General features: G+C 34.8%; 2 protein-coding genes across 2 annotated transcripts; one reads left to right on the plus strand and one right to left on the minus strand.

Moving 5' to 3' along the window:
• Window positions 1-4,539: 4,539 nt before the first annotated feature.
• Window positions 4,540-5,778, plus strand: LOC108487296 (ribonucleoside-diphosphate reductase small chain). Its single transcript, XM_017791600.2, has one exon. It carries the CDS (start codon window positions 4,622-4,624, stop codon window positions 5,609-5,611), a length of 990 nt encoding a protein of 329 aa, XP_017647089.2. The 5' UTR covers window positions 4,540-4,621; the 3' UTR covers window positions 5,612-5,778.
• A 3,629-nt stretch (window positions 5,779-9,407) lies between these two features.
• Window positions 9,408-11,019, minus strand: LOC108487571 (protein transport protein Sec61 subunit gamma). The gene is made up of 3 exons (XM_017791944.2): window positions 10,776-11,019; window positions 10,562-10,677; window positions 9,408-9,664 (listed from the first exon to the last, which is right to left on the minus strand). Exons 1-2 carry the CDS (start codon window positions 10,867-10,869, stop codon window positions 10,562-10,564), a joined length of 210 nt encoding a protein of 69 aa, XP_017647433.1. The 5' UTR covers window positions 10,870-11,019; the 3' UTR covers window positions 9,408-9,664.
• Between the last annotated feature and the right edge of the window lie 52,399 nt (window positions 11,020-63,418).

The raw sequence follows: 63,418 nt of genomic DNA on the forward strand, positions 1-63,418 counted from the left end.
CAGTTGTCATTTGCCATTGATCGATAAGTGTAGCGAAGCTATCACTTATCACTTTCACTTGTCCTTAATCGATAAGTGTAGCCGTTATTACTTATCACTTTCATTTGTCCTTGATCGATAAGTGTAGCCAAGCTATCACTTATCACTTGTTTCCATGGTCCAACCATGGTCTTTTCCTTCAATTCATCTTGTCATCGAATCGAAATGCTCAATTTGATCATTTATTCAATTTTCATGCTTTTACATTATTCACGATTTTATCATCAATACATATGAAATAACTCATCATAAAATTCATAAAATTAACAAATAATCACTAAAATTTAGCCATATAAACTCACAAGTTCAATTTTTGTATTATAACGATAATCATAATTTCATAATAAATATTCCAAATAAAACATTATATCATTTCTAATCCAACACTCATCGATTATAACCGGCATGTGATCAATTTATACACGAGTCATTCATATATATGTATATTTTTCCTCCTCCTCCTCTCCATCCACATCCTTAGTATAAACAACACACTTGTAAGTAACATTATCCACAATTTTCATTATCTACTTATGTGAATATTCAAGCTATCCATCTGTGTCATAGTCACTAAATTATTTTTATCTTGAGCTATAGAACTCCAAATTAAGATCCGATAATTTTCTCTGAAACTAGGCTCATATACCTTCTTACCATAAAAATTTCATAATTTTTGGTTGGGACAATTAATACAGTTTATTCATTGAAGTCTCCCCTGTTCTGCTGTCTGATAGTTCCGACCCTTCTTCACTAAAAATTAATTATCTTCTTGTACAAGATTCGAATGATGTCCTCGTTTATTTCTATTGAAAATAGACTCATTCAAGATTCTAAACATATAAATTTAAGCCCCTAATTATTTTTATCCAATTTTTTATGATTTTCCAAAGTCAGAACAGGGGAACTCGAAATCATTCTGACCTTGTCTCACAAAAGTTATTGTATCTGATGATTTACAATTCCATTGTTTACATAGTTTCTTTTATAAGAAACTAGACTCAATAAGATTTAATTTCATATTTTATTCATCCTCTAATTCGATTTATATAATTTTTAGTGATTTTTCAAAGTTAGACTACTGCTGCTGTCTAAAACAGTGCAAAATGTTTATTTCCATTTTGCCCCAAATTTCACAATTCATACAATTCAGTCCTTGCTCAATTAACCCCTCAATTAATATAATTTTCTCAATTAACACTTTTTCTAGACATTATAAGTTATTTCATAATTTTTTAAATTCAGAATTTCCATATGAAACTTTAACTTCAAACTCTTTTACAATTAGGTCCCAAACATTCACTTTCTATTCAATTCTTTCAATAAAACCAGCATATAAATAATTTAAAGCTCTAATTCCATGCCAAATCATCATATACTTCCAGCACATATTCATAACAACTTTCAATTTCTTTCATAGAATCAAAAACTAATGAATTCAACAAGTGGACCTAGTTGTAAAAGTCACAAAAACATAAAAATTTCAAGGAGAAAGCAAGAATTAAACTTACATGATGCTAGAGTATGAAAACCAGCTTGAACCCTCCTCCATGGCTGTTTTTCAGCTGATGAATATGAAGAGAAATGAAGAGAATTCTAGATATTCCAATTTAGTCCCATTTTTATTTAGCCAATTTTGGCAATTTTCCAATTTTGCCCTTATTTCATACATTTCCTGATTTTTCTCAGCTATTGCCGCCCAAAATATCTCCTTTAGGACTATTTTCACTTTAGGTCCTTCCTCATTTGACAATTGAGCTATTTAATCCTTCTAGCAACTTTTACACCCTTTTCAATTTAGTCCTTTTTATTTAATTAACCACCCAAACGTAAAAATTTTCTGACTAAATTTTAATACTACCTCACCAACACTCCATAAATATTTCTAAAAATATTTATGGCTCGATTTATGAAGTTGAGGTCTCGATACCTCATTCTCGACCCAATTTACCTAATTAATTTTTTTAAATCACCAAATTCACTAATTCAAAAATGCTTTTATATTCGCATTTGACTCATAGGTATTAATTTATTAAAATTTTAACTCATCCGTCGGATTTAGTGATCTCAAATCTCTATTCCCGATACCACTAAAAATTAGGCTGTTACAACGAGGTTCATAATACTAACTAACTAGGTAATACAATTAGAAATTAAAATTGAATTATAGAAGCAAAAGTAAAAAACGACTATTTATCAATAATTTTGGCTTTCCTTTTTGTCTTGAGATGATTTTATGTTGTCTTTAGCTATGAAATTAAACTCGAATACAAAAACTCACTAATTACACTATTCAGACATGATTTATGATAATTTAAATATGAATACATTTATTACAATTTAGTCCTTCAAACTCCTAATGCCCGAAACACTCGTAACTTTCAAATTTTTTATTGAGTCAAGAACTGATTCCATATTTGTTTACTAGGGACTTCTAGCTTTCATTCCATGACAACATTTTCTAACAATTTTCACTTTATTCAATTGGGTTCCTAACAATCCATAATTAAATCTAGTCATTTAATCCAATTAAAGCTTAATTCTATGTTTCCTACCATATTCTTAACATATTCTTTTCAATTATTATTTTAAAACATGCATGGATATTAAATACTTAATATTTATGTTGTCTAAAATTTCAACAATAGAACTCAATTAAAATTTCATAAATTTTAAAATCCAAAGTATGGGTTACCATTATCTAACCTTTTTTTTTTCTTATAAAAAATCTAAAAAAAAAAATTAAAAGAAAAGCTTACCAAATTTTCATGTATAGCTCACGGCAAAGGTTGGAAGTCTGAAGCAATATTTCTTTCTTTGTCTAGCCGAATGAAGAAGAAGATGTAAAATGATTTCATCTTTTATCTTTCCTGTTTTCATTTAATAATTTAAAATCCAGTGGTCATAATTTATTTTGGTAATGGTTAATGGTGTAGATCAATTCCATCCACTAACTCCATTTAATTAAATTTCAAGAACTTGGATATTCACCTAAGGACTTGATTATAATTTAATTACTAGCTAATGTGATTTCTCAATCTCATATTCACCTCATAACTCTCTCCATTCATCCTTTTAGCTATCTTGACTTTTCATATTCTGTCCCGAAACTGATTTTTTCAACACCGAAAAAATCAGGTCGTCATAAAAAAATAAGGTCAAACAAAAATGCTTTGGAGCAAGCAAATTGAACAAAAGTCCATAAATTAGAGAACTCGACAATTGCAAATGGTGATACAGACATAGAACAAAGAAAAACTTCAAAAATTGTAACACAAAAAGTGATATATAGAGTCTTCTTGCAAACTGCTGCTCATCATTGCTCTTACTCCCAGGCGCAGTCAGTTTAGTCCGGCATTTATTGTGAATATTCTAGATGCCTCCAAGCAACCTTTCACGCCCATCAAGTGCTGTACCACTCGTGACGCACATCCCGATCGTTCTACCTCCCGAGCAAGAATGTAACCTAGGGAGACAATTTTTAAGCCACCACCTCCCGAGCATGCCTGAAGATAGTTTTCCACCTCTGGTCTATCGGGATGTACTAAAATGTTGAACCTTTCATAATTAACTACCTAACCAAAACTAGACTCAATATCTCTTAAATTTAGATTAGAGGTATTCATAGATCGAGTTAAGTCTAACAAAAATTTTAAATTTATTTGTTAGACTCGAACAAAAAGTACAGTTAATATTTTGTCCAAATTCAACTTGTATAAAAATATTAAAACTCAATTTAAACCCAACTAGCCCACATTATTTTTTATACAAAATTTTTAAAAATATAATATATAAAATACTAATAATAATAAAAATATAATATATCAATAAATTTTTTTGTGTACTTATCGTTCTCTACATTTTTTATAAAAATTTCTATTAAGTGATTTTTATTATAAATTATCAAACGTACAATTAAAATATTAATTTTGAAAAAAATTCGAATCACTTAAACTGTGCATGATATGATAAGAATCTATTTGATTTTACATCAATTCAAAATTTTTTTATCGGCATAACTGCATTTAACGAAAAATTAAAATTATAATAAAAAAAAGGGAAAAAGGAAAGAGACAGGCTTAACACGTGCTAAACCATGTAAAACGTGCGAGATGACATGACTTTAACAAAAGCAACACATGTGAACCATCCCCCATCCCACTTGTCTGTAAATTTTGAAATTTCACCTAACTTTTTGCCAACTCGTTTGTTTCAAACTCCAAAAAGAAAGAATTAAAACCAAATCAAATTCTTGAACGGCGCCAATATTATTTCCCGCCAAGCTTCAAAATAGAAATATTTTCATAACAAAAAGCTTCCCTTGTACGCTCGACCGTTATCCACTCCATCAAAAATTTCAAATTTATTGTCAACTCCCAATCAAAATACGCCACACGTACACATATTTACTTGAAATACCTTAATTCTCCCTTCTCCACGATTTATTCCCGGCAAGCTTCTTCCAAAAATATTTTCAAAATCCCGCGCTACTTTTCGCCTATTAATACCCTTTCTCTCTTTACCCAAATTATTCATCAGAAAATCATTTTTCAAGAACCCTAGTTTCCGAAATTACCTTTCCAAAATGCCTTCAATTCCAGAAGAGCCACTGCTGGCCGCGAACCCAGACCGATTCTGTATGTTCCCGATCCAATACCCAGAAGTATGGGAAATGTACAAGAAAGCCGAAGCGTCGTTTTGGACCGCAGAGGAAGTCGATCTGTCTTCCGATCTTCGTCACTGGGAAGCTCTCACCGCTGACGAGCACCACTTCATTAGTCACGTTCTCGCCTTTTTTGCCGCCTCCGATGGCATAGTCCTTGAGAACCTTGCTGTTCGGTTCATGAAAGAGGTCCAAATCTCCGAGGCGCGTGCTTTTTATGGTTTCCAAATCGCTATCGAAAATATCCACTCCGAGATGTACAGTCTCCTTCTCGAGACTTACATAAAAGATTCCGACGAAAAGAACCGTCTTTTCCGCGCCATCGAGACGGTGCCGTGTGTGGCTAAAAAAGCCGAGTGGGCTATGAAATGGATCGACGGCGGAGAAACTTTCGCCGAACGGTTAATCGCTTTTGCTTGCGTAGAGGGGATCTTTTTCTCCGGAAGTTTCTGTGCCATATTTTGGTTAAAAAAGAGGGGGTTAATGCCCGGATTAACTTTCTCAAACGAGTTAATCTCACGAGATGAAGGTCTCCACTGTGATTTCGCTTGCTTGCTGTACTCTCTCCTCAGGTCAAAGCTGAGTGAAGAACGCGTGAGAGGGATAGTAAGGGACGCGGTGGACATAGAGAGGGAGTTCGTATGCGATGCTCTGCCCTGCGCGTTGGTTGGGATGAACGGCGAGTTAATGAGTCAGTACATCGAGTTCGTAGCGGATCGGTTGTTGGGAGCGTTAGGGTACGGAAAGATGTACAACGTGGTCAACCCATTTGATTGGATGGAACTGATATCGTTGCAAGGGAAAACCAATTTCTTCGAGAAAAGAGTTGGAGAGTATCAAAAGGCGGCGGTCATGTCGAGTTTGAATGGTAATGGTGGCACCCATGAGTTCAAGATGGATGAAGACTTTTAGGGTTTAGTCTAGTTTAGTTTATTTGTTCGGTTTTGGCTTTTGTATTGTATTTTTTTACTTTCTAATGTCTCTCTCTCCATAAATTTATAAAATAGGTTATATAAACTTCTACTACCGTCTAATTGTTCAACTTTTCTTTTTAATGAATATCCATTTTATATATATAATTTTAAAGTAGGGCAATTTGAAATATTTCTACACTACTTTTTTTCCTTATTTGAAGAAAATAAGACAAAAATGAGTAGACATTGTTTCATAGCCTTATAATTCATTCAATTTAGATTTATTGTTGAATGAATTGCATTGTTGATATTGATTAGCTACAATTAGTTTCGTACTGTATAAATTGGTTAGAATTTCCTGCTTCGAGGGAACTACATTGATCCTCTTTTAACCTCGACTCTGTGTCATGTTTTCAAGTGTGGTTCAGTTATTCAAAGTAATTATATGTATGTTGGAAGATTACATGTGATGGCAATGTATTCAAATTTAAAAATTGAAAGGCATAATTGCAAAAAAAATCCTCAACCTTTGGGGGCATTTGGATATATGCCCCTAACCTTTTTATTTTTTGAAATTGACCCTTCACGTAGCATATTTTTTAGATATCAACCTAGTTGAAAAAATAACCATCAGCTGATCGTTAGTCCTACGTGGCGTTCCAGTTGACTAATGATGTGGCAGACATTAAAATAAATAAGCTAATTTACCCTATATTTATTGTTACTTAAAAAAATTAATAATTACTAAAGAAATGGATAAATATCTTCATCCTCTTCAATCTTCTTCTCTAAAACAGAAAAAACCCTAGTTGCCTTTTCCCTCTGTTGATGCCATTGCTCACTGGCATCTTCTCCGACCAAGAAGCATTCAATGACGTCCATGATTCCATCTCCGAAATTTGATCTTTTCCTTTTGAGTTAAAAAAAAATGGGTGAAAGAAAAACCTAGAAAATCAAAGATTTTTTGGGTTTCTATCCCCTTCTTCTACCCTAGCTCTTTGATTTCCCCTTGCAAAGGCCATTCTCACCTCTCCAACTCTCATAAAATTTTCTTTTCATCCATCAGTACCCACAATCATACTTCTATTTTTTCTTGTTTTCATACACTGGCTAGAGATGAAGACAAGAATAACGACCTTGGGCCTGGCTTTACTTTAGATTTGCAGATGATATTAGTAAACCCATTGCTAATCTTACCTTACCAACCACTTTTTTCTGGGTTTGTTCAAAAGGGTTTTCTGATTTGAGATCTGTTTTTTTTTCCAAGTAAAATAATAAATCACCAGCAAAGAGACATCTAAAATACACTCGATGCAATCCACATTATAGCCATTGCAAACCATTGTCTGTTGGGTTTTCCAGACAATATTGATCTCAAACTTGAAAATTATGTTTCTGCAAATGAGATGAAGACGATGGAGCAGTTTTCATGGATGAGATGGAGATTGACGAATTTAAAACCCATTAATAGTCATATTAATGTCTGCTGTAGCGACGTAAAAATTTCTCTTTCGGTCGCTAATTGAGGCGATTATTTGAAAATTTAAAAATCGACTTTCGATTTTATTAAAAAAGGGAGTCGCCACCGATCTTTTTTCTAGGTGTGACCGGACACCTAATAAACATCCTTTTTTAGAAAAGAAAACTTATTCTTGCACAAAAATGAATGCCAAATTTAGGTCTACGTCAAAAGACAAAGTAACGTTGGGTTCGGGAGTCGGTTACACGCGAGGAAGGTATTAGCACCCTCGCGACGCCCAAAATTGGTATCTTATTAAACACGTGTTGTCTTGATTTTCAAAAATACGAATTCAATTTGACATTTAAGTGTGATCCGATTGAAGGAAATGAGAAGTTGTAAGTTTTTGGTTTTTTAGAAGAATATCCCGTTTTTAACGCGAGCCGACTAACTTCACCCAACATAGCGATGAAATCAATGACTTAATGTTAAAATCGGTACATTGCCTTATTCTTAAAATTAAAATGTAAAAAGTTTCTAAAATGATAGTAAAAAAATCTAAGAATATTATTGTAAAAAATGCGAATAGTGATGTGAATAATATAAAATATTAAAAATATTAGAATAATAATAATTAATATTGACAAATAAAAAATAAAATAGAAATAAAAGGTGTACATAATATATATATATTAGAAATAACAATGATGTTTAAAAATAATACTATTAATAATACTACATAAATATGTACATAATATAGTATAAAAAATACATACATAATATAATTAAAATATATACATAAGATAACATGTAAAAATATATATATATAAATAATATAGTATTAAAGATATATACATAAAATAGTATAATATATATATACGTAATATAAAATTTAGAATATACATAATATATTAAAAGAATATATATATAATATAATATTAAGAAATATAATAATAACAAAAAAGAGAGAGGAGAGAGTGGGTGATTTCCGCCACAAGGTCAACCATCGGACTCATGGCCGTGCCATCATCTACACCATCACACACTGCAAATTAACCTCAAAAAAACTTTTTCGATAAAAATGGATAAGCTTCCTCCTTTTATTTTTACTTTCGGATAAAAGAAACAAAATAAGATTGAAAGAAAAAATGATAAGCAAACAAAGAACTTAAAACGAGAATAGACGAAAAAACCTCTTTTGCTTTGATCTTTGATTAATCTCCAAAAAAACTACTCTCTCCAAAAATTAGCCTTTACAATAACTCTTCTCCTTGATTATTCTCAAAAAACCTCTCAAAAATCCTTTACAATAACTTTCTCCCCCAAAACTTCTTCCTCCCCTAAATACAAAATATGAGAAGGCTTATATAGCCATTTACAAAATATTTTTTATTGTTTATGTCTTCATTTGTAGGTACAAGTGGTAGTGGAGTGTGGCTAGTGGAGTAAGTAGTGGAGCAAGTGTGGCTAGTGGAGCAAGTGTGGCTAGTGGAGTTGATGGTGGCAAAGGCTAGGATTTAATTTAGAAAACTTTAGGTTGTGGGCTAGGGTTTTTTATTTTGATTTGGGCTTAGAGTTTGAGCCATTGAGGTTTTGATGTAAATTGGACTTTGGGTAGTTAAGATTTTGAGTTTTGGGTTTAATTTTGGTAGGTTAGGTAAGGCTAAATTGGGTCAACATCTGCCACGTCATCAGTCAACTAGAACACCACATAGTACAATTTTTTGACCTGCTGTTGACTAACGGTCAGCTGACAATTACCATTTTAACTGGGTTGATACCTTAAAAATCCATTACGTGAAGGGTCAATTTTAGAAAATAAAAAAGTTAGGGGCATATATCCAAAAGCCCCCAAAGGTTGGGGGCTTTTTTTGCAATTATGCTGAATTGAAACATAACTTTAGCTTGCCTACCAACAATTTATTCAATTTCTCTGGTTTCATTTTATTATTTTCTATATCTACTGTCTTTGTTGTAGCAGACAGGAAATTGGAAACTATAAAACAAACATAAATATTATAAAAGTAATTTTTTCCATCGATTGCTTCATCGAGCTGAAAAAAATAAAACAAAATTTTGAAGTAACTTTCGTCCCTTATCTTATATTTTCAATTTGAAATGATTGCAGAAAATGATCAAATTCTCCTTTTTTTTTTTCCTTTCCTAACAAGAACAAGCCAAATTTATTTTCTTTTCAACTTTCAACTCTACACTCTCCTTCCCTCCTCTTTCTACTTTTCTGTTCAACCAATCACACCTTCAGTTGCCTACATTCTCAAGAGGATAATATCCGCATTTTACAAGTGTCTTAACAATGAAATAAAACAGGAAGATCTTTTTGCTTTCTGACAATCCATCAATATATCCAAGAAATGAGGTCAGTATGATTGTGTTTATTTCAACAAGTTTCTATTACAATGCTAAAACAAAAATAATCTCAAACATATTGAATATAAAGAAAACTAGAAATTTCCATGTCTAAGTTTGAATTAGTTCATGAAATCAGATGATGTACCTCTCAGTCAATTGCATCCAGTTCTAACTTCTATCTTTTGCCTACAGTCTGAAACTTGGTACTGATTCTCATGCTTCCTGCGAGCCAGCCAGCCCCATGGATAATTAAACATGACAAAAGATGAAATAAGGCGAAATATAAACCAATGTACAATAGTTCATAGATGAGGGTGCTTGTGAATTATGTTAGTTGTATTCAGAGTAGTGAAAATTAATGCCTACATCATTTTCTTAAGCTGCCATTTTTAGGATGCCATTCAGCTATATATATGATTCAAAATCAACCTCATCCAACATACTCCGAACCTAACCTCACATAATCCATTAATTTGAAATGCAACTTGATCATTTAATCTTTACAATGGGAACACAAAAACCTATGAAGCCTATGTTGCCTCAAACTCTTAATTTTTCTGAGATTCCCTATGTACGACATCCGAGTCCGACATGGATACAGGAATAAGATCCTAAATACATGAAAATTTAGGGAAAAAGTTGAATAATATACCCATGTCAAACAGATATTCTATCCAACGCATATCAAAGTCCAGGAACATAGAACGAAACAATTGCGTTAATCAGTTCAGTTCAGTTCAATATCCCTCTAAGAAGACAAAAAACACCCACAAAGAGAAGATTAAGCAATAAAACAGTTACATTCCAATTTCTACACAATAATAGCCCCTGAGATGACAAACAAGGATTCATCAATAAAATAATAATTCCGATTTAGCGAACTAATTCAATTTCCCGGATCTTCACCAGTAAAAATCAACAATTTTCATTCTCTTAGAGGAACCAAAAACTAGATTTTCAGAAATTCAGAGATTTAGATTTTCAGTGCTTCAATTTTTTTTTTAAATCAAATAAATTCAGATCAATATTACACCAGCAACAGATAGAAAACAATAAATACAATAAACCAACAAAGTAAAATGAAAAATAAAATATAAATATTTAGGAATAGAGCCGCACCTAACCAGATCCAACAATAATGTTGTTAATGGGGATAAAGATGAGCTTGACGAAAAACCCTACGAATCCCATAACCACGAATCCGATCGCTGTACGAAACGCCACCTTCGTAAATTCTAAAAAGATAAAAGAAAAAAAAACGGATCTTTTAATCAGAATTCTGATAAATCAACAAAATCAAATATAATAGGAAAAGAAGAGAGAAATAAGTAACCTTTTCGATCGGGCTTGTGGCATCTCTTGACAAGACGAACACTATCCTTAGCGAACTCTCTTAGCGGATCGAAAACTGAATCAATTGCGTCCATTTTTCCCTTTCCTGGTTTTGCTTTGGTCTTTGGAGGAAATTTACTATTCTTGTTAAGATCTGTGGATCTATTATATAAGGACTAAGCAAGCTGATATCCACAGACAAAATTTGACAATTTGTTATCTGGAATCAATTACTCTTTTCTTTTCACATCTTTTAAAAATAATTTTATTTTTTAGTAAAAAAGATAACATAAAAATTATATTTTTAAGGAAAAAAAACTTTCATTTTCACAAGAGAAACCATTTTTTATTTTTAATTTCATTTAATTTTTTTAGAATTAGCTTTAGGGTATGTTTATTCACTGTAATGGAATAGGGCTGTAATGGAATAGAGCTGTAATGGAATAGAATTGTAATCAATAATTCAACTGTTTGGTTGAATGAAATGGAATATAATTGTAATAGTATTCGTGTGTTTGTAATAGTATTCTTGTGTTTGGTTGAATGGAATGATGTTGTAATAGCATAAGGAAAAAAACTAAAATGACTAGAATACCCTTAGCAGAATTTTTTTAGGTAGATGATTATTGTTATTGTTATTAAATTTTAATAAGATTATTTTTAAAAATAATTTAATAAAAATAATAAATAATTTATCCATATTTTAACATAATTATTATTAAATATAATTTAATAAAATAATATATAATTTAATAAAATTCTTAATATAATTATTATTATACCAATTAAAATTCATAATATATAATACTATAAAATAATATATAATCTACTTTATTATTTTTAAACTGCAATACATATTTAATGTGCTAAAATATCATTCTTGAAACAAATAATTTAATTATTCTATAATAAAAACAAAATATTAGAAGTAATAAATAACTTGAGAATTATATTTCACATCCAAACATAATATTCATATAATAACAAAAAGTTACATGATTTTATTAGTTTATATATCATAATCCATATGTTATAAAATTTTACAACTTCAAAAAGTTACAACATTGTAATGACATTCTATCATGTCATTATAGCATCCAAAAATTACAAACACAAAAGGTTATGAAAATATCATCAACACAACCATGATTTTTAATGGTCAGCAAGAAATCTTCTGACCCATTCTAATCGCACAGAAAGAGGTAAACTAAAGAAAATGAGCATTTGCGTTGGATGATTTGGAATTTTGCTAAATGCGAGATAGCGCTCATGCTCAGTTAAACCTTTTACTTCATGTACAAGCCCAATGTTGCCCGGGCCCATAAACAAATAAAATATAACAGCCCAACAAATAATTTTACAAGTCCAAACCCAATAGGCCTAAAACTAAACCCTAACCCAACTAATCTTAAAAATTTTCAACAAGCCCCAAGCCTCTAGCCGCTCCCCTTTCTTCAGCCACCGCTTCCACCATTGGCCTTCCCACGCATGCCGCCTCGGCCACCACGCCCTTGACCGTCGCCTCTTCCACGCGTCGCATGGCACCTGCAACAGAAACAAATACAAGGGCAAGAGAAAGCATGCGAATAATGGGAAAAAAAATAAACAAAGGAACAAAAAACAAAAAATATAGAATGAATGTTTGGTAGATCGGCTTTAAAAAGCCCGAATCTATCATTTGTGTAAGGGGGGGTCTTTTTTTTCTTTTTATTGAAAAAAAAGGAGATTGAAACGCATGTTAAGCAATAAAAAAAAACAATATACAAGTAAAAAGGTTGAGATCGATTTCTTGTTTTCGTTTTCTACTGTTTCCTAGTCTTTTTGTTATTTCATTTTATATTTGATATTATTGTTTCTTATTTTCATTTTTTAAATCTGTTAAACAAAATAAATAAAAAAGGAAAAAAAAGTACCTTTCCGTCGTTGGAGCCCCCTTTCTCCGGCGTGCATATCGGGCCAAGGGATGCCTTTTGTTCTCATCATTCCCGAGGCATGAGCCACGATGCGTGGAGGCGCGTGGGACGCCGATGAGGCCCTTGAGTTGGCCAAGCAAAGGAAATAGAAAGGGTAAGGGAGAGAGCAAAAAGCTCTCTGATTGTTTTTGAAAAAAAAAGGGTGCAGAAATGAGTTTTAAAAAAAATCTGGTTTACATAAACTTGTTTAAACGGCACCGTTTGGGTAAAAGGGGTAGGGTTTGTGCATTCCAGCCTAAAGTGGGTAATTTGCGCGACCAACCCTCCTCATTTGTGCTACTGTTCATTTAGACCCTGTTTATCCCTTTTTTTTTTACTTTTAAACATTTTGCCTGAATTTTGTACCAGTTGCATTTTAGTCCGTATTGAAGCACCGTGTTTTGGGGATTTGGGTTATTTATGGTTTTAATCCTTGTATGTTTAGCACTTTTATTGTGGTCCTTAATGATGTTTTGTGGTTTTATTTGCTTGTAAATTATCCTTTTCACTTTATTTTCGTTTCAATCAGGTCCGTTTAAGTTTTATTTATTTATTTCACTTTAATTGATTCTTTTTAAACTTATTATTTGTTTTAATATATATTGTTAGAATCACTATTATGATTTATTCTTGAATATATATTTATATTTATATTTACTTTTAAATTTATTTATATATAATGAATTTCTTTTTAAGATCCTATTTCACTGCACATTTTTGTTTTTTAAACATTCTCATTTCTTATTATTTTATATATGTGTTATTTATATTAAATGCTTCATTTTATTTTATATTGTTGTTAATAAACCTCTTTTCCAATTACTTTGTGTAACTATTGACTTCGTATTATATAAATTGTTATTCATATATATCCTTTTTAGATTTTTATGTGGCCATATTCATAAATTTATGTTATAATTTTTTTATATGTATTGAATTTGTTTTGTCCGCATTTATAGAGTTTTGTTTTGTCATCATTTTTACTTCGTTTATTTTATACTTTTATTTCAAATATATATTATTCACTTACTTATATATTTTATACTTTTATTTTATATATATTATTTATATACTTATTTATTTTATACTTTTATCACTTATTTACTTATTTATTTTATACATATATATACATGTTGTTCTTGTTATATTACTATGATTATTCATTTTAATATTTTCATGATGTTTATTTATTTTATTATCATGCATTTTCCATTTTACTTTTATTATTATTATTAATATCACTATTATCATCATTATTATTATTATATTATAATACCTCTTTATTATTATTATATTTTCCTTTTTTTATTTACTCTATGTTATTATTTTTTTACATTAACTAATTTAATATATATGTATTTTAGCACATTTATTTTATTTATATATCATTTACTCTTATTATTATTATTTCATCATCTATTTTATTTATAGTTTTTTTTTAAAATAATCTCTAACATTTAGCTTATTTATTATTTCCTTTCTTATTGTTTGTTTGACGCATTTATTTTACCTTCGTTTTTATCGTTATCATTCTCATTTGTGTTTATGTTTATCCTATTATGGTTATCAATTTTTATTTGTTATGCATTCTTTATTATCTCGTTTCATTACGAATTTAGGGTTTATCCAACCCGATAGTAATTCTTTCACAAAAATGAATATTCCGTATTTGGTAATTTGAGACAATCATGCCCTAACTTACTGGGTTTCGATTTTTTTTTTTCGCGTTTAACCTGAATAACGGCATATTCTCTTAAATCATGATACGAGTGTTAAATAAAATACTTACTCCTGTTTGAGGTGTTGTGTCCTAACTCACTGGATATAACATCTTATTACCTCGAGATAAGATTTTTTTTTTTACAAATAAGACAATGCTTGGTGTTCGGAAATTTAGAGAAAGTAGTGCCCTAACTTATTGGGTTGCCACTTTTCTCGTTGAATTCGAATAATTAAGTATCCTTCTAAGTTTTTTTAAAAGGTTTTCTAAATGCAAGCCACTATCTTGGAATTTCAAAGCATTATGTCCCAACTTATTGGATATAGCGTTTTGCTGTTTCGAGATAGAAATTTCAAAAAAGGTTAACTTAATGTCAATACTTTGACGTGAGTGAATCCCAATCTTCAAAGTTAAAATATTTTAAAGAGGACTACATCTTAAAAATTTTTAAATTTCCGACATTAAAGACATTTGATAATCAATTAGGTACCAATTTTTGGGCGTTACGGGGGTGCTAATCCTTCCTCGTACGTAACCGACTCCCGAACCCGTTCTTTCATTTTGTGGACCAAAACTAATGATTTTAAAACAAATGTTTTAAAGGTGATCCAATCACACCTAAAAAGATTGGTGGCAACTCCCGTTTTTGTTTTTTAAAGTCGATTCCTATTTTCCTAAAACTCGATTTAAAAATGGTTTCGACAGCATGGCGACTCCACTGGGGACTAATAAGAGAGTCAAGCCGTGTAATTGATTATCTATTGTCTTAATGTCAAAAATTAAAAATTTTAAAATTTAATTCCCTTTGCATTACATCTGTTTGCATTATTGCATGTGTTGCTATATCCTGATACGCATTGCATTTGCATGACCGTTGTAGTCACACCCTTAAGTGGGAGTGAGAAGCTATGCCTTCGTGAGGTTTTCGCCTCCGTGCAGGATAGTGGATCACTTTCAGGATACATCCGTACCTATGGTTTCGTGAGATTTTCATCTCCGTGTAGCCATAGGGAAATGTATTCCCCTGAACCGAACTTGATTCAAATGAGCCTATAATGGGTGAGAATTGAGGAATCTGCTGGTTCGGGTACCTCAAACTTTAGAACCCACCCCATGTTGAAGGACCGTATAAGCCCAATTTAGTTAGGTTTAAACTTTAGACATTACCCTTATAAGTTATCGTTGAAATTTATTGATATCATGTGATACTGACTATCTTTTTTTTTTCGCTTGCATGTCATTTTGCATTTATAAAGGTATCGATTCACGGTTAGTTTCTAAGTTAAGAAGTTTTATTATGAAGAACAGACTTCTTTAGAGTGGAAGGCAACGTTAACGTCTATAGATGGTCCGAACAAACTCAACTAGAAAAGGGAGATAGTATAGCTGAGGGATACATATCGGAGTTGTCAGATTACACTCGTATTAGCGTCACGCAGAATAATCTCCAAGAGCTTAAGGAAATTTGGGATCAGTGGGGCAATGAGACCAAGCAGTTATTCTACGGTAACTATGGAGACTTACCTTACTTGCTTGATGTTCAGATAGACGAGCACTTATTCCGAGCCCTTGCTCAGTTTTGGAACCCGGCGTACAGTTGCTTCACTTTTGGGGAAGTAGACATGGTACCTACTGTGGAAGAGTACACTGCTTCACTTCGTTGTCTCCGGTTTCAGAATGATAGGATCTATTCCCGAGCTCCTTGTGTCCCTACCTTTTGGAAGAAATTGATGATTATTACGGGGATGAGCGAGCAGTGGGCCATAGCCCGAATTAAAGAAAAGGGTGAGTGCAAGTGCATTTCGTGGGACGCTTTGAAAGATTTGATTCTGACACACCCTGATGAGACAAAGAAGGTAGATGTTTTTGCCTTAAGTTTATATGGATTGATGGTTTTCCCTAGGGCTTTGGGATATGTGGATGAGGCAACCACGGATCTTTTTCATTGACTCAGTAAAAAGGTCACTTCTGTCTCTGCAATTTTGGCGGAAACATTTAGGTCTTTAGGTGCATGTAGGAGGGCTGGTGCTGGCAGGTTCAAAGGGTGTGCTCAGTTGCTTTTGGCTTGGTTCTACAGTCATTTCCGGTTGATAGATAGGGTGGTTTGTCGAGTTTTCTTTGAGGATTACTCACTGTTGAAAGATATAGTAGCTTCAACCAGGAGAGTTGATGTTCCAGAAGAGAATTGGACAGCGCTACTTCAGAACCTTCAGTTGAAAGATGTCGAGTGGAGGGCTCCGTGGATGACGCCTGGTGAGGTTCTTTATCGATGCGATAGTTTTGATTGGGTTCCCCTATTGAGAATTTGGGGTGCCATTGGCTATGCCCCTTTGCTCGTACTGAGGCAGCATGGATTGAGACAGTTCATACCAGCGACTCAGGGGTTGGCTTAAAGTGAGTTTGTATACAGAGGAGCCGATTATAAGAGGAGGGTTAGTGAAGTTTCTAGTGCTTGGAAGAAGACTTGTCGATTGAGAGGAGTAGCTATTAGCCCCGCTACGACATCAGAATACGTAAAATGGAGAGGTAGAAGGGTTAATGATAATATCCCTAAGCCAAGTATGGAAGGAGCTCGACCAATAGAGGAATATTTGCAAGTAAGACCCTCAGAGTTAGAAATTATAAAGCAGGAGTTCGAGAGACAAAGCTTGGAATTCGAGAGGAGGGTAGCAAAGCTCGAGGAAGAAAAGATGTACTTGAGTTTAGAAGTTGATGTTCAAAAGATGAAAGTCGAGAAAGAGAGGAAAGAAAAAAGAAAGATGGAGGAAGATCGAGATGATCTAAAAGAGCATTACAAAAGGGCACAAGTAGCCTTGAGGAGGGCGAAAGTAGGAGGATCTTCAGATCAGTTGCAGAAGGAGGTCTAAGAGGAAAAGGCTAGAGCTGAGTACTGGGAAAGGAAATTCCAAGAGATGCAAGTGCAGAATTTGACATTAGAGGAAAAGAATAAAGGATTGAAGACCAAGGTAACAGAACTTGGAAAATCCCTGCGTTGGCACCAAAACCATAATTCTACGGTCGAGTTAAAGGAGCTAAGAAGCAAAGTTGAAGATTTGGAGGAGGCGTGGCATGACGGTGAACTCTAGGTTGAGCAGCTCAAGGCGCAAGAGGATTATCTGAGGGGAGAGCTACACCAGGCTAAAGAACAGGTTAGAAAAATGGATCATGTCATTGGTGAAGCCATAGCCCAGATTCGAGAGGTTGCTGAGTATGTGCAAGACTTGGCAATTCGAGCTGGCGTTTTGAGTCTGATGTATTCATCATCGTCAGATGTAGGACGAGAGTTAGCCCTTTTAGTAGATAGAGTTAAAGCTTTGGGCCTTAGGGTGAAATCGTATTTGTAATCCTCTTATATGTAAAGATATTCTTTTTCTAAATAAAATTTTCTAAATGAAGTTGAACCAGAATCGATATTCTTTTTTGCATTCATGCATTTGCATCTCATAACATTTCATCACATCATTTGCATGCAAAGTTATAAAAAGACCCTGATTAGTTAAAGTTTACTTTCCAAAGGTAGAAAAGAAAACCTGGAAATCACACATCCTTACGGCACTCGTACTAAAACTAAGAACATGGATCAAAGGTTCGAGCAATTACAAAAAGACATGCAAGATCAAATGCAAGAGCAGTTGGCCAAAATACAGAATGAAATGAGGGAGCAGATGCAAGAGGCTCAGAGAAACATGATGGCTGAAATGGCTCAGCTGCTGAGAGCCATTGATAAAGGAAAAGCTCCCATGGCGATCACTGAAGAAGAGAATGAAGGTCCTTCTCCGGGTTTTACCTTGCCTCATGTTCCCCTGCAAACCGAGGCACCTCTTGGAAGGCCATCTGTCACAGTGAGGCCTCAACATGGGCCAGTGAATGCTGGAATCCCCATAAATTTCCCATCTGGGTTGGGAAATAATTTGGGTGATATTTCGGTCAACCCTATTACTCCTGATCTGGATTTAATGGAGAAGGAAAGAATGGCCACTGAATCCTCGAAACAATTGGAAGATCATTGCAGGTGGTTAGAGGAGAAGTTTAGGGTTTTAGAAGGCGCTGGCAATCATCATGGGATCGATGCCAAAGACTTAAGTTTGGTTCCAGATTTGGTGCTTCCTCATAAATTTAAGATGCCAGAGTTTGAAAAGTACAACGGGACTACTTGCTCAGAGGCGCACATAACAATGTTTTGTAGAAGGATGACTGGCTATGTGAACAACGATCAACTATTGATCCATTGTTTTCAGGACAGCCTAATGGGAGCGGCGGCTAGGTGGTACAATCAGTTGAGCCGTGCAAGGATCGGTTCATAGAGAGATCTTGTACAGGCTTTCATGCAATAGTATAACCATGTGACTGATATGACGCCAGATAGGATCACACTTCAAAACATGGAGAAAAAACCTAATGAAAGTTTTAGGCAATATGCACAACGATGGAGGGAGGTGGCAATACAAGTACAACTACCATTGTTGGAAAAGGAAATCACCATGTTATTTATTAATACTTTGAAGGCACCATTCATCACACATATGATTGGAAGTACCACAAAAAGTTTCTCAGATATAGTTATGGCGGGTGAGATGATTGAGAATGCCGTGAGAGGCGGTAAAATTGAGGGGGAAGTGGCTAAAAGATCGACCCCAAGGAGAAAAGACAATGAGGTAAATAACATGAACATCTTCAATTCCAGGGCAATCACAGTTGAACAACCTAAAGCAGCTACGGATGAGCAACAAAGTACTCAAAGACAGGAATCGGGTACAAGACAGAATTCGGAGAGGATGTAATTCACTCCTATCCCGATGACATATCGTGAGCTTTATCAAAGCTTATACGATGCACATGCCATTGCTCCGTTTCACTTGAAACTGCTGCAGCCACCATACCCCAAATGGTATAATGCAAATGCTAAATATGAATATCACGCGGGAATATCGGGGCATTTAATTGAAAACTACACTGGGTTCAAGAAGGTCGTGAAGAGGCTCATCAAAATGGGGGTTGTGAAATTTGATAGTACCCCTAATACTGAAAGCCCGTTACCGGATCATGGCAATCAAGGAGTGAATGCCATTGATGAAACAAAGAAAAGAAAAATCAAGGAAGACATTGCTGAGGTGAAGACACTTATGAAGGTAATATAGGAGGAGATGGTGAAGAGAGGTGTGCTGGCTTTTAGAAAATGAGGAGAAGGAATAGAGAACCATTGTGAGTTCCATGGGGAGGGGGTCATATGATCCAAAATTGTGAAGAGTTCAAGGTCATGGTACAAGGCCTTATAGTTAACAAAGAGTTGCAGGTTTCTGAGGGTAATTCTTATGAAGGACAAATATGTGTGCTGGAGAATGAACGACAAAGAACCAACCAACCGAGAATTATTATTTCCTTGCCAGGGAATAATGAGGAGGGGTCGCAAACTAAGCCTAAAATAGTCATCCGTAAACCCAATCCTTTCCCTTATAAGGATGACAGGAGGGTGCCATGGAGCTATGACTGCAATATAACAATACCTGAGGGGGAGAGTATAGCTAGCACGTCCAGGGGCACGCAAAATGAAAGTTCTCATACACGAAGTGGGAAACGTTATGACAGGGGGAATATCAGAGTAGAGCCCGCAAAGACGAAAGATGTCAAGGCTGAAAGGAAAAAGGAAACTGAAGACTCATCAATGAGCCAGTAAAGGAGGAAGAGGCTAAGGAGTTTCTGAAATTCCTGAAACATAGCAAACAATAAATCTTCCTTTGGGTTGATTTATTGCTCACATGTAAAACCAAATAATCATTACATGTTTATTACCACAGCTACACATGTAATTTTGTTAAATATTAACCTTCTTTTGGGTCGACCAATATTAACGTAGCTTAAGTTACATGCACCCAACCTTTTATATTTAAAAAATAATAATTTCAATATCAGAGGTCACTTTGGTAACTTATTATTTCAATTTAGTTATTTTAAATATACCAATATTCAAATTTAAAATTTCCATAAAGATCAAAACTAATTTTTTTATTGCTCTATAATTTCCAAAATAACGCAAAATAAGGGTGTGTTAATGTCATCATCAGAACCAAATACCTTAATTTTTTGACTGATTTAATTAAAAATAATAATGATAAATTAGTCATAGAACGAAAACAATTCCTTTTACCGATTAGATAATTCCATCATTACGATTAGGGGTGAGTATTCGATTGAGTCGAGTCAAAATTTTCGAGTTAGTCGAGTTGACAAATCCTATTTTAGCAACCGAACTCAATTTGAATTTTTTTCGAATCGAACTGAATCAAGTCAAAAACTTTTGAGTCAAATCAAGTCGAGTTAACGAATCCTATGATTTATACTTAATGTTGAGTTTAGATGGACCAATTATTTAACTAGTAGACGAATTACAAGATTATTTAACTACATGAACAATATAATGATTTTGTCTTTTAACTTAATGGGTAAATAATTATCAAAACGACGTAATTTTATCTTTCAACTTAATTATTTTGAATTTTAACTTTTAAAAAAGTAAACATTTATCAAAACGACGTATTTTTGTCTTTTCTTGTTTGGATTTTTGGATAACTAGTATTGTGTAATTCATATTTGAGTTAAACCGAAAAACTTAATTTTTTATTCGAGTTTATCCGAATAACTTGATTAACTCAAATAATTCGAACTATTTAATTCAAAATTTGAATTTTTTATCAAATTTTTGAATCGAATAGAATTTTGTTCATCCGTAATTACGATGCCATAATAGATGTTTAAAAAACATAATTTATATAGAATTACACTAAAATATCTAACGTGTATAAATAATAAAGTGATGAATAGACAAATTTCCATAAACCAAACTATATAGTGTTAAAAATAAAAAGGACTTTATTTATAATAAAAGAAGAAGAAGAAAATCATGCGAATGCACTTCCAAAACTAATTAGTAATCTTTCCATATTCTGATGAATAAAAAATACCAAGCATTACTAATTAATAAAGGATTGGCATTGTGATCAAACCAAAAAGTTATAAATTTGGATAAAAAGTCTGCAAGAATCCAAACAACAAAAGCCATTCCACAAAACTTTGCATCTTTAAACAAGCAATATAAACTGAAGAAGCTAATCTTTCAGTCCGACTAAAATCTTTTTATTTTCTCATCAATAAGCTCACACAAAACAGCTAATCATTGGTAAATATATATACATGGCATTCAATCGAAAATCACTAATATTTAAAGATTTAAAATATCTTATCTGGATAAATTCAAAATAATCGAGAATCAATTCATTCCAAAAAGAATAGAAACTTAATCAATTAGACTCAGTATTAATTTTTTTAAAAATATAATACATTAAAAATACTAAAAATCTTAAAATAAATATTTTCCAACAAATTAAAAATAAATTTTAAAAAATATGTATACTTAAATAATACTAAGCTAGGTGTAACTTAACAAGAAAATGCTTCTAAAATAGTAACAAAATTAACAATAAAACAATAGTTATACAATAACAACAAAATATTAGCAACATAATAGTGAAACTGTAGCAAAATAGTGAAAAAATAACAAGAAAATAGTAATAAAACAATACAAAATAGAGACAAAACAGTAAAAAAAAAGCTTTTTTTTTTGCATATTTGGACTAGGTCCGGACCAAAAAAGTTTTACTCGAGGCTCGGCTTGTTTTCTAAACAGGCCTCATTTTTTTGTCCAAGCCTATTTTTTGGGTTATATTTTTATCCAAACCCTTTTATTTTTCAGGCGAACGTTCAAGCCAGGTGGCCCCACCAATGAGCAGGTCTATTATATATGTTAGGTTCTTATTTTTCCAACACTAAAAAAACTAAAAAAAAAAAGGTAAAGTACAAAAATTGTCACTAAACTATTGACTTCGTTTTATTTTGGTCATTCAACTATTAAATTTTTTATTTAGTTACTAAAATTTTCGAAATTAAATATTTTAACCACTCTCCCATTAGTTATCATTAAATGAGTGACAAAAATCTAACATGGGCTTTTTGTATTGGTCTAATAACAAATTCAGCACTCGAATGTTTACATATTCTATAAATTTGATCATAAATATAAAAAGATAAACAAATTTAGCCTTCAATATTTACAAAATTTATCATTTTAGTTTAAATTCTAAAAAAAATCAATAAATTTAGCTTTCAATATTTACAAAATGACAAATTTTACTTCTTAATAATTTTAGTTATGTTATACCCCGAGTAGCGACCCTCAACATACCTGTAGAGGAGCTTGACACATGTCTCTACCGCAGACCCAGAGTTAGTTTGTGAACCTCAGAGCTAGTTTGTGAACCTCAACTTGGCAAACTTCAGAACAAGGTGTCTCCACTAAGACTATGTGGGGACTACATGATGAGTTAGAGTAATTGATTACCAATCACCCTAAGACATCTTATCGTAGGACGTTACATCACCATTACTACCAAGAGAACCAAGTTAGACTTCCACGTCAGTGACCTTAGGACACGTATCTACACTTGTCTCCTACCGTAAAAGGCCATGCAAACAACTCACGTAAACACTTTCTCTTCCTCATCTCCTATCCCTTTCAAAAGTTAAAACCCTTACCAACATTCACTTTCTTCTTCTTTGTTCTACCATTATCATCTTTCTCTTGTTTACCTCACCGGTCAACAAGTTCAAATTTAGATTAATGTTGAACTTTTTTCCAAACTGCTCTTTCTGTTAAGTAGTAGCTAGGGTTTTTTCTAGGCTACATATCAAACACTCGAGGGCCTTTTTACTTCTTAGGTGAAACCAGGGCCTCTTTATTGTCTCTTCCTATTAGCTTTGGCTTCTTATGACTCACCCTATGACCTCCATGTTAGTATAAAACTCCAAGGAGGAAAAATCTCAAACACACAAATGGAACTCGAACAAAAAATGAAGAAATAAGACAAGGCTCCAAGGTGTGTATCAAGTCACTATCTTTAAGGTTATATTCGCCCCCACCTATATTCTGTGTACAAAAGAGTATCAAGCAAAGTATCCTCGAGAATACAATGAAGTCAAGGACTATTTGCATTGTGCACTGATGATGCCGAAACAATTTTTTTTGAAAGGTCAACTTTTTATTTTGAAAACGAAAATGAGAGTCGCTACCAATCTTTTTTTTTTATGAGATGTAATCCGGTCACTTCGTAATTTAATCATTTTAATAAACAGTTTGATTTACTAAAATAACGTTTTTCGGTCTACAAAATCTAGAAAATGGGTTCGGGAGTCGGTTACGCACGAAGAAGGATTAGTACCCCCCGTGACCCCCAAAATTGGTACCTAGTTGATTAATAAATGTCTTAGTGCCGAAAATTGAGAATTTGAAGAGATTTTAAAATACGATCCTTTGTTAAAATATTACTTGGTTGAAAAAGATTTTACAAAAAAGGGGGCATATTTCACGTTAATTGAGAAAAATGGTTATGTCTCGTAAGTTAGAACACAATACCTTAAATCATCGAAACGAGAATAAACACCAAAAAAATTATTTATTTTAAAAGATATTTGATTATCTCGATTTTAGAAAGAAATCATATACCGTAAGTTAGAACACGATCTTTCTAATTCTGAAATAGTGAAAACTAATCGCGGTTTAAAAATATCTTTTTTATACATTGTGCGAAAATAACATTTGAATTATTGTGCATTTAATTTATTCGGGGCATAATAGAAACGAATAAATATATTTTAAAACGGCTTGTGACGTAATTGTGATAATAATAAAATGATGGTGCATATAAACGAAAGGATGATATATCTAAAATAATAAATAAACAGTGGCATTAATTAATTAAATCTAATATTAATTAAGTAAAATAATAATAATAAAATAAAGAAAATAAATAAATAAATAAATAAGTAAATAAATAAAACACATATACATAATACTAATTTTAAGTATTTTAAAAGTAAAAGAATAATAAACAAGTAAATTAGTAGAACAAATATAAAATTTAAGTATTTAGAAAATTAAAGAATAAATAATAATGGATATAAAATAAAAATAATATTAACTTAGGTATTTAAGAAATGAAGAATAATTAATGAATAAATAATAAAATTAATCAAACAAAGGACCTGAATTGTAATCAAAACATAATTAAAGGCACAAATCGTAATAAATGCAATAACAAAATCGAAATAGGACTGAAATCGAATGCGCTTAAAAGAGGAGGGACTATAGGGGCTATTATTCCCTATCCCAAAATGGCGTCGTTCACTTAGGGACTAAAATGAAAAAAAAAAAATTACAAGGGAAAATTAAAAAAAGAACTGGATTTTAAAAAATAAGAAAAGCGAAGGGGCTAAAAGCGCAAATAACTCATGCACTAAAAAACACGCGAATCTTGGAATGGGTCGGGTCGGACCATGGGTCGATCCAAAACGACACCGTTTCAGGAGTATGCCCATTAAAACAGTCCAAGGACCAAATTGAAAGAAAAATGAAAGTTTGTGGCAAAAATAAAAATAAAGAAAATAGGATAGGAGCTAATTGTAACCAGCCTCAAAAGCGGAAGGACTAAGGGCACAAATATCCCCTTCGTCCAAAAACATGTTGATCCTAGGCGGTTCGGGTCGGGTCGGTCTGGTCTAGATCAAAACGATGCTATTTTGACGTCTTTGTACGCTGACCTAAAACGACGTTGTTTCATGCGCCTATATAAGTCAAAATTTTTTACAAAAAAATCATTCCAACCTTCAAAAATAAAAAAAACAACTGAAAAACTCTCTCCCCTATCTCTCAAAGCCCTTAAATTCGGCTTTGGCTCCGGCCATCGACCGCAGAGCTGACTGCCAATCGTCGGCGTCTACGGCGGTTGGGAAACTGAAAAGTTTCCTCTATTTTTCGGCATAGCCTCTCAGCCTCAAATACACTCCGACGACGGCGGTATAGGTAAAAAAAAACCTTCTTTTTTAGTTTTATTATTTATTTTTGAAAAGACAAATAACGAAAACAAAAAAAATTACTCTTTTTTAGATTTGACTTCTCTTTTTAAAATTTCGAATGAACGAAAATAAAAAAAAAGGCTACCTGTTTTTTGAACTTGATTTTTTTTGTATTTTTTCTCTTTTTTTTTTGTATTCGATTCTCTGTGTTTGTATTCAATCTCTATAAAAAAAAAACATTACATTTATCTTGAGGCTTTTATAGCTCGATTTACAACCATTGTTCATTGCTACTTATTATTATTATTTTTTTGCGTGTTTCACATCTATGCAGGAGCAATTGGGTGGTGGTGGCAGAGCAGTTGGTGGCTGACATGGGGGAGTAGCGACGGTAGGGTGCAGTGCTTAGGCTAGGGGCTAGGGTTTCTGTTGCTAGTTTAGGTTATGGGCTAGGGTTTTTTATTTATTGGGCCATTTAGGCTTGTAATTTTTTGGACTGTGGACTGTTTATTGGATTGCTTTTTTTTTATTTGATATTTGGGCCCGGGCTAAAATTGGGCTTTACAGCTGCCCCTCTTTACTCGTTGTTGTGTAACGAGAATGGAGCAAAGACTTTAAAGAAATACCAATTTTACCCGGTCTTACCGAGTCTCGACTTCTTTTGGTACTTGTTTTCTTCAAGTAGCCTTATTCCAACCCACTGTATCTTCAGGGGTATAATAATTGTCGCTTCGACCCATTCCACTGTAACTTCAGAGAGATAAGACTTGTATCTTCAATCTGCTCCACGGCAACTTCATGGAGATAAGGTTTGTAACTTTAACCTGCTCCATTGCAACTTCGGTTCCATCAAATGCTCTCACTATGTTTTGACACGTCTTCATATGAGAGCTATCTACAGGCAACCTATTTAGGGTGGATAGGGGAAAGACATTTAGTGCAGATCCATTATCAATTAACAACCCTGGTAATGTATACCCTTTGCAGCGGGTGGTGATGTGAAGAGGCTTTGTAGATCCCATGCCCTCCGGAGGTATCTCATCATCATTGAAGAAGATGAAGTTGTCAGCACTTATATTGTTGACTAGGCAGTCCAGCTTATTTATAGAGATATCGTTAGCGACATAAGTTTCATTTAGCACTTTCATCAACGCGCTACGATGTGTCTCCGAGCTTAAGAGCAAGGCTAGTACTGAGATGCGAGCCGGTTGTTTGTGTAGCTGTTCTACAATGTTGTACTTGCTATGATTTAAGAATTACAGGAATTCCCTAGTCTCGTTCTTAGTTACTAGCTCGTTAACTAGCTATTTGAGCTTGACCATCTTTTCCTTATTGTACTCAATTACTGGGGTGTTTCCTTTAATGGTTTCGGTACTTGTACTCGCGGGGTCATAATGCCTCTCACTGTGTATGTAGAAACCTACATCTTGGCCCTCCTATGAAGCACTAGCCGAGTTCTTTTCTCCCTGAATCGTTACATTGCAGTTATAATTCCAGGGAACCATCTTGCTATCATTGTAGGGAAAGGCTACAGGTTTCTGGATTATGACCCTTGGTGCAATTTATACTCCGGCTTCATTACTTCTAGGTCGTGAAATAATAACCACTGGGTGGTTGACCTTATGAACCTTCTCTGTTGACCTCTCTTTTGAGGCGCATACATCTTCTTTTTCAGAGCCCATAGCATATTCAAAGAATTCTAGCTCCTTATTGTCCATCAGATTTTGCATTAAGGCCCTGAATTCAACGCACTCTTAGATTTTATGGCCTTCTTCCACATGGAACTCATAGTTGTTCCTTATCCTTTTGGGTCTTTCCTCTGAATCCTGTTTGATTAATCCTCATTCTACCATCTTTTTCCACACCTATTTCAGTGGGGGGTTTTTTTACCTCCGCCACATCTATCTTGGTTCTCTTCCCTCTATTCTTAATTATCACGTTTACCCCTTTATCAGAATAACTGGGTAACAGATTCTCTGCCACATTAGGTCCTAATAGGTCGTCAAACTTTACAATTCCCATCTTAATAAACCTTTTAATTAAGTTTTTAAATGCGATGCAATTTTTGATTGAGTGTCCTGTGATTCCCGCATGGTATTCACATTAAGCATTTGCGTCATACCATTTGGGGGATGGAGGTTGCATTTGCGTCATACCTAATGGCTAGTGGTTACTGTCCTTGACGGGCCAATAGTAATTGGATTCGAATAACCCTTGTTGTATATGATTACATTATTCACCTGGTTTTCTTTTTTCCTCGGGGCCGATCTTTTGGCGCTTTCCCCCGTGTCTATCTTACCACTTCTCACTGCGTTTTCAATCATATTACTAGACATCACTATATCTGAGAAGCTCTTAGTAGCGCTTCTCAACATATGGTTGATTAACGGGGCTTTTAAAGTGTTGATGAAAAGAATTGTGGTTTCTTTCTCCAGAAGATGTGGCTGGACTTGTGTTGCTACCTCTCTCCATCTTTGGGCATATTGCCTGAAGCTCTCACTTGGCTTCTCCTCCATGTTCTGCGACATGATTCTGTCGAGTGTCATTTCCGTTACATGACTATATTGCTTCATAAAGGCTTGGGCTAAGTTTTTTCATGAATTAATTTTGGCACGACTCAGCTGGTTGTACCATTTAGCTGCTAACTTGACCAGACTGTCTTAAAAGCAGTGGATTAACAGTTGGTCATTATTAATGTATCCTGTCATCCTTCGACAGAACATAGTGATGTGAGCTTCAGGACAACTAGTCCTATTATATTTTTCAAACTCTGGAGTTTTAAAATTCGGAGGGAGTACTAAATTTGGGATCAAACTCAGGTCCTTGGTGTCAATTCCGCAATGATAATCAGTGTTTTCCATTACTCTGAATTTTCTTCTAGCCATTTGCATTGATCTTCAAGTTGCTTTGGCAGTTCCACTCTTGTTTTTTTTTTCTATTTCTGCTATATCATCTAAATCAGGCACAACGAGATTGGTTGGGTTATCCCCCGGATTGGAACCTAAGCCTATTTGGTAGTTCATCAGCGCCGAGGTACCGCTTTGGTACTGTTGGGGTCTGATTGTAATGGGTACCCTTCATGGGTACGCTTCTAGTTGTTCCTAGGTGTTTATCGAGGTAAAACCCGGGGGGTAAATAGGATCCTCATTATCATCCTCTGAGTTGGCCGTAGTACTCTTCCCTTTTTCATGTTCTCCAACCAGCAACTGCGTTAATTGGCTTATCATATTTTTTTGGGATTCCAGTATTTGATCCCTCATCTCCTGTTGTACTTTCGCTAACTGTTCTTGCAGTTGCACTTGGAACTGGTCTTGCATCTCTTTTTGAATCTATTCTAGCCTTTCCAATCTTTGGTCCATTACTTTGGCTTTGGCGCGAGTACTGTAACAATGTTCGGTTGGTTGACTCTTGTTAGTTCTCAGATTAACTGAAATAATTTTGTTTAATTAAGATCTTTTTGTGAAATTTAATGCATATGATGCAATGTAATGCAAATGTATGAAATGAATGCAAAAAGAGGCATTGACTCTGATTCAATTCTGTTAGAACAACTTTTCTAGAAAACAAATTTCTTTACATAAAATGGATTACATATATGGCTTTGCCCTAATGCTCAAAGCCTTAACTTTCCTAAGAAGCCGAGCTAACTCTTAACCCCGATCCGATTCTGATTCATAGTTCAAGCTTAGCACGTCAACTTGAACTCTAGGGTTTGTAAATTGTAACAGCCTAATTTTTTGTGGTGTCGGAAACAGTGACTCGGGATCACTAAATCTGATGAGTGAGTTGAAAATTTAATAAATTAATACCTATGAGTCAAGTGTGATTATAGAAGTTTTTTTTAGTGAATTTTGTGATTTAAAAGAATTAATTGATAAATCAGGTTGAAAACGAGGTATCAAGACCTCGAATTCATAAACCGAGCCATAAATATTTTTATAAATATTTATGAAGTGTTATTAAGTTAGTATTAAATTTTCATTAGAAAATTTTAACATTTGGCTAGTCAATTAATTAAAAAGGAGTAAATTGAAAATAGTGCAAAATTTGGTAAAGTGATTGAATAGCTTAAGTGACTAATAAGGAGGGATTTAAAAGGCAATTAGACCCAAATTATATAGGCTGGACTGTTTGGGCAAGAAAATAAGCAAAAAGACAAGGAGAAACAAGGGCAAAATTGGAAATTTTGCAAATTAAACATATAAAATAAAGACAAAATTGAAAAAATCTAGAGATATCATCATTGTTCTTCAGCTAAAACACCATGGGAGGTCTGGAAGTTGCTTGTTTTTCATATTTTGACATATGTGAGTTCAATTTTTATGAGTTCAATTTTTACTTTTTCTTACTAATTTTTATGTTTTTGTGACTTTTACAATTAGGTCCAACTACTTAATTCATTAGTTTTTGATTTTATGGGTGACTTTAAAAGTTACCATGAATAAGTGCTATATTATTATGGAATTGAGGTTCTTATTTTATTATATGATAATTTTATTAAGTAATTTTGATAGAAATTGATTTTAGGACCTAATTGTGAAAGAGTTGTGAATTAAGGTTTGGTGCTGAAATTCTAAGTTTCAAAGGTTTTGTAGTAGCTTAGAATGAATAAATAAAGTGTTAATTGAGAAAATTACCTGAATTGATGGGTTAATTGAGCATGGACTAAATCATAAAAACTGTAAAAATTTGGGGCAAAAGTGTAATTTTAGGAATTAAAGGGTATAAACTGTGAAGTAGAGTAAAATTGAAATTAATGCTAATAAATGAATGATTTTAGAATTATAGATCAAGAAGCCGAAGTGAATCGTGGAAAGGAGAAAATAGCCGATTAGTCCCTGAACTTGTATGACTTTTGCGAATTTGCCCAGGTAAGTTTATATGGCTAAATTTAATGTTTTGATATGAAAATTTCATGAATGATATAGTATATTATTGCATATGAATGCCATTAAACTGTGATAGTTGTAAAATGATATTTGAATAAAAGTACAAATTAAGTGGAGCAACGGATTTGAGTACTTTCGTTCAGTGGCTAAGACGAATTGACGGAAAAGATCATGGTTGGACCATGACAACATGTGATATGTGATTTCTGTATAAGACCATAGCTGGGCTATGGCATCTGAAAGATGTGATTATGTGCTTCCGTATAAGACCATATCTGGGATATGGCATTAGTGTGATATGTGCTACTGTATAAGACCATATCTGGGATATGGCATCTGTGTGATATGTGATCTGTGTAAGACCATGGTTGGACTATGGCTTTGGTGTGTAATATGTGACTATGTGCAAGGCCATAGTTTTACTATGGCATTGTGATAACGAAGTACTCAATTCTGTAATCGTTCCCTAATTTGACTATGAAAGTAAATGATAAATGGGCCCAAAAGATCAAGAATTGGTGAATAGTGACATTGAAATCAATCAAATGAGTTTATTAATGATTTTGTGATTTACAGAAGGATTTAGTGAAATTAAATGTTATATGATTATGTGTAATGTTCGGCAAGATTTATTTTTCTATGCCTAAGAGCTTACTAAGATTTCATAAGCTTACTCTTGTATGTTAAATGTTCTTTGTAGATTGAAGTGAAATCGTGGATCGGATCAACACATCAGGGCACACTATCCAGAGTAAATTTTATTATGCATCTTAAGGTTTATATGGCATGTATAGGGTTTAATTGAAAAGAAGTGAATGTGTTATAAACTTAGTTATCAACATTTTTCACTAAAATAGTTTTGTATAACAGCAGTAGTCCAACTTTGAAAAATTGCCAAAAATTGTGGAAATTGACTTAGAGATTGAATAAAATATGAAATTAAATACTATTGAGTCTAGTTTTACATAGAAGAAATGTTGTAATCAAAAGAATTTCATATTATGAGATATTTGAATTTTTGTGAGACAAGGTCAGAATGATTTCGGGTTCCCCTGTTCTGACTTTGGAAAATCATAATAAATTGAATAAAAATAATTATGGGCTTAAATTTATATGCTTAAAATTCTTAATGAGTCTATTTTCAAAATAAACAAATGATAATATTATCCAAATTTCGTATGAGGAAATAATTAATCTTTATTTAAGAGGGGTCGGAACTGTCTGATAGTAAAACAGGGGAAACTTTGAAGAATAAACTGTACTTATTGGCTAAACCAAAAGTTCTGAAAATTTTATGGTAAGAAGATATTTGAGTCTAGTCTCAAGGAAAATTAGCATAACTTAATTTGGAGTCTTGTATCTCAAGATATAAATAATTTAGTGACTATGACTCGAGAAGATAACTTGACTGGAATATGAGCAAATAGTGGAATTATGTGTAATTATTTTGTAAACTCCAGAAACATCCTGTAACCCCGTTCTGGCAACGAATGTGGGTTGAGAGTGTTACATAAATGACCGGCCACTTCTCTTATTTGAGCCACAGCTTCACCTATGATATGGTCTCTATCCCTAACTTGACCTTGAGAACGGTGAAGTCGCTCTTTCCACTGCTCGTTGTTTGCTTCAAGGAGGTCAACTCGGAGTTCACAATTTTGTAATGCGATCTCGAGCTATTCTATTTTCATTTTCAGCTCTTCAATCTTGTTTAAATTCACTTTCAGCTCAATTGCGGAGTTGCGATTACAATACTGATGAAGTGAATTTTCTAGTTCTGCTACCCTTACTTTTAATCTGACCTTTTCATTTTGGCATTCCAATATGTCTCTTTCTAGAGCATTTTCTCGAACCTGGGCATCTTGACATTTCTTTTCTCATTGATTGGCTCTATTCTTTTCTTCTTTGATCCCTTGCCGCCATTGTTCTGATGTCTTTCCCAGCCCGGCAGTCCTCATTGATAAACCCAACTTCTTGTAGTTTAAACTGTCCAGATCTTTCTCGGCCTTATTCTTTCCTTTCCTCAGTTTATCAGCCTCTAGCTTGTAGACGTCAACATCTAGTCCTAATTGCATCTTTTTCTCCTCCAATTGTTCTATCTGCTTTCCTAGCTCCAAGTTCTTCTATTCAAAATCTTGCTTGATGATCTCTAGTTCAGATGGAATCACTTACAGGTGTTCTTCTAATGGTCGAGTGGTTTCTTGATTGGGCACAGAGATGTTGTCATTGACTCTTTGACCCCACCACCAACTATATTCGGGGTGGGCATCGACCCTGCAGTAAATCTTTTCATTCGGTGGGTTTGGTTTTAAGCGTTAGACATTTCTCGAACCTTTTTCTTGTAGTTATCCCCTTTATACGAAAACTCACACTGGGCCAGCCCTTGCGTTACTGGTATGAACTGCCTCAACACAAGTAGAGGAACATATCCAACAGATTCCCAAAGCCCAAGTAGAGGAACCCAGTCAAAATCTCCACATCGATATATAATCTCATCGGGGATCACCTAAGGGGCTCTCTATTCGACATCCTCCTTTTGGAGATTCTGGAGTATCACCATCCATTTTTCTTGTGAAATGTCATCTCGCCTCTGTGTAGCCACTAATTTTCTTAATAGAGAGTAGTTCTCGAAGAATACTCGATAATAAACTTTTTCTACCCTCTAAAAATGGCTATGAAACCATGCATACAAGAGTTGGGCACATATAATGAATCTTCCTTCACCCGCTCTTCGACACACATTCAAAGATCTGAATGTTTCGACCAAAATTGCAGGAACAGCCGTGACCCTCTTATCAAGTTTGTCGAACAAATATAAAACTGCCTCATCAGCATGCCCTAGTGCTTTAGGGAAAACAACCAGTCCGTAAATGCTTAGAGCGAAGACATTGACCCTTTTCTTCATATCTAGGTGTGCCAAGATCAAATCTCGCAAACTATTCCAAGGGATACACTTACCATCTCCCTTTTTCTTGATCCGAACTGCAATCCATTGCTCACTCATCCTTTTGATGTTCATTAGTTTCTTTAGAAAAGTCGGGACATTGGCGGCTCTGGAATAAACCTTGTTGGGTCAAATTTTCAGGGAACGAAGTAGGGTCATGTATTCTTCCACAGTAGGTACTAAATCCACTTTTCCTAAAGTAAAACAATCGTAGGCGAGATTCCAAAATTGAGCCAGAGCTCGAAAGAAATGCTTGTCCATTCTGATATCGAGTAGATAGAGCAAATCACCATAATTACGTAAAATAACTGCATGATTTCCTCATCCCATTTAACCCATATCACTTTCAATTCTTGAAGATTATTCTAGGTCACGCTGATATGAGTGAAGTCCCACAATTCTGATATGTACCCGTCCGTCAGACTATCACCTTTCTTTAGTTGTGTTTTCTCGGACCATATTCAGACAGTCACATTATCTCTCCCAGTTTATCAAGAAATCTGTTCTCCATGGCAAGCTCTCTATTTAGTAATTGAATGTGAATCACCAGCTTTTTTATGATGCAAATGTCATGCAATCATAGTCAAAGCAAAACAAAACAAGTCAGTACATTTTATACAAAGCTAAAGTAAGCAAGAAATAATAAATAAAATGCCTAATCAGGTGATCACTAAAGGTTCAGTATGGTTCTACCTAGGGTAGACTTTTAGGGCTCATTATATGCGGTTCAGTTCTAAAGTAAGGGTACCTGAACCGGCAGATTCCTCGATCCTCACCCATTATAGGCTCATACGGACAGAGTTCAGTTCAGGGGAATACATTTCCCTATGGCAATATGGAGATGAAAATATCACGAAACATAGGTACGAATGTATCCGAAAGCGATCCACTATACTATACGAAAGTGAAGACCTCACGAAGGAATAGTTTCTCACTCCTACTTAAAAGGTTATAATCGACCGGTTATGTAATGCAACGTATGAAAATGTAACACCCCTAACCCGTAACCATAACCGGAATAGGTTAAGAGGCATTACTAGACTTGTAACAAAATTCAGAATAATTATTTATCCAGAAACATCATAATTCAGTCAATAGCATTCATTCATATCCAATATGTATTTAAAATAAACATACCAAGCTTTAATTATACATTCAGGACTAAATCGTAACATATTACAAATTTCAGAAAATTAGAAAATTTTTAACCTTTCAAGTGTCACACGCCCGTTTGAACAGGCCGTGTGTCTCACATGACTAGAAGACACGCTTGTGTCTTAGACCGTGTGAAAACAAGGCATACATACTGACTTACACCACACGACCAGAGACATGACCGTGTGCCTTGGCCATGGTCGAAACTGCCTTGGGTCACATGGCCGACCACATGCCCGTGTGCTAGGCCGTGTGTCATTTAGGGGTATACTGACTTAATTTTTTGGGTACCCCAGGGGACGCATGGCCATGTAACTTGTGTTGCACATGGCTAAGACACATGCCAGTGTCTCTACTCATGTGGACAAAAATAGGCCATTTGCAAAACCATATTGCCACCCTATAACACAAGCATTTACAATCATAGTTGACCACAATTATGCAACCCAATTGACAACCAAAATAACCATTTCATTAATCAATATTTGTCATATCAAAACATAACAAATTCATACCCAAATACCTCTCCATCATCATGTATATTCCATTCATCTATCAAATTCATATCAATACCTCACTTGTATATTTTCATTCAAACATTATCATATCAAAACATACAATCTCTAACCACATATATGCAATCAAAACATGATACAAAAATAAGCCATATCACTTGGCTTAACTTATATACAAAATCATTCACAAATCATGATACCAAAACATAACTACTTCTTTCAAACTGGCCTATACATTCCATATTTACATAAATTCACAAGTTCAAAATACCAATCGAAAATTGGATAGTGTGACATGCAACTCCGACTTGTACGAAACGAGCTAGCAAAGAGCCTCTATAAAACATAGAAAAAGAAACAGAGTAAGCTTTATAGCTTAGTAAGCCCGTATAATTCAGAATTAAACTTACCGTTTATACAAAATTAAGCAATAGATAAAAATGCCAACAATTCAATTTAACCATCACCTATTCACACATAATCATCACATGTTAGTCATTTAACATAAATGTAAAACATCCATTAATACAATACTCTGTATTATTCCAAAATTCACATATCATACATAACATTAATATCACTTATAACTCGTAACTTATCCATATAAACAGTATTTAATCTCATTGAACCTATTAGAACTTCAAAGGATAGTCGAGTGAACAATGTCAGTAATCCGTCAATTCATCATCATATATGCTCTTTCGAGTCATAGTTGGTAAGCTCCTCCTGAGCTGACGAACAGTAAACTCTATTGAGATGAAAACAGTAAGCTCTATTGAGCTGAACAGTAAGCTCTTTCGAGCTGAATCGATAAGCTCCAATGAGCTAAAACAGTAAGCTCTTACGAGCTGTGGTGAGTCCGCAACAAATGCAGGAGCTCAACCAATACGGTAATCTCAGTAACACGTCACTCGTATCCAATGAATTCATATAGTTCAAACGGACTCGGTAATGAATACAATATATCATTAAGACATTTATATTTCAAGTATTTCAATTATATACATTCAATTCAACAATTACAAGTATAGAAAAGTTTGATTCTAATTATATGAACTTACCTCGTATCCTCAGATAAAATTATCGACTATTCGTCTATCTTTCCTTTTCCCCGATCTAAACTCGATCTCGGCTTATCTTGATCTATATTATATCAAATTAACTCATTCAAATTTTCATTCAATTCAATTTAGCCTAAACATTCATTTTGGCTAATTTATAATTTTACCCTAAACTTTTGACTACTTTGCAATTTAGTCCTTAACATATAAAAATGCAAAATTACACAATTAAACCATAACCCATGATAGCCAAATTTCCTAAATGCTACTAGCAGCCCAAATCTTTCATTATTTTCATATTTTAAACCACAATATTTCTATCTTTCACAATTTAATCCCTAATTCTCATTCTTGTCAAAAGTCACTTCATAAAACTTGTATATCTATTAACAACCATCAATAATCTAACAAGAAACTTCAAAATACCCAAGTATTTAACAATGGAACTTTTCAAAATTATGAACAAATTCAAAAATTGAGGTACGGGCTAGCTAGAATACAAAGCAACGATTACAAAAACGTAGAAATCACTAAAAACCGAGCAAAAATGGTACCTAATTGAAGAATCTTTTCAAGTTCAGACGGTAAAGCTAATCGATATGCTACAGACCTTATTCTTTCGGTAATCTCATACGGCCCGATAAATTGTGGACTCAACTTTTCTTTACGGCAGAATTGAAGAATCTTTTTCCACGGTGATACTTTTAAAAACACTCGATCCCCGACTTGAAATTTATTCTCTCTATGTTTCAAATCCGCGTAGGATTTCTGTCGATCTGAAGCTGCTTTTAGACTGTCACGAATCATTTTCACTTTTTCTTTAGTTTCTCTAATGAATTCAACTCCGTGAATCTTTTTCTAACTCAGTTCAATCCAGTATAGTGGAGTTCAACATTTGTGGCCATATAAAGCTTCGTACGGTGCCACCTTTATACTTATTTGGAAACTGTTGTTATATGCAAATTCAATCAACGGTAAGTATTTTACCCACCTACCCTTAAATTCTAAAATACAACATCTCAACATACCTTTGCGAATCTGAATAACTCTCTCAGTTTGTCCATCAGTCTGAGGATGAAAAGTGGTACTGAAATTCAACTTTGTTCCCAAAGCTTCTTGCAATTTCTTCTAGAATCGCGACGTAAATCTCGGATCTCTATCAGAGATAATAGATAAAGACACACCATGTAATCAAAAAATCTCAGAAATGTACAATTCAGCTAATCTATCAAGTGAGTAAGTTGTACGTACCGGTATGAAATGAACAGATTTTGTTAGTCGATCAACGACAACCCAAATAGCATATTTCTTTTCAGAGTTAGGGGCAATCCTGACACAAAATTCATATAAAGTCTATCCCATTTCCACTCAGAAATCATTACGGATGTAGTAAACCCGATAGTACTTGATGTTTAGCTTTGACTTGTTGACAAATCAAACATTTCGATACAAACTCTGATATATCCTATTTCATTCCTGACCACCAATACATCTATTTCAGATCGTTATACATCTTGGTACTACCCGGATGAATAGAAAAATAATTATTGTGTGCTTTATGCAGGATTTTCTGAATAAGCTCTATATTTTTCGGTACACAAATTCTATTTCGGAATGTTAAATAGTCATCTGTTCCAATGTGAAATTTTGAATAAAAATTAGACTCACATTGAATTCGTTTAGCTTGTAGTTCACGATCATCTTTCTGAGCTTCACAAATTTGTTGAAAAAATACCGGTTTAGCTCTTAATTCAGCTAAAATAGACTCGTCATCACATATCATCAATTGGGTGTTCATTGCTCATAATGCAAACAAAGATTTTCGACTCAGAGCATCAGCAACAACATTAGCTTTTCTCGGGTGATAATCAATAATAAAATCATAATATTTCAATAAATCGAGCCATCTTCGTTGTCGTAAATTCAAATCCTTCTATGACATCAGATATTTCAAGCTTTTGTGATCCGTATAAATATGGCATTTCTCACTGTATAAGTAGTGTCGCCAAATCTTTAATGCGAACACAATTGTAGCCAACTCTAAATCATGTGTCGGATAGTTCTTTTCATGCGGTTTCAGTTTTCGGAAAGCATAAGCTATAACTTTTCCATTTTGCATCAAAACACAACCTAATCCATTTAGTGATGCATCACTATAGATCACGAACTCTTTACCCATTCAGGTTGAAACAAAACTAATGCCTCTGTTAACAGTGCTTTCAACTGTTCAAAACTCTGCTGACACTTTTCTGACCATTCAAACTTTACATTTTTTTGCAGCAGTTGAGTCATAGGTGTCGCAATCATTGAGAATCCTTTGACAAATCTTCGTAATAACCCGGTAAGCCCAAAAAGCTATGGACTTCAGATACGTTTCTTGGGAGCAGAAATCTTACTCGGATCAACTCTAATACTACCGGTTGAAATAACATGTCCCAAAAATCCAACCTCTTTGAGCCAGAACTCATATTTACTGAACTTTGCAAATAACTTCTTGTTACGTAGAGTCTGTAACACAACTCTTAAATGTTCAGTATGCTCAGATTCATCTCGTGAATAGATCAAAATATCGTCAATGAATACAACAACAAATTTGTCTAAATACGGTTTGAATATTTAAATTCATCAAGTCTATAAAAATGGCAGGAGCATTAGTTAAACCAAAAGGTATGACAAGAAATTCATAATGTCCATACCTTATTCTGAACGCGGTTTTTGGCACATCCGACTCTTTGACTTGGAACTAATAGTAACTTGATCTCAAATCAATTTTTGAAAATACTGTAGCCCCTTTCAACTGATCAAATAAGTCATCAATCTGCGGTAGAGGGTATTTGTTCTTTATAGTCACTTTATTCAGCTGTCTATAGTCGATACACATGCGCATCGTGCCATCTTTATTTTTCACAAACAATACTGGTGCACCCCAAGTAGAATAACTCGATTGTACAAAACCTCTGTCTGTCAATTCTTGCAATTGAGCTTTCAACTCTTTTAATTCTTTTGGAGCCATTCTGTACGGAGCTATCGATGTTAGTGTTGTTCTCGGTACTAACTCAATACCAAATTCAACTTCTCTAATTGGAGGCAATCCCGGTAATTCTTCTGAAAATACATCCGAAAACTCATAAACAATAGGTACAAATTTAACCTTTGATTTTGACACTTTCGTATCCAATACGTATGCAATATATGCATCATAACCCTTTTTCAAATATTTCTGAGCTAACATAGACGATATCACAGTAGGTAATTCACTCGAATCATTAGACTCAATCCAAATAATATCACCATTTTGATATTTCAATTCGATAGTCTTCTGTGTACAATTCACAACTGCATCGTGCATAGTCAGCCAGTCCATACCTAGAATCACATCAAACTCATCGAATGGTAGAATTATCAAGTCAGCCTGAAAACAGTAACCCCAGATCATCAGAGGATAATTCTTTCAAATTTTATCAACTAAAACAAATTTTCCTAAGGGGTTCGATACTTTAATTTCAAACTCTGTAGACTCGACATGTAAACTCTTTTTAAATACTAAATTCATATAGATATATGAATAGGTTGGTCCAGGATCTATCAACGTAACTATATCAGTATCAAAAAGAGAAAAAGTACTAGTAATAACGTCTAGTGTAACGGCCCAATTTTCGGGAATTCTGTGAATGTTGGCAAAATTTCATGCTTTAATTTTGTCATTTGTGAGTGAAATTATGAAATAGGACCTATGTGAAAATGATTTAAAATGCTATAGGCTAAATTGAAGTGGCCAAATAAATAGGAGTGCAAAATAGGAGGATTTGCATGACAAACCTCCCATTTTACATGAAGTGGCCAGCCATCATGTTGTTGTAGAAAAAATGTGCACTTGATATCCATAATTTATGGTACAAATTGATACAAATTGATAATGGGTTAGGTAAATGTTCCATGATAATGGGTTAGGTAAATGTTCCATGATAATGGGTTAGGTAAATGTTCCATGATTGGAATTTCATGTCTTTTGTATTAAAGAATTAAATGGATGAAATATGAAATTTTATTAAAAGAAAAATGGGTGAAAAGAACAAAGTTTTGTCCATCTTTGTTCATCATAGCCTAAAGTTAGAGAAGAGAAAGGAGAGGAGAAAGCTCTTGAATGTTCGGTCACCTGGAGAAGAAAATTGAAGGTAAGTTCATGGTAGTTTGCTTCTATCTTGATGTTCATGAGTTCTTCTTGATTCTACCTTAACTCTTGAAGCATATTTTGGTTTTTGGTTGTGTTGTGAGCATTTGGTCATGAATTAAAATGAAGGAAATGGTTGTTGTTTCATGTTCTTTTGATGAAAAATGGAAGATATGTGAAGTTGAGCCAAACAAATGAGCATGCATGTGCTTAGATGCTAAAGGGAAAAATCGGCTAACATGTTGTACATTAAAATGATGAAATGGAGATTATACTTAAGTAAAATCATAGATATGTGATGATTGATTGGTGATATACATGTTTAAATAACAAGCATGCAAGTTAGGTGTGAAAGAGTGATTTGGTAATAAATCTGCTTGGGATAGCAGCAGTAACGTGACTTTGGAAAATCACTATAAATTGTGGGAGATGAGTTAGAAGCTGCATAAATTATGTAATTAAAGGTTAATGAGTCTAGTTTCAAATGGAATAAACGAGAACATATTTTGAATTCTGTACAATGAGAAATTTGATTTGTAACGAAGAGTGGTCAGATTAGTTAAATAGTGAAACATGCGAAACTTTGAGAAAAATCTGGTATTGATTGGCCAAACCAAAAATTCTGAAAATTTTATGTATATAAGATATATGAGTCTATTTTCAGGGAAAATTAATGGCACTTGATTTGGAGTTTCGTAGCTCCAGTTATAAATGATTTAGTGACTATTGCTCAGGAAGACACCTTGCAGTGAGATTATGATTATGTGGTAAACATTGACAAAAATTTGTTAATGAGTTGCTTATTGATTTCTTATAAGCCTACTATGATCTGTAAGTGTGGTTGGCCGAATATTGTAAGGGGTTAATAAGTAGTTTACATTTGAATAGTTAGATTAACGTGTTAGTAATCCAATTGTAGGCGGTTCGTGTGTGGATCTCACAAGATATCGTCGCAAATGTGTGTAACTAACCCTCTTTCTTAGTCTGGATCGGCAAAAGTCGAAAAGTGAAATCTGAAAATCGGTATTTTGTAGATTTGTGAGTGTGCGAATGCTCGTGAGGTAAATCGATTAATGTTTTTGATAAGCTGCAAAATTTGGACTGCAAAGTGCATGATTTCTGTGCCCTCGATATTTTGGGGCTTAATGGGCTAAAATTGGAATGATGGGCCAATCGGCCCAATTCGTAAGAACCCTCGGTACTTGATTACATTAGTACGTGAAAAGTAGGAATATGCATGAAAAACCCTAAAATAGATAAATTATTGAAATACCTTTAAAAGTGGAAAATTTATAGTTTTACCCCTAGTAGATAAATTACCAAATACCCTAGGGTTAAATTGACCTAAATGCATGTTTGATTGTTGTTATTTATCGCATGCCATGTTGTTATTATCGATGCATGGGATTGGGATATTGACAGAGGAAGTATCGAAAGTGGCTTGTCCACGTATTGGAGGCTTTGCCTCAATTTATCGATAATCGAGCGAGAAGGTCGCAATCGTGAAGTGTTGGGTTTGGGTGGGTTGAGTTATTCCCACATGGAGTGTAGGGTACGGGTGGAGTGTAGTGGTTGGTGGGTTGAGTAGTCTCCCCAAATTGGCTTGCATAATTTATTGATGTTGCATGTATTTTGAAATGGCCTATGGGTCATACTGTTATCTGAATAAGGGGCTAAGGCCCAGTTTATTGTAATCTGAAAAGGGCTCTGGTCCAGTACCACTATTAGCTGAATGGGCTTAGGCCCAATAGGCTTGAGCTGACTTGGGCTTTGAATGGGTTTTCCTTACACACTGAGTTTCCCCAAACTCACCCCTTTTATTTTCATCAACGCAGGAAATCCCCAACCATAGTGGGCTTGGAGCTGTGAGGGAATTCGGAGTGGCCACCTGTTCTGAAGGTTTGATTTTCTTCTGGTGAACTGGACATCCTTTTATTTACGTTTGAAGTTTTGGGTTTTTAAATGTAATAAGGCCGTTTAATTATTTTTGATGGTTTTAATATGTATTACTAAGATAGGTATTACTTATTTTAACTGTTGAAATTGGATAGCTTTAGGGCACGTTTTCAAAAAACAACAATTGATTTCAAAATAACACGACAACAAGCAAAGCTTCCGCAATGAAAGTATTTTCCAAAATTAATCAATTTTCCTAAAATGACTTAATCAAATCGATTTCAAGAAATATCCATGACGTTAAGGTGTGGCAATGGCGGTATGCATGTCTAGGATTGGATCCGAAGGAGCTTGGTATAGCGGTCCGATGGACTCACCACCTCTTTTCGATTTCCTACTTAGTGCACGACTTCCATTCACTTTAACCTATAATGAAATTATCTTTTAAAACACTAAGTAAGTTTTTCTGGATCAACAATATAAAATATTTTGAACGCTTCGATGTGGTATGTCGGATCCAGTCATAACGTCTGGGCAGAGTTTGGGGTGTTACATTTAGTGGTATTAGAGCCTAGGTTGCAACAACTCGGTTGTGGAATGGGTTTACAAAAAAACAAAGATTTTCAAAAATAATTTTTTTTTTGCGAAAAATGCGATTTTTAAAATTTAGATCTTTAGAAGGTGGCATTCCGAATCTCCGGCCCAAGACTGTATGTATTACTCTGAACTTTTCTGAATATTTTCCTGAATTATCTGTCTGTACTGAAATCCTATTAGGATACTCTAGATAGGATGATACTGAAACCATAGGAAAATCTGATAAGAGACTTAAACTGTAGCTAGACTTTGATTCTGCGAAAACAAACTCTGAACTACTGTCTGATTTATAAAACATCTGTAATAAACACTGGAATATTAATTGATGCATAAAAATTCGTAATCAAGATAATATGATATGAGTACAAGAGGCCGTGGACGGAGTCGAGGAAGTGCTCGAGCGAGATCTTTGTCTTCGAGACATATGCCGGCGGTGGATGCACCGGTACCACCGGCAACAGAGGTAGAGTCTCATGACCGCGGTGCCGAGGATGATGCCTTGTCACAAGAAATGCTTCGTGCTCCGGAAAGGGTTTCCGGGGCAAGTACGGGCAACAGAATTTAGGGATCTATTTCTGAACGACTTCGGGCTAACGGAGCGGAGATCTTTAGGGGCGTGTCTGGTATAACCCCGAATGTGGCAGAATATAGGTTGTGAGGCCTATTTGGCATTTGTAAGTTAGTCGAAAGAGGAGGGATTGTCAGTGGATAAGGTTAAGACTGTAAAGGAGTTCCAAGATGTTTTTCTGCAGGAGCTTCTAGGATTGCCTCCGAACCAAGAAGTTGAGTTTGGAATAGATTTGTTGCCTGGAACGGCGCCTGTGTCTATTGCACCGTATAGGATGGCACCGAAAGAGTTAGTGGAGTTAAAGGCTCAAATTCAAGAGTTGTTGGATAGGGGCTTCATTAGGCCAAGCGTGTCTCTATGGGGAGCACCGGTACTATTCGTGAAGAAGAAGGATGGTACGATGCGGATGTGCATTGATTATCTCCAGTTGAACAAACTAACAATTAAGAATAAGTATCCACTGCCAAGGATTGACGATCTGTTCGACCAGCTTAGAGGAGCTTCTGTATTTTCCAAGATTGACCTTCGATCTGGATATTATTAGTTAAGAGTCAATGAGGCAGATATCCATAAGACGGCATTTAGGACTCGGTATGGTCATTACGAGTTTTTGGTTATGCCATTTGGATTGACGAACGCTCCTGCAGCATTTATGAATCTGATGAATCGTGTGTTCCAACCATTTTTTTGATCAGTTCGTAGTCGTCTTTATTAACGATATCCTAGTATATTCTGAAACTGAAGCGAAACATGATGAGCATCTCCGTTTAGTGCTGCAAGTGTTAAGGGAGAAGGAACTCTTTGTGAAGTTCAGCAAGTGTGAATTTTGGTTGAGGAAGGTAACCTTCTTAGGACATGTGGTTTCTGCCGAATGGATTAAGGTGGACCCTCGAAAGATTGAAGCAATTTTGGAGTGGAAGCCACCTAGGACGGTGTCGAAAATTTGAAGTTTCCTAGGGTTGGCAGGATACTACAGAAGGTTTGTGGAAGGTTTTTCTGTGATGGCAGCACCTCTGACAAAACTCATAAGGAAAGGTGTACCGTTTGTATGGACTGAGAAGCAGCAGGAAGCTTTTGAGAAGTTGAAGAAAGTTCTGACTGAAGCACCTGTGTTGATTCAGCCGGAGTCTGGGAAGGATTTTAGTGTGTATAGTGACACATCACACGTGGGTTTGGGCTGCGTGTTAATGGAAGAGGGTAAGGTGGTTGCATATGCATCACGACAACTTAAACCTCATGAGGGGAACTATCCGACTCATGATTTAGAGTTGGTAGCAGTGATATTTGCACTTAAGATTTGGAGACATTATTTGTACGGAGAAAGGTGTATTATATACACTGACCATAGCTGAACCTTAGGCAAAAGAGATGGATTGAGTTGCTTAAGGATTATGACTATTCGATCGAGTATCACCAGGCAAGGCTAATGTGGTAGCTGATGTTTTAAGTCGTAGAACCGTATCTGATCTGAGAGTAATGTTTGCTCGTTTGAGTCTGTATGATGATGGCAGTTTGTTGGCTGAATTATAAGTAAGGCTAACCTGGGTGGACCAGATTAAGGAAAAACAGTTGGAAGATGAGTCTTTGGTTGCTCGTTTTCAACAAGTTAAGGAAGGGGAAACTTCTGAGTTCGGTTTAAATGGCAAAGGAGTTCTGTGTTTTCGAGGAAGAATTTGTGTTCCGAAGGACTCTGATTTAAGGTAGACAATATTGAAGGAAGCTCATCGGGGACTATGTGCCATGCATCCTGGAGGGAATAAGTTGTATCACGATTTGGGAGAATTGTACTGGTGACCTGGACTTAAGCGAGAAGTAACAGAGTTTGTAGGAAAATGTCTAACATGCCAACAAGTGAAAGCTGAGCATCAATTACCTTCTGGACTGTTACAGCCGGTGAAGATACCACTTTGGAAGTGGGAGAGGGTAACCATGGACTTTGTGAGTGGGTTGCCTTTGACACCATCAAAGAAAGACTCGGTGCGGGTGATTGTGGATAGGTTGACCAAATCAACCCATTTCATACCTGTACGTACTGACTTTTCACTTCAAAAGTTAGCCAAGCTGTATGTGGCAGAGATTGTACGACTTCATGGGGTCCCAGTTTTGATTGTCTCTGACCGGGATCCCAGATTCACATCTCGGTTTTGGAAAAAGCTGCATGAGGCATTGGGGATGCGATTGAATTTTAGTACGGCTTTCTATCCCCAAACTGATGGTCAATCGGAAAGGGTTATTCAGATTCTGGAGGACATGTTGAGGGGATGCGTGATTGATTTTTGAGGTAGTTGGGAGGATTACTTGCCGTTGGCAGAATTTGCATACAATAACAGCTACCAAGCAAGTATTCAGACAGCTCCATATGAGGCACTTTATGGGCGGAGATGTCGTACGCCTACGTGTTGGACAGAGTTGGGTGAACGATAAGTGCTTGGACCGGAGTTGGTGGCAGATACTGAAAGTAAGGTTAAGTTGATAAGAGATCGATTAAAGGAGGCATCGATGATGAAAGTCGATGCGGACCTAAAGCGCAAAGAGATAGAGTTCGCGGTTGGGGATATGGTTTTCTTAAAGGTTTCACCTTGGAAGAAGATCTTGAGATTCGGCAAGAAAGGCAAATTGAGTCCGCGGTTTATAGGGCCTTATCGGGTTCTTAGACGGGTAAGGCCAGTAGCGTATCAGTTAGAGTTACCACCAGAGTTAGACAGAATCCATGACGTCTTTCATGTGTCTATGTTAAGACGATATCGATCGGATCCTTCACATGTTGTGCTAGTGGAGGAGATTGAAGTAAGGACTGATTTGACCTTTGAGGAAGAATCCATACAAATTTTAGATCGAGAGGTTAAAGTTCTAAGAAGGAAGTCGGTTCCGTTGGTAAAAGTACTGTGGCGTAATCATGGAAGGGAAGAAGCTACTTGGGAATCAGAAGAGACTATGCGTCAACAATACCCTCAACTATTTGGATCAGGTAAGTTTTGAGGCCGAAATTTCTTTAAGGGGGGTAGAGTTGTAACGCCCCAATTTTCGGGAATTCTGTGAATGTTGGCAAAATTTCATGCTTTAATTTTGTCATTTGTGAGTGAAATTATGAAATAGGACCTATGTGAAAATGATTGAAAATGCTATAGGCTAAATTGAAGTGGCCAAATAAATAGGAGTGCAAAATAGGAGGATTTGCATGACAAACCTCCCATTTTACATGAAGTGGCTAGCCATCATGTTGTTGTAGACAAAATGTGCACTTGATATCCATAATTTATGGTACAAATTGATACAAATTGATAATGGGTTAGGTAAATGTTCCATGATTGGAATTTCATGTCTTTTGTATTAAAGAATTAAATGGATGAAATATGAAATTTTATTAAAAGAAAAAGGGGTGAAAAGAACAAAGTTTTGTCCATCTTCGTTCATCATAGCCTAAAGTTAGAGAAGAGAAAGGATAGGAGAAAGCTCTTGAATGTTCGGTCACTTGGGGAAGAAAATTGAAGGTAAGTTCATGGTAGTTTGCTTCTATCTTGATGTTCATGAGTTCTTCTTGATTCTACCTTAACTCTTGAAGCATATTTTGGTTTTTGGTTGTGTTGTGAGCATTTGGTCATGAATTAAAATGAAGGAAAATGGTTTTTGTTTCATGTTCTTTTGATGAAAAATGGAAGATATGTGAAGTTGAGCCAAACAAATGAGCATGCATGTGCTTAGATGCTAAAGGGAAAAATCAGCTAACATGTTGTGCTTTAAAATGATGAAATGGAGATTATACTTAAGTAAAATCATAGATATGTAATGACTGATTGGTGATATACATGTTTAAATAACAAGCATGCAAGTTAGGTGTGAAAGAGTGATTTGGTAATAAATCTGCTTGGGACAGCAGCAGTAACGTGACTTTGGAAAATCACCATAAATTGTGGGAGATGAGTTAGAAGCTACATAAATTATGTAATTAAAGCTTAATGAGTCTAGTTTCAAATGGAATAAACGAGAACATATTTTGAATTCTGTACAATGATAAATTTGATTCGTAATGAAGAGTGGTCAGATTAGTCAAATAATGAAACATGCGAAAATTTGAGAAAAATCTGGTATTGATTGGCCAAACCAAAAATTCTTAAAATTTTATGGATATAAGATATATGAGTCTATTTTCAGGGAAAATTAACGGAACTTGATTTGGAGTTTCGTAGCTCCAGTTATAAATGATTTAGTGACTATTTCTCAGGAAGATAGCTTGCAGTGAGATTATGATTATGTGGTAAACATTGACAAAATTTGTTAATGAGTTGCTTATTGATTTCTTATAAGCTTACTATGATTTGTAGGTGTGGTTGGCGAATATTGTAAGGGGTTAATCGTAGTTTGTATTTGAATAGTTAGATTAACGTGTTAGTAATCCAATTGTAGGCGGTTCGTGTGGATCTCGTCAAGATATCGTCGCAAATGTGTGTAACTAACCCTCTTTCTTAGTCTGGATCGGCAAAAGTCGAAAAGTCGAAATGCCGAAAACCAAGATTTTGTAGATTTGCGAGTGTCGCGAATGCTCGTGAGGTAAATCGATTAATGTTTTGATAAGCTGCAAAATTTGGACCGCAAAGTGCATGATTTACGTGCCTCGATATTTTTGGGCTTAATGGGCCAAAATTGGAATGATAGACAATCGGCCCAATTTGGTAAGAACCCTCGATACGTGATTCGTTAGTACGTGAAAAGTAGGAATATGCATGAAAACCCTAAAATAGATAAATTATCGAAATACCTTTAAAAGTGGAAAATTTATAGTTTTACCCTAGTAGATAAATTACGAAATACCCTTAGGGTTAAATTGACCTAAATGCATGTTTGATCGTTGTTATTTATTGCATGCCATGTTGTTATTATCGATGCATGGGATTGGGATATTGACGGAGGAAGTACTGAAAGTGGCTTATCCACGTCTTGGAGGCTTTGCCTCAATTTATTTGATAATCGAGCGACAAAAGTCAGAATCGTGGAGTGTTAATGGGTGGGTTGATCTATTCCCCACATAGAGTGTAGGGTATTGACGGTGGAGTGTAGTGGTTGGTGGGTTAAGTAATCTCCCCAAATGGGCTTGCATATGTTATTGATGTTGCATGTATTTTGAAATTGGCCTATGGGCCATACTGTTATCTGAATAAGGGGCTAAGGCCCAGTTTATTGTAATCTGAAAAGGGCTCGTCCAAGACCATCATTACTGAATGGGCTTAGGCCCAATAGGCTTGAGTGACTTGGGCTTTGAATGGGTTTTCCTTACACTGAGTTTCCCAAACTCACCCCTTTTATTTTCATCAACGCAGAAATCCCCAACCATAGTGGGCTTGGAGCTGTGAGGGAATTCGGAGTGGTCACCCGTTCTGAAAGTTTGATTTTCTTCTGGTGAACTGGAAATCCTTTTATTTACGTTTGAAGTTTTGGGTTTTTAAATGTAATAAGGCCGCTTACTTATTTTTGATGGTTTTAATATGTATTACTAAGATAGGTATTACTTATTTTAACTGTTGAAATTGGATAGCTTTAGGGCGCGTTTTCAAAAAACAACAATTGATTTCAAAATAACACGACAACAAGCAAAGCTTCCGCAATGAAAGTATTTTCCAAAATTAATCACTTTTCCTAAAAATAACTTAATCAAATCGGTTTCCTAGAAATATCCATGACGTTAAGGTGTGGCAATGGTGGTATGCATGTTTAGGATTGGATCCGAAGGGAGCTTGGTACTTAAGCAGTCCGATGGACTCACCACCTCTTTTCCGGTTTCCTACTTAGTGCACAGCTTCCATTCACTTTAACCTATAATGAAATTATCTTTTAAAACACTAAGTAAGTTTTTCTGGATCAACAATATAAAATATTTTGAACGCTTCGATGTGGCATGTCGGATCCGGTCATAACATCTGGGCCGGGTTTGGGGTGTTACATCTAGTGATGATGCCTCCTCTCGTGCACATATAGCATAAGCCTTAGTAGGTGCTCGTCCCTCAGATCTCACAGTCAAATCTCTCGTAGCACCTCAATTACCACTCACATTTCTGGTGTTTTGGGGCGGTCTCCCTCTAGTAGTCGTGTTACTTGTTTTCACTGGTTGTTCTTTTTCAGCTGTGAACTTTTCTGGACAATCACGGAGAAAATGATCAAATCACTACTATGCATTCATCGTAATGTCACTTATTGTAATGTTTACATTTAGATCTAGCGTTTCTAACACTTCCCATACTGGCCACAGATGTCGCTTGAGGTTTTGAACTTGATTGTCTCACATTTCTATCTCTAATAGAAATTCCCGCAGAGGCAGTAGAACGAGGATGATATTCTCTAAATTTTTTTGATGCTAACTGATGTGATTTGCCCGTAAATCTTTTTTTAGACTCTCTAGCCTCAGAATCAACTTTTCTTTTCTCTTTACAAAGCTCTTCGGCTTTACAAGCTCGATCAAACAGAACAATAAACTCTTTCAGCTCCAGAATTCCAACTAACACTTTGATTTCTTCAGTCAATCCATCCTCAAATCTTTTACACATTATAGCTTCAGAAGAAACGCATTCATAAGCATATTTGCTGAGTTGAACAAACTCTCGTTCATATTCTATAACTGATATATGACCCTGTTTCAATTCAAAAAATTCTTTTCTCTTTTGATCGATAAACCTTTAACTGCTGTATTTCTTTCTAAATTCAACTTGAAAGAAATCTCAAGTGACTTTTTTTAGCGGAACTACGGATATATAGGTATTCCACCACTGATACACAATATCTCTCAACAGTGATACAACACACTTCATACATTCTTCGGGTGTGCAAGACAATTCATCGAACACCCAAATCGTGTTCTCAAGCCAAAATTTGGCTCTCTCTAGGTCATCATTAACAGTGGCTTTGAATTCCTCAGCTCCATGTTTCTGTATTCTATCAATAGGTGGTTTATTTAATTGTAAATGATTGATACCTTGAGGAGTTATAGGGATTGGTTGGGGAACAGACGGGGGAGAAGGTTGCGAAACGGCCGGGTTCGTACGTATGTACTGTTTGAACCACTCATTTAATATCTGAAAGAAGGCTTCTTTAGCCTCACCCCCGTGACTACTTGTCACATGTCTGGATTCAGAAGGCGTTGTCCCTTGAGCGGGAGCTGGCGTGTTACTTTCTACGTCGTCCGCTACAACTTGTTCAAGATCCATTACTATATAAAATATATTCAAAAATGTCAGGAGTCATCACACTATCACAATTTTATATATGGCATGTATAGCTAGACTCACATACGCTACGTTAGTCCTAGAATCGACTAAACCGTAGCTTTGATACCAACAAATGTATCACCCTTAACCCGTAACTGTCTCTGGAATAGGTGAAGAGGCATTACCAGAATTGTAACTAAATTTAGAATAATTATTTATCCAGAAACATCATAATTCAGTCAACAGCATTCATTCATATCCATTCTGTACTTAAAACAAACATACCAAGCTTTAATCATACATTCGGGATTAAATCGTAACATGTTACAAATTTCAGAAGCTTAGAAAATTTTTAACCTTTCAAGTGTCACACATCCGTGTGAACAGACCGTGTGTCTCACATGACTAGTAGACACGCCCGTGTCTTAAATCGTGTAAAAATAGGGCATACATACTGACTTGCACCATACGGCCAGAGACATGCCCGTGTGCCTTGGCCTTGGTCGAAACTGACTTGGGTCACACGGCTGACCACGCGCCCATACACTAGATCGTGTGTCATTTAGGGGGTATACTGACTTAATTTGTAGGGTACCTCAGAGGACACACGGCCATGTAACTTAACCGCGTGTCGCACACGGCTGAGACACACACACGTATCTCTGCCTGTGTGGACAAAAATAGGCCATTTGCAAAGCCATATTGCCACCCTATAACACAAGCATTTACAATCATATTTGACCACAATTATGCAACCCAATTGACAACCAAAATAACCATTTCATTATACAATATTTGCTATATCAAAACATAACAAATTCATACCCAAATACCTATCCATCAACATGTATATTCCATTCATCTATCAAATTCATATCATTACCTCACTTGCATATTTTCATTCAAACATTACCATATCAAAACATACCATCTCTAAGCACATATATGTAATCAAAACATGATACCAAAATAAGCCATATCACATGGCTTAACTTATATACAAAATCATTTACAAATCATGATACCAAAACATAACTAATTCTTTCAAACTAGCCTATACATGTCATATTTACATAAATTCACAAGTTCAAAATACTAACCAGAAATTGAATAGTGTGACATGCAACTTCGACTTGTCCGAAAGGAGTGAGAAAAGAGCCTTTATAAAACATAGAAAAAGAAACAGAGTAAGCTTTATAGCTTAGTAAGCCTGTATAATTCAGAATTAAACTTACCATTTATACAAAATTAAGCAATAGATAAAAATGCCAACAATTCAATTTAACCATCACCTATTCACACATAATCATCACATGTTAGTCATTTAACATAAATATAAACCATCCATTAATACAATACTCTGTATTATTCCAAAATTCGTATATCATACATAACATTAATATCACTTATAACTCGTAACTTATTCGTATAAATAGTATTTATACCCGTTGAACCTATTAGAACTTCAAAGGATAGTCAAGTGATCAATGTCAGTAATCTGTCAATTTATCATCATACATGCTCTTTCGAGTCATGGTTGGTAAGCTCCTCCTAAGCTGATAAACAGTAAGCTCTATTGAGCTGAAAAAGGTAAGCTCTATTGAGCTGAACAGTAAGCTCTTTCGAGCTAAATCAATAAGCTCCAATAAGCTGAAACAGTAAGCTCTTACGAGCTGTGGTGAGTCTACAACAAATGCAGGAGCTCAACCAATACGGTAATCTCAGTAACACGTCACTCGTATCCAATAAATTCATATAGTTCAAACGGGACTCGGTAACGAATACAATATATCATTAAGACATTTATATTTCAAGTATTTCAATTATATACATTCAATTCAACAATTACAAGTATAGAAAAGTTCGATTCTAATTATATGAACTTACCTCGTATCCTCGGATAAAATTATCAGCTATTTGTCTATCTTTCTTTTTCCCCGATCTAAACTCGATCTCGGCTTATCTTGATCTATATTATAGCAAATTAACTCATTCAAATTTTCATTCAATTCAATTTAGCCTAAAACATTCATTTTGGCTAATTTACAATTTTACCCTAAACTTTTGACTACTTTGCAATTTAGTCCTTAACACATAAAAATGCAAAATTACACAATTAAACCATAACCCATGATGTTTTCTTATGTTTTGTTATCTTTATGCTTTTGAGATGTTTTCTTTCATAAGTATGAACTAAACACCCTAAATACCTAAGGGGAATGAAACCAAAGACGGATCTTGTTATTATTATCTGAATTGTATGATAAATATTTGATTTGTTCTTAATTATGTGTTCTTAATTTTTGTTTTAATATTTTAGGATATTGATTCAAGTTAACGCTCTTATTCAGAGGAGGAATAGACCCTGTCTAAGAGTAAATTTGTCGTAATTAAGCGGAGTTGATTGCACGCCTAGAGATAGGGTGACAAGATTTTGCCGGATTAGGGTGAAACCTAATAGGGGAATCCATAGATCGAGTTAATGCAATTCTAGAGTGTTAATTAGAAAGAGATTTCAATTATTCAACCTAGGGTTAGACGTTATTAGTCTTGAGAGAGATAATAATATAACTTAGGGATTTCTACAGATCAAGTCAAATGAATAAATTGTCTGATTCAGAGTCAAATAACAAGTGAAGTCTAAGTGGATTTTTTCTTAGGTATTGTCTCAATCAATCGAATTTTCCCAAAAGTATTTTCCCAAGTTTTCTTTCTGTGTATTCTTAGTTAGTAATTAGTTTAGATAACCAAACCTCTTAATTTTTAGGCTAGATAATAAAAAGGAAGTAAATACTAGTACTCGTAGTTCCTTTGGGTTCGAGAATTTGGTCTTGCTGAACTATACTATTGTTCGATAGTTATACTTGCCTTAATCGTGATAATAAGTTAGTCTCAAGAACGATTCATTTATAAATTTTTAAAACTTGTTATGAATATCACGCATCATAGACCATTACCCATTATGGCCAAATTTCCTATATGCTACTAGCAGCCCAAATCTTTCATTATTTTTACATTTTAAACCACAACATTTCTATATTTCACAATTTAATCCCTAATTCTCATTCTTGTCAAAAGTCACTTTATAAAACTTGTATATCTATTAGCAACCATCAATAATCTAACAAGAAACTTCAAAATACCCAATTATTCAATAATGACACTTTTCAAAATTATGAACAAATTCAAAAATTGAGGTACGGGCTAGCTAGAATACAAAGCAACGATTACAAAAACGTAGAAATCACTAAAAATCGAGGAAAAATCGTACCTAATTAAAGAATCCAAGGTTGCCGAATTTAAAACACTAGGTTAACTTCTTCTTCCTTCAATATTTGGTGCATGAAGATGAGAATTAAGCTTTAATTTGTTTTGTCTTTATTTATTATAACATTATTTAATATTTTACCATATTAACCTTAATTAAAACCACTAAAATCATGATATTATGCCCAATAATGTCCATTCAATTTAATTATGGTCTAATTGCAATATAAGGACTTCTCATTTAATAAACCATAGCTATTTAATACTTTTAAACAATAGAAATAAACTTTTATGCATTATGCGATTTAGTCCTTTTTACCGAATTAAGCATTTAAAAGGTAAAATTTCTTAACGAAAATTTCACATAATTAATCTATCATGCTGTAAACCTTATCAGAATAAAAAAATAAATATTTTGACTTCGGATTTGTGGTACTGAAACCACTGTTCTAATTTGACCTAAAAACGGGATGTTACAGAAAATATATCCAAAGACTCGAACCAATAAAACAAACACATCAAAATGATGAAGACCATAAAAATGAAATGCAATTAAAGGATCATAAATTTAAACCAAATTATCAATTTTCGACAAAAAAAGGTAAGAAGTAATCAACTCGTGGCTTGACTCTCTTATTTTGTCCCCAGCGGAGTCGCCAACCTGTTGAAGCCAATTTTTTTGAAATGTCGACTTTTTATTTTAAAAATGAAAATGGGAGTCTCCTCCAATCCTTTTTTTTATGAGATGTGATCGGGTCACCTCGTAATTTAATCGTTTTAATAAACGGTTTGATTTACTAAAACAATGTTTTTTGGTCTACAAAATCCAGGAAATGGGTTCGGGAGTCGATTACACACGAGGAAGGATTAGCAGCCCCCGTGACGCCAAAAATTGGTACCTAATTGATTAATAAATGTCTTAGTGCTGAAAATTGAGAATTTGAAGCGATTTTAAAATACGATCCTTTGTTAAAATATTACTTGGTTGAATTTTTTTTTACAAAAAAGGGGGCATAATTCACGTTAATTGAGAAAAAAATTATGTCCCGTAAGTTAGGACACAATGCCTTAAATCCTCGAAATGAAAATAAACACCAAAAAATTTATTTATTTTAAAAGATATTTGATTATCTCGGTTTTAGAAAGAAATCATATTCCGTAAGTTAGAACACGATCTTTCTAATTCCGAAATAATGAAAATTAACCGTGGTTTAAAAATCTCTTTTTTATGCATTGTGTGAAAATAACATTTGAACTATTGTGCATTTAATTTATTTGGGGCATAACAAAAGCGAATAAATATATTTTAAAATGGCTCATGAACGAAAGGATGACATATCTAAAATAATAAATAAATAGTGGCATTAATTAATTAAATCGATATTAATTAAGTAAAATAATAATAATAAAATAAAGAAAACAAATAAGTAAATAAATAAAACACATATACATAATACTAAATTTAAGTATTCTAAAAGTAAAAGAATAATAAACAGGTAAATTAGTAGAACAAATATAAAATTTAAGTATTTAAAAACAAAGAATAATAAACAATGGATATAAAATAAAAATAATATTAACTTAGGTATTTAAGAAATGAAGAATAATTAATGAATAAATAATAAAATTAATCAAACAAATGACTGAATTGAAATCAAAACAAAATTAAAGGCACAAATTGTAATAAATTCAATAATAAAATAGAAATAGGACTGAAATCGAATGCACTTAAAAGAGGAGGGACTATAGGGGCAATTATTCCCTATCCCAAAACGGCGTCGTTCACTTAGGGACTACAATGAAATAAAAATAAAATTACAAGGGGAAATTATAAAAAAGAACTAGATTTTAAAATTAAGAAAAACGAAGGGACTAAATGCGCAAATAACCCATGCGCTCACGCGGATCCTGGAATGGGTCGGGTCGGACCATGGGTCAATCCAAAATGGCACTGTTTCAAGTGTATACCCATTAAAACTGTCCAAGGACCAAATTGAAAGAAAAATGAAAGTTTGTGGAAAAATTAAAAATAAAGAAAATAAGATAGGATCTAATTGTAACCAGTCTCAAAAGCGAAAGGAATAAGGGCGCAAATATCCCCTTCGTCCAAAAACACGCGGATCCCAGGCGGTTTCGGTTGAGTCAGTCCGGTCCATCCCAAAACGACGCTGTTTTGACGTCTATGTACACTGACGCAAAACGGCGCCGTTTCATGCGCCTATATAAGTCAAATTTTTTTACAAAAAATCATTCCAACCTTCAAAAATAAAAATAAAAAACTGAAAAACTCTCCCCCCTCTCTCTCAAAGCCCTCAAATCCGGCCTTGGCTCCGGCCATTGGCCGCTGTGCCGCCCGCCGGTCATCGGCGTCGGTGTCTACGGTAGCTAGGAAACTGAAAAGTTTCCTCTCTTCTCCGGCAAAGCCTCTTAGCCCCGAATACGCTCCGACGACGGCGATAAAGGTAAAAAAATAGCCTCCTTTTTAGTTTTATTATTTATTTTTGAAAAGACAAATAACGGAAACAAAAAATTTACTCTTTTTTAGATATGACTTCTCTTTTTTAAATTTTGAATGAACGAAAATAAAAAAAAAAGGGCTACTTTTTTTTTGAACTTGATTTTTTCGAATGAACGAAAATAAAATGAAATCTCATTCCTATTTATAGGAATTTTCATGTCTCTTCATAGGGACATATTTCAATAGGTGTCTTTTTGAATAATAATGTCAAGACACATAATTATTCATTTAATCTTATAACTATTCAAACAATATTGCTTGAATAGTTATAATATAATTTTAAACCAAGTGATATAACTTTTGATCAATGACCAAAAATTTATTTTTAATTAATTACACTCATTCATTTATGATTATTGAAACACTATAAATATTTGAAAATATTCTAACACTCCAAATGTTTGAAAAGATGAAAACCTTTTAGTACACGTCTTGCATGCGAAGACATGATGACCAACCCGGGTTGGTTTGGCCAACTCTCTCGTAGTAACATCAAACAATCCGCCATATTCATAACATCAATTTCTTTGCCTCTCTTCATTGTAATGTAATTTATGAACTGTTTCAAAAATTGAAAACTTTTATTAAAAAATATTATAGCGACAATTTTTAAAAATTGTCATTTTCTAAATAGTGAGGATTTTTTTTAGAATTTAAATTTAAATGATAACTTTTGTAAATATTGAAGGTTAAATTTGTTGAATTTTTATATTTAAGACCGAATTTATATAATGTGTAAACACTATAAGGTTAAATTTGTTATTAAACCAATAAAAAAGTTCAAATTAACTTTTGTCACTCTTTTAATGACAACTGATTGGAGAGATTAAAATATTTAATTTTGCAAAGTTTAGTGACTAAATTAAAAAATTAATAGTTGAGAAGATCGAAATAGAACGAAGTCAATAGTTTAATGATCATTTTGTACTTTACCCCCAAAATAAATTTATTAGCTAATTTTGATTGAAAATATACAAAAAGGAAATATAAAAAGTCCAATATAATATTTTTTCTCATTATATTAAAATTAACCCTCAAATTGCAAAAGAAATATTAAATTACACAATGTGTAAATGTTGAGAGATAAAATTATTATTATTATGCCAATTATAAAAGTTTCTTGTTAGCTTATTGGTGACTAGAAAAGATAAAATTGAATAGTTATGTGATTATTTTGTAATTTTTCATAGTTGAGTGATTGAAAAATATATTAATAACTGAGTGAGTACTAGTGTAGTTTGCCTAAGTTTAAAAAACAATCCAATATTTAATTAGACCAACAATATTACCCAACTTAAAGGCATATTGATTTTATGGGCTCTACATACACAATTTTACCTGGCAATGCAGGTTCAAGTGTCATGGGATTAGAACTTTAGTCTAGTAAATCGTGTAGCCTTAAGCGATTTCTTTACTTCAAATCTGCCCAAGTTAGTCTATTTCTCAAAAAGAAGAGAATTCTCAATGTAAATTCTCTAAGGTATCAAAATAAAATGGATGCAAACTCTCAAGCGAATAAGCAAAAAAGGAACAGAAAAACCACAAGAAAATTAAGCACATCAAGTGTTTTGAGTAAATGCTCTCAAACTATTTGTACTACTTTGAAGAATTATAACTAAGTGATTACCAATGAGGGGAATAACTATATTTATAGTTGAGCTCTCTATGATCCAACGATGTAGTTTAAAAAACATAAATGACTGAGATTAAAGACAATTTATGAGTTGAAAATCTTAAAAGATTTACAAGATCTTCTAATATTAAAAAATATTTACTCTGGTAAAATATAAATTACTAAAATATTTACATATTCATCAAGTTGAATAGACGAACTGAATTCTCTAAATAATGGATCGGTGCTATTGAACCAAATGACTTCAAGTAAACGAAATAAATTATCAAATTATACCTTAAATATCGTGTAGCACCCCAAACCCGGCCCAGAAGTTATGGCCGGATCCGACATGCCACATCGAAGCATTCAAAACATTTTCGATCCAGAAAGAAAACTTACTGAGTGTTTTAAAAGATGATTTCATTATAGGTTAAAGTGAATGGAAGTCAGTGCACCGTAGGAAACCGGAAAAGAGGTGGTGAGTCCATCGGACTGCTTAAGTACCAAGCTCCCTTCGGATCCAATCCTAGACATGCATACCGCCATTGCCACACCTTAACGTCATGGATATTTCTAGGAAACCAATTTGATTAAGTCATTTTTAGGAAAAGTGATTAATTTTGGAAAATACTTTCATTACGGAAGCTTTGCTTATTGTCGTGTTATTTTGAAATCAACTATTGTTTTTGAAAACGCGCCTAAAGCTATCCAATTTCAACAGTTAAAATAAGTATTACCTATCTTAGTAATACATATTAAAACCATCAAAAATAAATAAGCGGCCTTATTACATTTAAAAGCCCAAAACCTCAAACATAATTAAAAGGATGTCCAGTTCACGAAGAAAATCAAACTTTGAACGGGTGGCCACTCAATTCCCTCACGACTCCAAGCCCACTATGGTTGGGGATTACTGCGTGGATAAAAATAAAAGGGTGAGTTTGGGGAAACTCGGTGTGTAAGGAAAACCCATTCAAAGCCCAAGTCAGCTCAAGCCTATTGGGCCTAAGCCCATTCAGAACAAGTGGTACTGGGCGAGCCCTTTCAAATTACAATAAACCTGCCTTAGCCCTTATTCAGATAACAATATGGCCCATAGGCCCATTTCAAAATACATGCAACATCAGCAAACATATGCAAGCCCATTTGGGAGACTACTCAACCCACCAACCACTACACTCCACCCGCACCAGCCATACACTCCATGTGGGAATAGCTCAACCCACCCAAATTTCAACACTCTCTGATTCTTGCCTTGCTTTGCTCAGCTATCGATAGAATTGAGGCAAAGCCTCCAAGACGTGGACAAGCCACTTTCAGTACTTCCTCCGTCAATATCCCATCCCATGCATCGATAATAACAACATGGCATGCAAGAAATAACAACGATCAAACATGCATTTAGGTCAATTTAACCTAGGGGTATTTGGTAATTTATCTCCTAGGGTAAAACTATAAATTTTCCACTTTTAAAGGTATTTCAGTAATTTATCTATTTTAGGGTTTTTCATGCATATTCCTACCTTTCACGTACTAACGGAATCACTACTGAGGGTTCTTACTGAATTGGGCCCGTTGGCCCATCATTCCAATTTTGGCCCATTAAGCCCAAAAATATCGAGGGCACAGAAATCATGCACTTTGCAGTCCAAATTTTGCAGCTTACCAAAAACATTAATCGATTTACCTCACGAGCATTCGCTTTTCGCAAATCTACAAAATACCGGTTTTCGGCATTTCGGCTTTTCGACTTTTGCCGATCCAGACTAAGAAAGAGGGTGTTAGTTACACACCTGTTTGCGACGATATGCTGACGAGATCCACACACGAACCGCCTACAATTGGATTACTAACACGTTAATCTAACTATTCAAATACAAACTACGTATTAACCCCTTACAATATTCGGCCAACCACACCTACAGATCATAGTGAGCTTATAAGAAATTAATAAGCAACTCATTAACAAATTTTGTCAATGTTTACCACATAATCATAATTTCACTGCAAGCTGTCTTCCTGAGCAACAGTCACTAAATCATTTATAACTGAAGCTACGAAACTCCAAATCATGTTCCGTTAATTTTCCTGAAAATAGACTCATATATCTTTTATCCATAAAATTTTCAGAATTTTTGGTATGGCCAATCAATACCAGATTTTTCTTAAAGTTTCCCATGTTTCACTGTTTGACTAATCTGACCACTCTTCATTACGAATCAAATTTCTCATTGTACAGAATTCAAAATATGATCTCGTTTATTTCATTAGAAACTAGACTCAAAAATCTTTAATTACATAATTTATTCAGCTTCTAATTCATCTCCCACAATTTATGGTGATTTTCCAAAGTCACGTTACTGCTGCTGTCCCAAGCAGATTTATTACCAAATCACTCTTTCACACCTAACTTGCATGCTTGTTATTTAAACATGTATATCACCAATCAATCATCACATATCTATGATTTTACTTAAGTATAATCTCCATTTCATCATTTTAAAGCACAACATGTTAGCTGATTTTTCCCTTTAACATCTAAGGCGCATGCATGCTCATTTGTTTGGCTCAACTTCACCTATCTTCCATTTTTCATCAAAAGAACATGAAACAACAACCATTTCCTTCATTTTAATTCATGACTAAATGCTCACAACACAACTAAAAATCAAAATATACTTCAAGAGTTAAGGTAGAATCAAGAAGAACTCAGAACCTCAAAATAGAAGCAAGGTACCAAGAACTTACCTTCAATTTTCCTCCTCCTAATGACCGAATACTCAAGAGCTTTCTCCTCTCCTTTCTCTTCTCTAACTTTCAGCTATGATGAACAAAGATGGACAAAACTTTGTTCTTTTCACTCCTTTTCCTTTTAATAAAACTTCATATTTCATCTATTTAATTCTTTAATACAAAAGACATGAAATTCTTATCATGAAACATTTACCTAACTCATTATCATGAAACATTTACCTAACCCATTATCATGGAACATTTACCTAACCTATTATCATGAAGCATTTACCTAACCCATTATCATGGAACATTTACCTAACCTATTATCATGGAACATTTACCTAACCTATTATCAATTTGTATCAATTTGTACCATAAATTATGGATATCAAGTACTCATATTGTCTACAACAACATGATGGCTAGCCACTTCATGTAAAATGGGAGGTTTGTCATGCAAATCCTCCTATTTTGCACTCCTATTTATTTGGCCACTTCAATTTAGCCTATCGCATTTTCAAACATTTTCACATAGGTCCTATTTCATAATTTCACTCACAAATGACAAAATCAAAGCATGAAATTTTGTCAACATTCACAGAATTCCCGAAAATTGGGGCGTTGCAACTCTACCCTCCTTAAAGAAATTTCGTCCTCGAAATTTACCTAATCAAACAGATGAGGGTATTGCTGTTGCATCGTCTCTTCAACTCCCAAGTAGCTTCTTCCTCCCATGATTACGCCACAAGACTTTTACCAACTGAACCGACTTCCTTCTTAGAACTTTAACCTCTCGATCTAAAATTTGTATGGGTTTTTCCTCAAAGGTCAAATCGGTCCTTATTTCAATCTCCTCCACGGCACAACATGTGAGGATCCGATCGATATCGTCTTAACATAGACACATGAAAACGTCATGGATTCTGTCTAACTCGGTGGTAACTCTAATCGATACGCCATCGCCCTACCCGCTTAAGAACTCGATAAGGCCCTATAAACCGCGGACTCAATTTGCCTTTCTTGCGAATCTCAAGATCTTCTTCCAAGGTGAAACCTTTAAGAAAACCATATCCCCAACCGCTAACTCTATCTCTTTGCGCTTTAGGTCCGTGATCGACTTCGCTCTCATCGATGCCTCTTTTAATCGATCTCTTATCAACTTAACCTTACTTTCAAGATCTACCACCAACTCGGTCCAAGCACTTGTCGTTCACCCAACTCTGTCCAACACGTAGGCGTCGACATCTCCGCCATAAAGTGCCTCATATGGAGCCATCTGAATACTTGCTTGGTAGTGTTATTGTACGCAAACTCCGCCAATGGCAAGTAGTCCTCCCAACTCCCACGAAAATCGATGATACAACCCTTAACATATCCTCCAAAATCTGAATAACCCTCTCCGATTGTCCATCCGCTCGTGGGTGAAAGCGATCTTGAAATCCAAACGTGTACCCAATGCCTCCTGCAACTTCTTCCGAAATGAGATGTAAACCTAGGGTCTCGGTGGAAATAATCGACATCGGCACTCCATGTAGTCGTACTATCTACGCCACATACAACCTAGCCAACTTTTGCGGGGAGTAATCAAGACTGAATCGGTATGAAATGGGCGATTTTGTTAACCTATCCACCACTACCCACACGAATCTTTCTTGGTGGGTGTCAAAGGTAGCCCACTCACAAAGTCCATAGTGACTCTCTCCCACTTCCACAATGGAATTTTCACCGGTTGCGATAATCCGAAATGAAATTGATGTTCACTTTCACTTGTCGGCATGTTAGACATTTCCCACGAACTCACATTTCTCGTTTAAGCCTGTGCCACCAAGATGCAGTTCTCGCAAGTCGTGATACAACTTATTCCCTCCAGGATGCATGGCACAAAGTCCTCCATGAGCTTCCTTCAATATTGATCTCAAGTCGAGTCCTTGAACACAAATTCTTCCTCGGAAGCATAAAACCCCTTCAATATTCAGGTCCAAAATCCTCATTCTCACCCTTCTCAACTTGTCAAACCAAGAATCAACGAGTTATCCTTCAACTGTTTTTCTTTAATTTGTACAGTCCAAATAGGCCTCACTTGCAATTCTGCTAACAGACTTCCATCATCAAACAGACTCAAACGTGCAAACAAGGCTCTCAAATCAGAAACAACCCTTCGACTCAACGCGCCACCACCACATTAGCCTTACAGGTGGTACTCAAACGTGCAAACAAGGCTCTCAAATCGAAACAACCCTTCGACTCAACGCATCACCACCACATTAGCCTTACAGGTGGTACTCAATCGAACAGTCGTAAGCAACTCTACCCATCTTCGTTGCCTAAGGTTTAACTCCTTCTGAGTTAACAGATACTTTAGGCTCTTATGGTCTATGTATATGATACACTTTTCTCCATATAAGTAATGTCTCCAGATTTTCAACGCGAAGATCACCGCTGCTAGCTCTAAGTCGTGCGTAGGGTAGTTCACTTCATGAGACTTAAGTCGCATCGGGAAGCATAGCGACCACCTTACCCTCTTGCATCAAGACACATCCTAACCCCACATGTGACGATCGTCAGTGTACAAGAAGTCCTTCCCATACTCGGTTGAATCAACACCGGTGCTTGATCAATACCTTTTTCAAATGGTCAAAAGCTTTTCTTCGACTCTCGGTCCGCACAAATGCTACCCTTTCCTATGATTTAAATCAATGGTGCGAAGAATCGAGAAAATCCTTCTACAAACCTTCGGTAATAGCACCAAACCCGAAAACTCGAATTTTCGATCGATTTTGGTGGCTTCCATCCCGAATCGCCTCAATTTTTCGAGGATCCACTCTAATTCCTTCAAAGAAACCACATGACCTAGAAAAGCCACTTCTCGAACCAAAATTCACACTTACTAAACTTTGCATACGGTTCCTTCTCTCTCAACTTGCGGACAATACGTAGATGCTCCTCAT

The sequence above is a fragment of the Gossypium arboreum genome, chromosome 10 (genome assembly GCF_025698485.1).
Source record: "Gossypium arboreum isolate Shixiya-1 chromosome 10, ASM2569848v2, whole genome shotgun sequence".
In the NCBI taxonomy this organism is placed as follows: Eukaryota; Viridiplantae; Streptophyta; class Magnoliopsida; order Malvales; family Malvaceae; genus Gossypium; species Gossypium arboreum.

Excerpts from the sequence above, each read along its gene's own strand:
- LOC108487296 (XM_017791600.2), top strand. The coding sequence starts at position 4,622 with ATGCCTTCAATTCCAGAAGAGCCACTGCTGGCCGCGAACCCAGACCGA.
- LOC108487571 (XM_017791944.2), bottom strand. The coding sequence starts at position 10,869 with ATGGACGCAATTGATTCAGTTTTCGATCCGCTAAGAGAGTTCGCTAAG. Across the intron at positions 10,678-10,775 it reads CCACAAGCCCGATCGAAAAG|AATTTACGAAGGTGGCGTTT; the intron begins GTTACTTATTTC and ends TTATCTTTTTAG.